This window comes from Lactuca saligna, chromosome 3 (genome assembly GCF_052625555.1).
Source record: "Lactuca saligna cultivar CGN05327 chromosome 3, ASM5262555v1, whole genome shotgun sequence".
NCBI lineage: Eukaryota > Viridiplantae > Streptophyta > Magnoliopsida > Asterales > Asteraceae > Lactuca > Lactuca saligna.
The window spans coordinates 191711655-191783743 of NC_136419.1; the positions used below are offsets into that span (position 1 = coordinate 191711655).

General features: G+C 36.8%; 2 protein-coding genes and 1 pseudogene across 2 annotated transcripts; 2 read left to right on the forward strand and 1 right to left on the reverse strand.

Moving 5' to 3' along the window:
• Window positions 1-5332: 5332 nt before the first annotated feature.
• RH1 (RNA helicase 1) lies at window positions 5333-8764 on the reverse strand. The gene is made up of 9 exons (XM_078986373.1): window positions 8541-8764; window positions 8182-8416; window positions 7842-8099; window positions 7161-7300; window positions 6716-6893; window positions 6445-6632; window positions 5861-6065; window positions 5639-5744; window positions 5333-5551 (listed from the first exon to the last, which is right to left on the reverse strand). The coding sequence occupies exons 1-9, from the start codon at window positions 8669-8671 to the stop codon at window positions 5460-5462; spliced, it is 1533 nt and encodes a 510-aa protein (XP_078842499.1). The 5' UTR covers window positions 8672-8764; the 3' UTR covers window positions 5333-5459.
• Window positions 8765-30028: 21264 nt separating this feature from the next.
• Window positions 30029-32602, forward strand: LOC145034092 (uncharacterized). The gene is made up of 5 exons (XM_078982491.1): window positions 30029-30245; window positions 30787-30901; window positions 31347-31436; window positions 31688-31786; window positions 32215-32602. The coding sequence occupies exons 1-5, from the start codon at window positions 30178-30180 to the stop codon at window positions 32314-32316; spliced, it is 474 nt and encodes a 157-aa protein (XP_078838617.1). The 5' UTR covers window positions 30029-30177; the 3' UTR covers window positions 32317-32602.
• Window positions 32603-45542: 12940 nt separating this feature from the next.
• On the forward strand, window positions 45543-46501 carry LOC145037675 (enoyl-CoA delta isomerase 2, peroxisomal pseudogene; annotated as a pseudogene).
• Window positions 46502-72089: the final 25588 nt, after the last annotated feature.

Sequence of the window (72089 nt, forward strand, 5' to 3'; positions counted from 1 at the left end):
ACTCGACTTCTGGTGAGAAAGAATCAACCTACGAATCCATTGTAGCATACCTGTAGAATGGCATGAACACCAACACTGTGGTTTACTGCTTTTGGTCTGGTCGTTGGGCCACCCGGGTACCACCGCAATATGCCTCAAATGTCGTTGCTTCACCATCTCCAATTGTCACAGTCATCTTCGTCATTACTAATTGTCACAGTCATCTTCGCCATTGCCAATTATCACAGTCATCTTCGGTCGTCACTCTTGATTGGAGCTATGTGCGACGATGATGGTTGCGGTGTAAGATGATGATGGGGAACAGATCTTCGTGGTGGGTTGTAGGTGATGCCCAAATCGATGATGACGTGAGTTTTATGAAACCCTAAAAAGAGAGAGGTGGAAATATATACACGAGAAGATTAAAGGAAATATGTGAGTGGGTGAGAAATTTTAGGAGATAGGTAAAGTTGAAATTCTTGTTATGTCCTTCTGACCATTTAAAAGTTACATTTTAATGCCAACAATTTAAGAATTTTTCATAAATCCCCCTTTCAATAATGACCTTAGATTTAAGTATTTAAATGGTCCAAATCTGTTCTCGCGTTCTCAACCTTTTAGGTGTTTTCATTTGATCGTACTCTTTTATATATATATATATATATATATATATATATATATATATATATATATATATATATATATATATATCATTTTAGGTCATGTTAGAAATTCTCATTTGTTGATAATAGTCTATATATATATATATATATATATATATATATATATATATATATATATATATATATATATATATATATATATATATATATATATCATTTTAGGTCATGTTAGAAATTCTCGTTTGTTGATAATAGTCTTGGTAAACTATTTGTATTATATACTAATTTGACTGTCAACCAAAAGTATATACTAATAACTAATTTTTCTTGATATATTAATAATATTATAATATTTTTTTTATCTTTAAGTAATGTATCATTTTTGGTGAAAATAGTTCGGGCTTATAAATATTATTTATTAACGATTAACAATTTGAACATATTTATAATATCGATAATAGTTTATTATATTAGTAAATTTGGAAATATATTTAAATATATAATTATTGGTGAAACTATTTTTTAAGATTAAAGGAGTTAAAAACTATTAAACTAGCACCTTCGGGACACTTACGTATAAAATAAATTCAGAAAGCATTTTTAATATCATATATATTATTTCCTATTATATTACTTAGAAATAAGACTTGGCTGAGAATTGAACTGCACGCCAATATTGAACTTCGGAGTGAGGCGATTTTTAAAAGGACAAAGCGTATGTCATAATAAACAAACACAAGATAACGATGGATATCTGGATCATCGAGAAAGTCAGAGGCTGGAAAATACCTTCGATCTTGGTATTGATTATACCGTAATTTTAAATCGAAATCTAAGAATATACTTCGATGATAAATGTATGAGCAGGAATGAATAATCAAGAATAAGATAAAAAAAAAACTAACGTATTCTATGTGTAACTTGTTTAAAGCCTACCCCTTTGTATATACCCACAGAATTTTCATAATGACTTTTACAACTCTTATAAAGATTCTTTATCATAAATAACTTTTTATCAAAAACAAAATTTTATCGTGCGGTGATAAAAGATTTATATAGTCTATAACGCGTACGGCTAACAATTAATAAAATGAATATTTATTTAGGAGAAAATGTATTTATATACGAAAATGTTTACTTAAACATCATATTCACAATTTGTTAGATGTTAAAATATAAAAATCAGTCAAAATCAACAAAAATTGATTTTAATAATAAACAAACACAAGATAACGATGGTCTTTATATATGGGTTTTTTAATCTTATTTATAAGGTTAAAATATAAAAATATGTTTTTAATAATATGAATATATATTTTAGAAGTATAAATACGTATATTTTTATTTTTTTACATTTTTAGAAATATTAATATGGGTTTTAAAAGTATAAATATGTATTTTTATGTATATAGAGGTATATCAATAAAAAAACATGTTTATATGAACAAAAAAATTTACATTTACAAAACATAAAAGTATGTATTTATATGTTAAATAATAAAAAAATACATATTTATACTTCTAAAAAAATATTAATATTTCTAAAAAAATATAGTTATACTCTACAACTATATTTATACTTTTTGAAAACATAAAAGTACGTATTTTTATCAGTGTTACAAAATTCGGCCTAGGCAGCCGATTAATCGGAATCGGGTTGGGGCCGATGCACTTAATTAAGAATCAATAAAAAAAACAAAAAAAAAAACTCGGAACCAATCAAGCTCTATCAAAATCAGTCAAAATCAACAAAAATTGATCCATATCAGTCAAAAGCAGTCAAAATCAGCTCCAATTCGGTTAAAATCGAAAAAAATTCAAAATCGGTCAAAATCGGAAAAACTTGAAAATTTTGACTTTTTTTTAGAAAAAAAATATATAATTGTTATTGATATTCATCTATTTTATTATAACTTTTAATAAACTTGTCGATGGCTTTGGAAATCGGTTCCAATGTACACTCCACCTAGACTCAATACTCGTTAGGCACTAGTCAGCGGCTTTAGAAATGTTTAACGAGTTTTGGAACATTGATTTTTATATTTTAAACTGTATAAATAGGAAAAACTCTTATATAAAAGAAATGGCATTTAAAAAAATATAAATACAATTTGTAGTTAAATATTTTTTCATGTACAATTATATTTTTTCTGCACGAATATTTATAATATGAGAAAAACAAATATATATATATATATATATATATATATATATATATATATATATATATATATATATAGGATAAAAATGTAAAAGATTTATAATATTAAGGGTTTTTGTTGCGAAATTTATGTCATAGTAACCTACAAATATAGCAGTTAGCAAGGGCAAAGGTAGTTAAAAAAAATCTTGTAAAGCTCTAACTTTAAGGTATCAAAAAATGACGGTGGGGTAAGATAGTTTTATGACAAAACTTCAAAAATGGTTCCTGTGGTTTTTGAAAATATCAAGTTTAATCCCTAAGTTCAAAAAATCTCACAAATGGTCCCTGTGGTTTTAAAACTTTTAACATTTGGTCCTTCCGGCTAACTCCGTTACCATTTAGCCGTTAAGTCAGGAGCATTTTTGGTATTTCACTACATAGGGACCATTTATGAGGTTTTCAGTTACTTTTTTTTAAATAAATAAATAAATAAAATTTAATATGCAAGGGTCCCACCTCTCTCTCTCTCTCTCTCCACACACACTCATTATCGATTTTTACAACCGAATCCTAGCCAGATTTTTTGCAATCGATCTCTGCAATCCATTTATCATTGTTACTACAATCGATTCCAAGCTGACTTTTTCTACCATTACACCTATGCGAACAAAATTTTCAAGCCAGAAAGGGAGTTCTGCCCATTGCAAGAGAATCAAAAAACAATATATACCACCCTCTCACCGGAAAATATGGTGCATCTTTTCTGTGAAAACCTCAATCTGGTAAGAACATAACATATGACTCACACATCAAAAACCAGGTGCGATTTCGGATATGAAACCTAAACCTGAATCAAATTTCATTTGATCGTCCCTTCATCCTCCTTCACAACAATTACTTGAATATTGATTTTTGAAACCTAATCCTAATCTGAATCGAGTTCTAATTTAAAACCTAAACCTAAACTTAATCTGAAACAATTTTTGATCTGAAAATTCTTTTCGGAAGTTTATCAAGTACCAATCATAAACAAGCAGACATTTGAAACCTAAACCTAAATTTGCTTAGATTCGTCCATAAACCCACCCACAACATTGTTACTTCTATTTCCACTGTGCTTGATATGGTCTTCGTTGGAACCTCAAAGTTTCATAGGGAGAAAGAGACGTGAAAGTGACAAAGAAGGGTGAAGGGGATGAGAGGCAAAGATTTGGGTGTTGTGGGATGGTGGGCTAAAAATGTGATTTGATGAAGAATCTCATGAAGAAGATAAAATGCAGAACTGTTGATCATTTCACTTCAAAACTAGAAATCAAAAGCCCATCAAGAGTCTGAAAATCATGAAGATCATTACGAAGTTGGGTTTGTTCTTTATCGATAACCCAACTAGAAGAAAGAAGAGACAATATATAAATTCACAGAAGAAATTGTTGGTCGTATGCTTCTTCGAATTCACTTCCCTATCATTAATGCTTGTTACCATAGATGCTAGCTTCGATTGATGAAAAGGAAAGAATAAAATAGATGAGGAAATGGGGAAGTAGAAGTGTAGGTATGGTGGAAGCCATGGTTTTGATTTTTAAGTGTGAGGGTGTGCAGGAGAGAGAGAGAGAGAGAGAGAGAGAGAGAGAAAGAGGTGCTGCATATTAAATTGTATTTATTTATTTATTTAAAAAAAAATAACTGAAAACCTCATAAATGATCCCTGTGTAGTGAAATACTAAAAATGCTCCTAACTTAACGGCTAAATGGTAACAGAGTTAGCTGGAATGACCAAATGTTAAAAGTTTTGAAACCACAGGGACCATCTGTGAGGTTTTTTTAAACTTAGGGACTAAACTTAATATTTTCGAAAACCACAGGGACCATTTTTGAATTTTTGTCTAGTTTTTACTTTTTTTCTTTGAAAAACTTAAAGGTTTTTATATCGATATTCATTTCAAATAAAATATTATCCCTAGACGACTCACTCACTTATTGGTCATCATAGGTGTTTGAGCATTGGCGGATCTATATGGTGACCGGTCTGTCTCATAACATTCAGCCCCGTAGTGTAAAAAAAATATTCTTTTATATGCAATATCTTTAAAATATAAGTGTCACTATTATTTTTTTTAGTTTCACCACTATTCAAATGTTTTGCGTCCTCCATTTGAGAATGCTTATTTTAAAATTTTATTAGTATATTATTAACACGAATAAGCTAACCTTTTGTTGCAAAAAATAGTTTGGGCTTCTTGTGGTTCGATATTTTAATTCTTTGTATTGAATTAGTTGTTTCATCTTAATATGTTACTTTATTGGAGTTTATTACAGTTGATAAATACTTTGAGTATCCAGATTGCACCATATAACTTCTTTGAAAACAAATTACAAGTTTATTTAATTTGTTTTGGTACCGCATATGGTTAATCCATACAACTTTTTCTTAAATAAATTGTTTTATAATAATAATAAATTATTTAAATAAATGAATTAACATATTCGTCTAAAAGAACAAGGAGAACCCAATGAGGGGTGAAAGTAATATGCAAATGTCGTTGAGAAGTTGGGTAAATATAATATTTTGATGTTTAAGAAGGGCATATATGAAATTCTTCCAAAAATCAATTAAAGATAATGAAAAAACTGTTGCTACAAAAATCAAAATTTCCTTTAAAAAAAAAAACATAAAACATAATAACAATACAACAATATATATTTTAAAGCATAAATCAGCGTTTTTTCATCTTGCTTGAAGACTTGAATCCAAGCTTACGTTTCTTAGAAGCTTCCATTTCAACGTTCTCTTTTAGTTTCTCCAAAGCTTCACACACAAAAACACAACACCAAAGTTAAAGCTAAAGAAACATAGTATAGGATCAAACAACCGAGGGCAAATTTGTAAAATTACCATCATCATAGGTGGATCTGAGGGATTCTATCGAATCAGATGGAAGTGTATAAACAGGACAAGAATCAATGTCGGCTTTCTTCAAAAGCTTCTTGAATTGCTTCACCTGAAACAATAAGTACAATAACGGAATTAATCTCTCAAATGAATTGAACCGAGGGTATTTTGGTCTTTTTGATTAAATAATTAAAATAAAATAAAAAAAAATAAAAAAAAAAGTACTTCGTCTTGGTGTAACAAGGTGAAGCAACGCCCTGAATTCCCAGCCCTTGCAGTTCTCCCAGCACGATGAATATATGTCTTGATGTATGGCGGCTTATCATAATTAATTACATTTCTAACCCCTTCCACATCCATGCCACGTGTCATCGCATCAGAAGACACCACCACTTGTACTCCCCCTTCCCTAAATGCCCTCAATGTCTTGCTATATAAAAAAACAATATTTTAATAAGATGAATTAATAATTGAGAAATGAATAAAACTTAGAGTAAATTACACGAATGATCCCTACTTTTTGTTTTTGTTACACACTTGGTCCCTGTCTTACCCAAAACGACTATTATTTAAATAGGAAAAAATGATGGGGAAGGTAAGGTAAGGTGAGAGGGGTGGGGTTGGGGTGTGTTTATTTAAATAGATTAAAAAATCAAGGGTAAAATAGTCTTTTTATGTATGACAGGGACCAAACGCGTAACAAAAACAAACAATAGGGACATTCCGAATTAAAAATATAAATTAGGGATCAAATGCGCAAATTACCCTAAACCATAGGGACCATTCGTGTAATTTACTCTAAAACTTACCTTCTCAAGGTTTGATGTTGATGACCCGAATATTCCTTGATTTTAATTCCCAAATCTCCAAAAAACTTAAGCAAAGTACAGAGTCGGTGAGTCGACTCAACTGACGATGTGAAAACAATACACTTTTCCCCTTGTAAATTTTTCAAAAGGGAAACAAGGTAAAGAGGCTTCATCTGTTGTTCGCATATCTTCACAATAGAACAAAAAAACCAAATTTAAATTTGTAAAATTATTATTTAATTTTAACCCATAAAATATTATTATTATATACCAATTTGAAAGAGTGGAGATGTTCTGGAAGCTTATAGCGTATGTGTCCGGTTGTCAAGAACAAAGGATGATGCAGTTGAAGTTGAGAAAGTTTGGTTGGATCTTGAGTTAATGTTGCGGATAAAACCATCTTCATAAGCCTTGGGTAAGCTTTGTTTTTGAATCCCCTTTCTACACCACTGAAATTACAAGTTTCGTCCTTATATTATTAAATATTTGTAGAAATGGTCCCTGCTTCTTGTGTTATCAAATTATTACTGAAATGGAGTTATGGACCCTTCTGAATTAGAAAATAATACAGAAATGGTCCGTGTGATCCTTGCCTAATACAAAATTTACGGAAATTGTCATTACGTTTCACAAAGTTACTAGAAATACTCCATGTAGTTTAGAAAACTACGGAAATGGTCCCTGGTTAATTGAAAAGTATAAGAATTGCCACTTACATTCTCCTTATAGTCTTCAAGGAACCAAATGTAGAAGGATTGGAAAAATAGCTATCAATGGTAGAATTGGTGCATTGAAGAACCATTGGAAGCCATGACTGATATGATTCTCTAAGCAATCTATCCGTTTCATCAACTACCTGAAATATAATGAGGGCATTTACGTCTTTTACACACACGAGAGATACAGAGCCAGTCCATGTCAAAAATTGCAATTTTTATCTCATTGACATCAATGTCAATCCAATACTCCAATGCATATTAAACGCACTACAACTTGTTCTATTTTGTCATGTAACAAACAGGGCCTAAATTACATATTTACCCCTCAAGGATAGTATAATTACCAACACAACATGAATTGTTAAGTTTTTAAACAAAACTCAAGCGGAAAAATAAGTATATGCAAAAAAATGTTCATTGAAGTCTGGACAAGTTTTCTAGGGGCTATTTTCAATGATGAGAATAAGGAGGGCATTAACGTCTTTTGCACATACAAGAGCTCAAGAGCAAGTCCATGTCCCACCTTGTTCCACTTTTTAGGTAGGAAAAGGATAATTTGTCCCACTAACATCAGTATCAATCCAGTGCACACCAAACACAGTACAATCTGTTCTGTCAAGTCATGTGATAGTATTAAGATATGGGGCCTAAATGACAAATTTACCCCTCAAAACTTACCAAAAAACGAAGATGCTCGAGTGTAAAACCTTTGGTGTTGTTAATATGATCCATTAGTCTTCCAGGTGTTGCCACTAATATATCAACAGCACTCTGTAACTCAATGGGATGATGATGATGTGGATCATAACATATACCTGCTTCAAGTTTTGGTCTCTCAATAAGCATTGAAATTTCTTCTGATATCGAAGATTGCCCTACAGCCAAACCAACAGATAACCCCACTGCAGGGGCAATTGTGGCAAAAACATCCCTCACCTAACAAATAAATTTGATCTTCTTTACATTGATTCACTCATGAAAGCATTTTACGTAAATCTGAAGGAAGGATATCTCTAACCTGCAACGCTAAATCACGAGTGGGTAAAACCACTAAAGCTCGAAGACATTTAACAGAACGAGATGAAAGCATTTGTACAATTGGCAATGCGTAGGCTAATGTCTTCCCGCTTCCTGTAGGTGAATTCACACAGAGGTCTCTCTCAAAGGAACCAGGGCCCATGGTTTCTTGCCAAACCGCTACTTGAACAGGAAAAAGCGAATCGATTCCGCTATTACACAAAGCCGCCTCCAGACTAATTCAATATTCAGAGAAACAGGAATGAAGAAACAATTTTGGACATGTTTCGTCGATTGAAAAGTCTTTAATACGGAATAAATAAAAGCGTAAAGTAATCGAATGAGAGAGATGATTGTTACCTTGGATTGAGAAATGGAAGCTGGGTGAGGGGGCAGTTTTCAAACGAACTAACATCAACTGGACTTCGCATCCATGGCAACGCTGCTACTTTCGTTTTCACAAGCTTCTGCTCTTTTGATTCTTCTTCCATGGTTGCAAAAGAGAAGCTGATGAAGCTCTTCGAACCTTGATGGTTTTGAGGTTGCAGTTTACAGAGTTACAGTGGCCGGATGCCCTGAGATCGCTAACATAACCGAGTAGAGCGGCCCTGCCTGCCTGCCCTGGTCGTATCCCAGTTTTTGGGCCGGTACCCTGGAGCCCAAAGTGTTTGGGCCTGTAATTTTACACTAAGGAATATATTTTTGTAAATTTTATAAAAGAATATTTTTAAAGATATTCATCAAAATACTGATATATGTATGACAAAAAAAATGTTTGGAAAACATGAATGGTCATGAGTTTGAAAATATAGATTTAGAATAATTTTATAAAAAGTTTTAAGTTTAGTCGAAAATATCGGTTTTACCCTTTAACAATTTTTTTGTTTGTTTATGCCCCAAATTTGTAATTTTTTTGTTGGTTTTGTCATTTTTATTTGTAATATCATATTTCCAAATTACCGTGAATTATTTGTGAAAAAACCTTTAAATTTACAATTCTTTTTACAAAAAAAAACCTTAAAATTATAAACATATGAAATATATATATATATATATATATATATATATATATATATTTATATATAACTAAATGGTTTTTTTTATTTATATATCAAAAGTTTATTAAATCAATATAAATTTTAGAGAAAATAACAAAAAATAGTCATTTACACTAATTACATTACAAAAATAGCCAAAAAAATCGAATTTGCAAAAATAATCATGGGTTTCGCAGATTGAATAGCCCCATCTGCGATTTGCACATTCCATCTGCGAATGTACAAGTGGCTAAAGCACAAGTGTGCTTTAGCAACTTGTATATTCGCAGGTGGATTTGTTTTTTTTAATTTTTTTTCTCTATATATAGGGCATTGGACGATTAAAATCGCAGATGGACTGTGTCCATCCGCGATTTACTCTGTATTCCATCTGCGAAATTGCATATTTTTTTTTTTATTTTTTTTTTTTAGTTTGACTATGAAATCAATTGGTTTGACTACGAAATAATGTTACTATATAAAAAGTTTTGTAGAAAATTATCAGTTTAGCTGTTATTTGTTTAGGAAATCTCTTTAAAATTCTCTCTAAAAAATGATTGAATATTTGGTTTGTCTTGTAACCGATGGGAGACGACAAGTTATTGGAACAAATCTGGAATATGTATGTCCACAGGGAGGTATTTCTGAATTTGCTTTGATATTTTCTGAGTATATTAGTTATAGTGATTTTCTATCTTTGGTGAGAAGCAAAATTGGTTTGTTAGACAAATATAGAATTAGTCTTCATTTCCATCATCCTGAATTAAATTATTATATAGCTATAGTTGAAGGCATGGATGTTAGAATGTTGATAAATGTAATCAAATGTAGTGGAGGAAAGGCTGTGAAAGTGTTTGTGGTGGTTGATGAAGTAAATGAGGTTAATGAGGGTGGTCACAGTGGAAATCAGTCGGTTGGTAATGTATGCAGTTATAAAGGGAGCAACGATTCGATAGGTACTTTCAATACTCCTAGTGTACCTCAGTTCCACAATGTTGCTGAAAATGTTAATGTTAGTTATTCACCTATGTGGATCCTGAGAATTACAAGTATGTTGGTGATGATGATGTTGGTACATATATTAATGATGTGGGTGGTCGTTGTGATGATGTTGCCGAACAAGAAGTTAAAGTTATGAATAGGCGTGTGGTAGATAAAAGTAAAAAGAAAAAAATAAGAATCAAAAAAATGAAAAAAAGCATGTTTACGGGGATTATGTTAATGTTGCTAATGTATGTTTAGATATAACCGACCTACAAACCAATTCAGATAGAGATGACTTGGGTGATAAAGTTAAAGCTAAGTTTCCCGATAACCTTTTTTACGGTATGCCCCCTGTACCAGAATGCCCTGTTGATATTAATGAAGATATCCCAACACAGATGGTAGACAAGAATCTTCAAAAGATTGAATGTGGGAGTATATTTAAGAACAAAAAACTTTTAAAGCGGTGTATTGGTAATAATGTCTTTGAGAAGGTTTTCAGACGATGACAAGTAGATCCAACAAATCAAAGTATGAGGTTGTGTGTGTTTCGAAAAATTGTTCGTGGTTACTAAGAGCAACAGCAATTAAAAATTCTGATGGACTTTTCCAAGTGAATAAATTTGTTGATGTACATACTTGTTCTTCAACAATTTTGCAACCTAATCATCGACAAGCAAGCAAATATGTTTTGGGTGAATATCTTGGTGATGTTTTTCCTGAAGATTATAGTAGAGTTTATCGGGGGAAATATAGTGTTAATGATATGAATGCTCAATTGAATATCAATATCTCATACCATCAAGTATTGCGTGCGAAGCAATATGCATTGTTGTCGTTAAGGGGTACAAAAGAGGATTCTTTTACCAAACTTCCAGCTTATTTCCACAACTTGACCAAACATAATTCGGGTACTGTCACACATATTAAAACAGATGGTGATGATCACTTTGAGTTTTTGTATGGTATTTATGTTATGGGCCGGAAGGCACTATGTTATGGGTCGGAAGGCATTACGATTTGGACCGGAAGGTAGTAGCCTGGAAGGGCGTATATGTGGTTGGTATTTTGGAGGTATCTCACTAAGCTTTCGGGCTTACAGTTGTGGTTTAATGTTTTTCAGGTTCTTCACGAGACTGTGGCAAGGCGAAGGCGTGATCGTACCGCTCCTCGTGTTTATGTTTATGATATGGTTCTGGGAATACTCTGATAATAAATGTATTGAAAACCTTTTTGTAATAACATTATTAAAATGGGTTGTTTTTGAAAAGTTGAAATTTTTGGTCGTTACTGTTGGATTAATGTCTAAATCCATAACTATAATTGGTAAGACTGGACCCGACCCGGCATGGTCCATTTGGGTTGCATGGCATCATGCACTTGGATAGACTAAATGAGAGAAATAAGACACTTATGGTTATTAATATATTATAAGTTCTAGTATATTAATAATAAGAATAATGAGATTATTTAATTAGTATTGATCAAGAATTAATCTAGCATTAATTGAGTGATCAAAAGAAGACTAATTAAATATGTGGGTTGATTGTGTAAATCATCCATACTTGTATAGTGGGCTAATGCTCCATGAAATATCTAGTTGGGCCAAAACCCATATGATGCTCCATGGTGTATTTGAACCCATGGATCCAAGGAAATGGAAAGTCATGACAATTAGGGTTTACCCTAATTGTATAACTATATAAGCATCTTATTCTTGAGGAAAAGCAGCCACTAGTATTATTCTAGAGAGGGCTAGCTGATTTTATGAAGTGTAGAATTCTCTCAAGTTATTCCAAGTGTATTTGGTGTTGTGTGAACCATTTGAGGTGTCACACTTGGGGCACTAGGCACTCAAGCTTCATGAAGACAAGCACCATCAAAGAGGTATGTATTCTATCTTCTTATATTGATAGTTTTGTATGCTAGATTAGGATAATACCTTGGATGTTCATATTTGCATGTATAATAGAGAAAACATAGATCCAAGGTATTTAGGGTTGTATGTACACTTAGGAGTGTTAGAATGCTCATAACCCAACAGTAGTATCAGAGCCTAGGCTTGTTTTCTTGTTATACTTGCAATAGAAGCTGAAAAATCGAAATTGGTGCTGTCAGCCCAGCAGACTCGCCGAGTCCATGAAGGGACTCGACGAGTCCAAGGCAAAATGCATCCAACTCGCCGAGTTATGTTCATGCACTCGACGAGTTGGACCCCAGACAGCATATTTTCGAGGTTTTTGGCTAGAAATGGACTAGGAACATTACCCTAAGTTGTTTTTGAACTTATAAACTTGTTTTTTAATGTGGTAATGTTCATGCTAATCCATTTTCAAAGATAATTGTCAATAGATTCATGTTTTGTATTAGTTTAAAGGTTAGACTAATTACATGAAAAAGTTTGATTTGAATTATCTTGTTCTTATGAGTTGCTTAGATTAATAGAAAAGTTGAATGAAATAGTTGTTTTCAATCCAAATTAATCTAAGAGTTGATTCTAAAATGTGTTTTTGTAACTTGTCCTCAAGTTATATGAAAAGTCACATTTAAGTTTCATAAAACTCATAAAAGTTGGCAATGGTTACAAAAGATGAAGAGTCTTGTCCTTAAGTTATGGAGGTTCAAAAGTCACTTCATTAATAAATAAATAAATAAAATATGTAACCATAATTAAATCCATAAGTTATAAAATAAAGAAAAGTTAATTCTTTATTAGTTTAAAGTCTTCCATATTTTGTCCACAAGTTATGGAACTTGAAGAGTTTTTGGATTAAAACTACTTTAAATACATAAGTTATGGAATTAATTAGTTTTGAATAGTTTCAAAACTTGCCCTCAAGTTTAGGAATTCGTAAAGTTTTCTCATATGAATACTTTAATTCCAAGTTAGCCCTTAGAATTTTAAAAGTTAAAATTCAACCCTTATACTTTATAATATTATAAGTTAATAATATATATATGTATAAGAGTAAAGTCGGTCTTACCGCTAGTACGCCTCATTCACGAAGCCGGTCTATAAGGTGGGTATAAGGTTGTTGCCTATAAAATGGCAACTTAATGGGTGTCCACTCTCACCCACCGCTTGCTTGACTGGTGTAGGGTCGTTAGCCGAACGGGTTTGACAGGACTATAATTCTCCCTTCATTAAAAGTATTAATGATAAATACTAAGTAACTAAACTCTTATAAATACCCAATCTTAGTTACTTAGGAAAATGTGAAGAAGGTGCTAATCCATGAAATTACACTTTGCACTTTGTTTAAGTCGGTTAGTGGAGCGTGTGTGGTTAACCGGCACACTAACTCGTATTTAACAAGGTAGGCAAAGGGTAACTTAATGTTTATCATAGTATCGATGGAGCGTGTGTGGTTAACCGGCACATCGATTGAGGGATAAACACTTAAGGGTACCAAGTAATTTGCATGGTTACTTCACACCTTGTTTTGTGATCCTCGGCATCCCAGTCACAAAACCTGAAGGGCACACTTGAGATTGAAACATGCCATTGAACAGTTCAATGAATCTCAAAAGATCTAGGAATTTCAAATCCAATTAAAACCTAATAATACATTTCGTTTATCTTGGTGGAAATTGGTGAATCGTCATTCACCTACCTTCAAATTGTTTTATAGCTTAGATTACGGCATACCTCTTCTAAGTTATAAAATAGTTTGTTGGGTCCTAGCCTTAATATTTCATATTGGGTGTCATATTAAGGACTTTAAGATCAACTATCTTGAATATCTCCCAAAACATGTCTGTTTTAGACATTTATGATCTTCCCAAATCTCTTGAAACAAGCATTCCTAATGAAGATGATGTCCCATGGATATCATACTTCTTTCTCCTCCTCCAATTATTCTCCCTAACCCACAAGTTCTTGAAAAGTTTAAGATCACTCAAGCCCCATTGGCAAGGCAAGGTCTAGGTGTGATCACATCTTGGAGATGTAGTCACATATTGACAAGCCGGGAGAGAAGGGTGTCAAAGTCTTGAGAAAGTTGGTGGTTCAATCACTTTCTAAGTCACATAGTGAGTTCTTTTGGAACACCTATGAAACAGACTATGACAAGACCCTTAATGATCTTATCTATTTGCTAAGATCAACTTCCTGAAACTTTATGGACATTGACAATGGTGACACTGGAAATACAGAAAAAAAAACATTCTCTTCCCAAGGAAAGGGATTGACCATAGTCAACTAGGTTGACCAAATGGTAAAGACTAAGTTTGTGATAGTCCCGTGTACCATTTTCAAAGGGTCCATATGTTTATATTGCCAAAGGAAGGGTCATTAGTTGTGAAGCTGCCAAATTTACCTAAGGATGTTAAAGTCAATAAGGTTGACTCTACTTCAGGTAAAGTCCACTATCTAACTTTGTTAAGTTTCTATTCTGAGATTCTTATTACATGATGTGACTGGGTCACATGTTGATGTTTTAAGAATTAAAGAAAAAAGTGAAGGAACTTAAAGAAAGAATATGTTGAATCTGATCGCATAGATGGATTTCTATCGCGTAGTTTGAAGATCGGATTCTTGAGCTACTTCTTAGGAGTTATGAGGTATTGCTTAGGAATAGATAACAACAAGTTTTCATTTGGATTGTAAGGATAAGTTTTTCTGCAAAGTTTTAAAATAAAAGAAAATTTTTGATTTTATTTATTTTAAAATATCCTTACAATGGCATTTGAGGAAAAATTGTTGCTTATATGATTCCATTAAGAGCAAGAGTGGAAATATGAAATTGATTCTTTCATTTGTGGTAATGTCTAAATTTATCAAATAAAGGAAAAATTCTCATCACCCAAGTCTCAATTGGACCGGGACTTGGAATCATGCAAGTTGTATAGCATGATGAATGCGAACTTTCAAGTATTGGAAAAATTAAGACTAATTACTTGTTCACATGGATGTGTGAGTCAAGTAATGGACTAAGGGATCGAGTACATAGTCATGTGCACTGATTAAGTCCACCACAAAAGATGTAAGGCTATTCGTCATAGTTTACTAAAGCTCAGTAAATATGATTATACTTACAAGCTTAAGTGTAACTCTGAGACATTGGAAAAGGTTTCAATGCATAGCAGAGCGGATAAGAAGAATTAAATTAGGCAAAAGGATAAAAGTTTCTCAAATCTGAAAAGATGGGAGAGTACTTTAGTATCAGCTTTGTGATCATCTTAATGATTAAGAAACCATATCAAAATTTGTTCTCTAAGGAAGTCTTAGTGCATTCTTATGACTAAGAAGAAGGGATCTTGAAATTGTTGAAATGGTTAAATCAAGAAGATGAGTCATACTTCGTTCCAATACAAGTCTTAGAGTCATACTCCAAGATTGTAACTTGAGTGACATGTCTTTAAGAAGGTTTAAAACACATGTCAAATGTAAGAGTAAAAGTGTCCTACTCTTGTTCATTTTAAGTTGGTAAGTTGTGATGTTTTGGATAAAACAAAGACCAACTTAGGCCAACTGTGTGAAGTGTTTGTCTTGGTTAGAATCCACACTATCTCTTGGATGTTTGACAAGGGAGTCTTATAGGTCAAGAGGACAGTGGGAGTCTTAAAGGTCTTGAAAGTCTCAAGAACTAATCAAGAATAGAACCTAAAGTTCTTCACTAGCACACGACTTGAGGTTTATAACCTATCGTGTTGACATAGTCTGTGCCCATTCCAGTTAAAGTTGAGTTCTTAGAGTTCTCAATTGGTTGCACAACAACTTGGAAGCAATGGCAGGCCCTTGAGCTGCCAGGTGGCAAGAAATTAAGATTGAGTTCAGTCCATATGAGTTTGGATTTGTCATTATCCTTGTCTTGTGACTATGGTTTTGACAATTCACATGGATAAGAACACATACACCAATAAATCTAAGTGTCATAAGGTTTCTCTCCGATTCATGAAAATGATGGTGAGGAAACACTTTCACTAAGTAGATTTTAGCTAGATAGCAATTGTGATATTTGCATTCTCAAAGTCATTAGTGGAGCGTGTGTGGTTTACCGGCACACTAACCTGGACTTGTGAGAAGTGGCAAAAAGGTCTAACCATTATGATTACGGCATCCCTCTTCATAATTGTTTAGACACACAAGTGTGCTATCTAAGGAAAGGTGTATGATTTTGATAAAGTTCTATCAAAACAATCCAGTATCATAAATCTGAACTTTGGTAAGAAAGTTAATAAAGTATTGATTTCTAGAAGTCCAGCTGATTTCTGAGTACATGTCAAAGCTAGTGGGAGCATAAGTGTTATGCTAATAATCATCATGTTAGTGGGAGCATGATAATTATGATAAGTATTGCAAGCTAGCAATGTTAATTATAGAAAACAAAAGGTTTCAATTGGGAAAAAGTTGTTTTGCTATAATTAAGGGAGAGGAAATTATACTTCATCTCAAATCTATAAGCTTAGATCGTGAGGTTTTAATCATTTAGTCAAGGATATATATGAATTCATGTTGGAATGGCTCAACATAAGGAAATTCTATATATGGGTCCATTATTTGCGTTCTAAAATTTGATTATGATTACGGCATCCCTTTTTATAATCTGAATTATGAGAACTTGGCAAATAGAAATGGAAATGTTATAGCAAAAGACTGGTTTAGTCTTTATGTGAGACATCATGAATCGTGTCCCATATGCTTCGGATATAGGATCGATTACATGTGCTATATTCATCCTTTCTAAAATTTTCCAAATGCCTAGGGCATTAAGAAGGGAAAAGGTATAGAACTGGATATGACTAAAAGGATTAAACAATTGTCGAGGACAATCTAAGGGTTACCAAAGATTGGTTGCTCAAGGACAGTTGGAAGTATAGTGATAATTCTGGAAGGACCATATTGACATAATCTGTAAGGAGGCAACTCTTGTTCAGAAGTGATAGTCAAAATGGAATCTGGAAATGTTTCAAAGTTAGAATTTTCAATCTGTTTAAGATTAGGAAACTTAATGCAAGAAGGATGTTTCTAAGGAGCTGATCTCCTTTGGAATGCTCTGTAATGATTGTTGTCAAGTCTTTATGAATTTGTGCATAATCATTACAAGAGGATCAATGCATATAAGTTTAGAATCTAACAGATTTTAGTAAATGACATGAATTTGGAATTCTTGTATTTACAGTAAGGATTTGGGAGTGTGAAGTTATGTTCAATGGATCTAGTTCACAAAGTAAAGATCATAGACAAACATAGTGTGCATACTTGGTGTATGGCATGACTAGTGTTTAGAAAAACATAGTGTACATGCTTGGAGCATGGGACAACTATTGTTTTAAATTCAACAATAAAGTTGATAGCTGAAACAGTATACAATGAATAATGTGTAATCATATGGTGATAAATAAAAGGTGTTTTATTTATGTTCATAGGTTTTGATACCATATTGGATTCAATTATTCTTGTGTTTCATTTTGCATGTTTTGACTTCCAGAATAAACTAGGTTATTCTTCCGGAATGACTAAGTTATTCAAACCATCCACAGTCAGTCATATGTTGGAAGTAGATATGAATTAAGACTGTCATGGGTTGGCTTGTAAAGGTCTAAGGTGTTGGACAAATAGCTACAACACTCATGAGTACTCATAAGTTCTGAGTATTGGATTCAACCCGCGCTCATTGGAATCACTTCATGGATTTTATCACGAGTGATCATGAGACGATAATATCTTATATTCTTCAAACCTAGAGATATGAGTTGTTACTATGAGTTGGTTGTACATTGATTGCACGAAACCGCATTTGGTAACTCGGTGCTATAAAACGTGTCTTTGTGTATGATTCAACAAGTAGTAGAACAAGCCATATGAGTCGAAGTTTATCCATTCCTTTTACCTTCGGGATAAAAGCGATATCTGTGGGCCCCTCGATAATTTGATGATGACAAATGGAAGTGCTCGGTCGGGCCAGGACTGATTTGATTTGTTCAATTAGTCAGTCGTCATAAATCGGAAATCGGGAAACAACAAATGGACAAAGAGAATGATTATAATCCATGTCTCAGTCCATATGATATCTAGAATGGAGGAATATATGATCCCTTATCTAATGGACAAGTCATTGACAAAGGTCAGAATTCATCTACAAGGTCAGAGTTCGACAGAAGCTTTTGAGAGCTACTATTGCCAGTTGGTTCCTGAAGTCATATGCAATAATAGTTTTAGACTTATCCAAGTGGGAGACTGTTGGATTAATGTCTAAGTCCATAACTATAATTGGTAAGACTTGACCCGACCCGGCATGGTCCATTTGGGTTGCATGGCATCATGCACTTGGATAGACTAAATGAGAGAAATAAGACACTTATGGTTATTAATATATTATAAGTTCTAGTATATTAATAATAAGAATAATGAGATTATTTAATTAGTATTGATCAAGAATTAATCTAGCATTAATTGAGTGATCAAAAGAAGACTAATTAAATATGTGGGTTGATTGTGTAAATCATCCATACTTGTATAGTGGGCTAATGCTCCATGGATTATCTAGTTGGGCCAAAACCCATATGATGCTCCATGGATGCTCCATGGTGTATTTGAACCCATGGATCCAAGGAAATGGAAAGTTATGACAATTAGGGTTTACCCTAATTGTATAACTATATAAGCATCTTATTCTTGAGGAAAAGCGGCCACTAGTATTATTCTAGAGAGGGCTAGCCGATTTTATGAAGTGTAGAATTCTCTCAAGTTATTCCAAGTGTATTTGGTGTTGTGTGAACCATTTGAGGTGTCACACTTGGGGCACTAGGCACTCAAGCTTCATGAAGACAAGCACCATCAAAGAGGTATGTATTCTATCTTCTTATATTGATAGTTTTGTATGCTAGATTAGGATAATACCTTGGATGTTCATATTTGCATGTATAATAGAGAAAACATAGATCCAAGGTATTTAGGGTTGCATGTACACTTAGGAGTGTTAGAATGCTCATAACCCAACAGTTACAACCCATGCCCCTAAAGCCTATGTGTTCCCCATGCTTCAAGTCATGCCTTTCTTTTGAACAAATTAATCAAAAAACCATCACTACTTATTTTAATCATATTGTCCATGCTTGTCTTTTTTAGAGGAAAGTTTATTTTTCATTAAACAAATGAAGAACCAATACTCTCTTTTGTCTAGCCAAAATTTGATTATTATAAAGGGTAAAAAAAGACAAAATCCTTCTATATTTTATAAACCAAGTTTATAAAATATAAACTTTACTTTTTGGTAAAAGACAAAATAATTTATCTAGTCCAAAATGTTGTGAATGAATTATTAATTCACGTCATATTAAGTATATATAATGTTACTTGCTAATGAAAATTATTATTTCATAAAAAAAATAATTTCCAATTTAATTATAAGAGTTTGTTAAATATTTATTAAAATTGATTTCTAGTAAATAATCAATTATATCAAGTTGTTGTTAGTGTGACCCTTTAGTATCATATGGTAATTAGCAATATCACTTTTATGATTCTTGAACATACTCGATCTTTCAGATATATGTATGAGCATATCCATTGATTCTCAACTTTTCGATTTGATCAGAGGGACACAAGAAGAAAGAGTTAAGAGGGAGAACTAGAAACAGAAGATGATCAGTGGCGATATCGACAAATTTGTCACCGATAGTCATGGATTGTTGACCCGACGTGGTCGGGTTTGGGTTCTGGTTTCTGGAGGGTTCAGGCAGATATAATTCTCGCTTTTTGATACACCCGAGAGCCACCAAGATGTATCAGGATTTGAGACTAAGTTACTGGTGGCCGTGTATGAAGAGGAAAATAGCTTGGTACGTTGAGAGGTGCTTGACCTGTAAGATGGTCACAGTCGAGCATCAGAGGCCGCATGGAAAGCTACTCTTTTGGAAGTTCCATGTGAAAGTGAGAATAGATCACCATGGGTTTCATCACCAAGCTACCGAAGACTTCCAAGGTTTTTGATGCTATATGGGCTATTGGGGATCGATTGACCAAAAATGCCCACTTTTTGGCCATATGAGAAAGTTCCTCGACCGAGAAGTTGGTTGATGTGTATGTTCATTAGATTGTTGCTCGTCATGGGGTTCCGGTATCTATTATATCAGATCGGGATGTTTGGTTCACTTCCTAATTCTGTTAGAAGTTCCACGAGGAACTTGGCATGATGCTACTTTTTAACACTATTTATCATTCGCAGACCGATGACTAGGTTGAGCGGAGCATCCAGATACTTGAGGATATGTTGCAGGCTTATGTCTTAAATTTTGGTGGGAGTTGGTATTCCTACCTACCTCTTGTGGAGTTTTCCTACAACAATAACTATCACTCCAGCTTTGGTGCACCGCCCTTCGAGCTTTTATATAGTCGGAGATGTCATACCCCAATTTGTTGGGGGGGGGGAGGTTTGTCAGAGAGTCATGTGAAGGATTGAGGTAGTCCTCTAGACTACAAAGCTTATCCAGTAGATCAGACAGAGATTGTAGACAACTCAGAGTCGGTAGAAGAGCTATGTCGACCGACGTCGATCAGAGTTGGAGTTCCAAGTCGACGATATGGTGCTATTGAAGGTCTCACCCTAGAAGGGTGTGATACGCTTCAGGAAGTGGGGGAAGTTGGGTCCCTGATATATTTGACCATTCCATGTGAGTGTCAAGGTAGGCGGGGTGGCCTACCGGTTAGACTTGTCGGATGAGCTCAGTCATCATCCACAACACTTTCCATGTTTCGCAATTATGGAAGTGCGTGTTGGACTACGAGGCAGTGGTCCTTTTGGATGATATTCAGGTTGATGAGCCCCTAAATTATATTAAGAGGCCGGTAGCGGTGGTGGAGAGAAAGATGAAGCTCATTCGTAATAAGGGGATACCTTTGGTAAATGTTCAGTGGCAACATCGAAGAGGTTCCGAGTAGACGTGGGAGCCAAAGGTGGAGATGCAGAAGCATTATCCTAATTTATTAGCGACATCTGACCTCAAGGATGAAGTCTAGTTCAAGTGGGGGAGAATTGGAACATCTCGACAAAAAGGTATTTCTAAAATCTACTCTTAAGTATGAAGGTTTATGATTTTTAGCCCTTGTCAATGAGAAAGATTGCAAATAGGGCCTATAGTGGCATTTTTGTAAATTCAGGGAAAGGCTTAGTACACTAGGCGTACGTTGTGTACGTTGGGTGTACATATACGAGCATTAGTACGTTGGGCGTACGTGAAGGATCCTTAAACCCTAATTTTTAGGGTTTGGTCCATATATAAACATCATGAACTCTTTATTTCTCATTTCCTCTTCAACCTCCACTTGCCATTTCGTCCATCTAGAACCTTAATCCAGCTTGAGAGTGAAACATCCCAAAAATACAGTCTGAAAATTTCGTTTTAAATCAGTAATAAAACCATATTCATCAACATCATATAAGAATCATAAACAATGTATATCAAAATATCATAACAACTGTCAAACATATCAGAGTATAAACATCCCAGGCTGAACAAATAGTTTGTGCACTGCAATCTTCCCAAGCTCCTCTTTTGAAAACTGAGTACCTAAAACCAAAACTGAAACTGTAAGCACGAAGCTTAGTGAGCTCCCCCAAACTACCACATACCATACAATAACATATAAAAACATATTGGGCCTTGCCCACTGCATCGGACCGAAGTCCAGAACTGACTGGGACCCCGTCCCCTGCATCGGACCAAAGTCCGGAACTAACTGCATCGGACCGAAGTCCGGAACTGAATGAGACCCCGTCCCCTGCATCGGACCGAAGTCCGGAACTAACTGCATCGGACCGAAGTCCGGAACTGATTGGGACCCCGTCCCCTGCATCGGACCGAAGTCCGAAACTGACCGAACATAGCATATCATAAACATATCAACTAGCATGAATACATATAGTGCATACTGCATCAGAACACAGTCCGGAACACATAACACAAAACATGCCTGAATCACAAAGACATCAAGCACCCTAACTACTGCATCGGACCGAAGTCTAGAACTAACTGAACATAGCATAACATAATCATAGCAGATAATATAAACACATATACTGCATACTGCATCGGACCATAGTCCGGAACACATAACTCATCTGTATCACAAAGACACCAAGCATAATGAACTACTGCATCGGACTAGAGTTCGGAACTACTGCTAATTAAACGGGCTGACATTGTGGCCTTAGACTCGTTCCTACTGGAAGGAAACTCACCTCACACTTTTGAAGTCCTGTAGACACAATCCCACACTGTTGAAGTCCTGCAGACTCAACCCCAACTGTTGGATGACAGATTCCCGAACTGATGGCACTTTGCGATGGCAGCCACCACCTCACGGTGGTGGCAGTGTCTAGTCTACACTATTCGCGAGATCTTCCGGCGACAGTGAGCTTGTGATGATGGGAAAGGATGGCGGAGCACAACCGGAGCAACTTAGAAGAACCGCAAAGGCGACGGCGGACATAGGGATGCGGGCAGCAGCTCCCGGTGGTTCTTGATGCTCACAACATCGCTGGCATTACACCACCACGACCATGGTAGTGTCCCATCCCATCGATACCGACGACATGGCTGACTGAGTAATAGAAGAATAAGAAGAAAGAAACACGGAGAGGCGGCTCAGCGGCTGTTGGAACGATCCCAGCAGTGGCGGCAGATGGAGTTGGGGGGGTTTCATTCGCCACCGGAAACAACTGCGAGTGGAAACTGTCTCGATTTCTCACCACCCATCGGACGAACGTCGGCCTAGCAATCCTTGATTTCGTCGGTAGCAACCAGCATCACTTGAATGGTTGTTCCTGTTCCATCAACGGTGATGACACAACGATAACTAGTCCGCCTCCCTTCACTTGTTGCGACGTCCCTGCAATCCGGTAGTCTTCAGCTTGCCGTCAACGTGAGTCACTGGTGGTCATTCGGAGTCTTGGAGCTTCGACTGACCGGGAAGGCAAGAAGGGAGTCGGAATGATGGCGGCTAGAGAACACAAGTGACGGCTGATGCACCTTAGGTTTAGGGTTAGGAGGAAGTGACGGGTTTATACCCGGTCACATGGGAACTTTGGCCATAATTCACTTCCAGTCCCTCATATCAAATTCCTTTATCAATTTAGGTCCCAATGATGACTATGGAGCCCCCGTCTTCATTAATATTTACAAAGTGAATCCGAAACTTACATTTTTAACCCTTAACTACTAAAAATGTGACAATTACTCCTTGAATCCAACACCATGCTATATGATTATTGATTTTAGGGCTATTATACAATCATTAATTTATTTATTTAATAAACGGGGTGTTACAACTCTCCCCCTCTTAAATTAGATTTCGTCCTCGAAATCATTCCTTACACACCCAAATACTCTAGTAACATGGTCACAATCCTTGGCACACCCTAGCCTTCCCAACGCAACCGTGACCAACCTTCGCAAAGCCCTAAAATCCACGGGTGAACGAATTCCTTTCGACAAGATCACCTCTACCCTATCGGAAATCTGCTGTCTCAAGATGGTCTGAATCCCTGACAAACCACTCATACTGAATCATTATCGTTGAAACTAGTCTGCTTATCCCTCAACTGACTACTCAACTTCAGGTAACCTGAGGCTCCCACCAGAAAACTGAATTCACAGACCCAATCATCCTTGGAGGTCATTTAGCATAACCCAAGCAATCTATTATTCCATCCGAACCTGCAACCTAAATCATAAATACTAATACTGCCAATCGCTGAAACTGTCCGAACATTAAACTGCCTGAAGCTGTATGCTGCCACATGGCTTCTTGCCAAGCCTACCAAGAACTCCCTGGTCTTAATTCGTTCACCAATCATCTGAAATACCAGGTTCCAGTCCGGCTGCGGAGCCAAAGGACTCCCTATTTAGTCTCCACACCCGACCACTGAATGAAATCCTTCTCTGCCACTAGTTATCATGCCACTGAGGCTCTAATAACTTCCTGATCTAACTGATCGAGTCCATACGTCAAATCTTGATGTCACCAAACCTAAGGCTAAAAGTGATGGCTACATGACCATCGGTAGCCTCATGTCATAAATGACCTTAAACAATTGACTGCTTCCTTGCTCTCATCTCTGTAGTGGCATTTCTACAATCTTATCACTGGCTTAACTAGGTCTAATCCGTCTGGGAAATTCCGAAATCCAATCCGTGGATTTCCATTTCCTCACCGCTACACCCGAACTGGTGGGTACTACTGTTCTTTCTGCGTCCTAACAACGCACTCACGCAATCTACCAACCTATTGAATGCTACGGCTACACCCGCAGACTTATAACACTCTATCACTGTCTTCTGCTAGTGAATGCTACGGCTACACCCGCAGACTTACAACACTCTAACACTATCTGGCTACTAGTGAATGCTACAACTACACCCGCAGACTTACAACACTCTATCACTATCTATGCTGGATCTAATACGCGCTTGACCCACACTTAGCTCAACTCATGTCCTGTATGGAATCCCTAACCTGATTCCCTAAGGCTTACTAGTAAACATTATGGGAACGCAATCTCCTTATTGGCAAGTTTTTCCAAACTTCCATATCACACTCTCCTCGAACCATACAACCACATGGGTTGTCTTCCTTTCAGACAAGGATGCAAGACTTATCCTAGTCTAAAAATTGCTCCCGTTTCTAAATCCTTGGGCGATTCTCCCCCACTTTGATTCAGCTAATGCCTTACAACATACCAAACTGGAAGAATTCCCAATCCTTCTCACCACCCATGACCATCTGCTAGAACTCACGCTTATTCGTGCTAGGGTTTCAACACCAGCTAATCCAAAAGATCACACAACTTATAAAAATCCGAATACATCTCCGGTAATAATCCGCTAAGCCCATGAAGCTCCGAATCTCAGTTGGAGACCTCGGAATCTCCTACTGCATCACGGTCTCTATCTTGACTAAATCGACTAAAACATCCTTCTGATTGACAAGGTGCCCAAGAAATTAGGCCCCGGACAACTAGAAATCACAATTGGAAAACCTTGCGAAAATTATCTCCCTCCTCAAAGTCTCTACCACCTCCCTCAGGTGCTCCTCGTACTGCTGAAGGCCTCCTTGTAATGCCAATTAGCCATTACCTGAATACCATCACATGTGACGAGGCTCAGATAATCCTTCGAGTAAAAGACTCGTCCCTACAACGGTTAGACTCAGACAAGAGCTACGCAATAGAGCCAAATCCAGAACTCTGAGATTATTCAACCCTAATCACATGTGACGTGAAGTATTCACCCAATGGCTAATTCCCATCACTCAGAGTCCCACAAAGCACAAAGCAAGCAACATTCAGGCACAGGAACCACTAAAGCAATTCTATTCTCATGACAAGAAACTATACTAGCATACAATGCTAAGTTCATACTATCAGGCATAACCTAAACAGGCTATCCTACTACTCTCTACTCAATACTAGCATGCAATTCTCATAAAGCTGGAACATATAAAGCAAGCACATAAGGCATCCTCCTAGATCCTTAGTCCTATTATAGCATGCTGTTCTACTGAAACTGAAACGGATAATCATAACATAAACTTGTATGGGTAATTTGGGAGTACTTACTTTAGCTCGGCCGATTGCATACACCACACCCTTTTTCTCTTTTCAAAGTTCTTCTCTTTCTAAAAATTCTTTTCGCTTTTTTCTAAAACTCTTTTCTTTTCTCAAAACTCCCTTTTTATAAAAACTAATTTACTATTGAAAATTTCTATACCAATTCCTTAGTTTGAGTTCAGACACACCTGAAAATGTGTCCGAATCCCTCAAACCAAGACTTTGATACCAACTTGAAACATCCCAAAAATACAGTCTGAAAATTTCGTTTTAAATCAGTAATAAAACCATATTCATCAATGTCATATAAGAATCATAAACAATGTATATCAAAATATCATAACAGTTGTCAAACATATCAGAGTATAAACATCCCAGGCTGAACAAAAAGTCTGTGCACTGCAATCTTCCCGAGCTCCTCTTTTGAAAACTGAGTACCTGAAACCAAAACTGAAACGGTAAGCACGAAGCTTAGTGAGCTCCCCCAAACTACCACATACCATACAATAACATATAAACACATATTGGGCCTTGCCCACTGCATCGGACCGAAGTACGGAAACTGCATCGGACCGAAGTCCAGAACTGACTGGGACCTCGTCCCCTGCATCGGACCGAAGTCCGGAACTAACTGCATCGGACCGAAGTTCGGAACTAACTGGGACCCCATCCCCTGCATCGGACCGAAGTCCGGAACTAACTGCATCGGACCGAAGTCCGGAACTGACTGGGACCCCGTCCCCTGCATCGGACCGAAGTCCGAAACTGACTGAACATAGCATATCATAAACATATCAACTAGCATGAATACATATAGTGCATACTGCATCAGAACAGAGTCCAGAACACATAACACAAAACATGCTTGAATCACAAAGACATCAAACACCCGAACTACTGCATTGGACCGAAGTCCGGAACTAACTGAGCATAGCATAACATAATCATAGCAGATAATATAAACACATATACTGCATACTGCATCGGACCATAGTCCGGAACACATAACTCATCTGTATCACAAAGACACCAAGTATAATGAACTACTACATCGGACTGGAGTCCGGAACTACTGCTAATTAAACGGGCCGGCATTGTGGCCGTAGACCCGTTCCTACTGGAAGGAAACTCACTTCACACTGCTGAAGTCCTATAGACACAATCCCACACTGTTGAAGTCCTGCAGACTCAACCCCAGCTGCTGGATGACAAATTCCCGAACTGATGGCACTCTGCGATGGCAGCCACCACCTCACGTTGGTGGCAGTGGCTAGTCTACACTATTCGCGAGATCTTCCGACGACAGTGAGCTTGTGACGATGGGAAAGGATGGCGGAGCACAACCGGAGCAACTTAGAAGAACCGCAAAGGCGGCGGCGGACATAGGGAGGCGGGCAGCAGCTCCCGGTGGTTCTTGACGCTTACAACATCGCCGACAGTACACCACCACGACCATGGTAGTGTCCCATCCCATCGATACCGCTGACATGGCTGACTGAGTAATAGAAGAATAAGAAGAAAGAAACACGGAGAAGCGGCTCAGCGGCTGTTGGAACGATCCCAGCAGCGGCGGCAGATGGAGCTAGGGGGTTTCATTCGCCACCGGAAACAACTGCGAGTGGAAACTGTCTCGATTTCTTACCACCCATCGGACGAACGTCGGCCTAGCAATCCTTGATTTCGTCGGCAGCAACCAACGTCACTTGAATGGTCGTTCCTGTTCCATCAACGATGACGTGCACACAACGATAACTAGTCCGCATCCCTTCACTTGTTGCGACGTCCCTGCAATCCGGTAGTCTTCAGCTTGCCGTCAACGTGAGTCACTGGTGGTCATTCGGAGTCTTGGAGCTTCGACTGATCGGGAAGGCAAGAAGGGAGTCGGGATGATGGCGACTAGAGAACACAAGTGACGACCGATGCACCTTAGGTTTAGGGTTAGGAGGAAGTGACGGGTTTATACCCGGTCACATGGGAACTTTGGCCATAATTCACTTTCAGTCCCTCATATCAAATTCCTTTATCAATTTAGGTCCCAATAATGACTATGGAGCCCCTATCTTCATAAATATTTACAAAGTGAATCTGAAACTTACATTTTTAACCCTTGACTACTAAAACTGTGACAATTACTCCTTGAATCCAACACCATGCTATATGATTATTGATTTTAGGGCTACTATACAATCATTAATTTATTTACTTAATAAACGGGGTGTTACAGAGAGTGTTCTTGAACTTTTGTGGGTACTTTTGGTGAGTAAGAAGGAAGGAGAAGAAGAAAAGGCCACCTTGGAAGAGTGAAGCACCTTAGATCCAGAATCTCATCACCATTTGGCACCATTTTAAGGTAAAAAAGTTTTGACCTTGATGAATATTTCTCTTAGTTCTTGTTATGGTTAAATTCCATGCATTTTGGTCCCTTTTGCTCGGTATTCTTGAGTATGATCTACTTTAGATTTCATGAGTTGTCCTTTCAAATAGCTTAAATCATAAAAATAGGTTCTTTGTTGTTATTATCCTTTCATGCATGATCTAGGAAGTCTTAATGGGTCAAGGAGTTAGGGTTTTTGGTATTGAACACTTTATAGCCATGCAAAGTCATAAAGTTGGAAACTTTATGATTTATGACATCATTTGGGGCTTAGATATGAGTTTTGGACGGAAGGGATTAATGTAATAAGCTCTTAATGAGGTTTTGGAACTGGGTAGCGTACGCTGGGCATACCTGGAAGTACGCGGTCAACGCCTCGCTTTTAGTCAACATCAAAGTATGTTGGGCGTACTCTATTGGTACATAGGGCGTACTCCGTTGAGAATGGATATTGACTTTTTGACATTGATCGTTGACTTTGATTTTAACAAGGGTTAACCAAGTTTGACTTAAGGGTATTTTGGGTATTTTGAGCTATAGTTAAGCCTTGGTCTTTATGTGTTGAATAGGTGTCTTGTAGAGCCAATATTCAGAGTAGTGTATTATTCATCTATTCGTTAGACTGCAAGGTGAGTTTATTCTCACTATACTGTGGGTCGAAGGCACTAATTCCAACCCACTCTATTATCTATCCTGGTTAGGATAACGTTATGCTAGTTTGCGGCCGATTAGTAGATCTGCATGATTATCTGTGTGTTGCTGGTTTTGTGTTTCTGTTTATCTATTACATATGTCGACATATTGTGTTGGGTTGAGGTTGTACTGCTTTGTGCTGTAGCCAACAAACCCGAGAGCATTCCATATATGAGCTAAGGGCCCGATTGGCATGCCAAACTCATATTGAAGGCTCAATAGCATTCTAGATATGAGTTAAGGGCCCGATTGGCATGCTAGACTCATATTGTGGGCTCGGAGGTAATCCTGTCTTTCTACCTGTAGACCTAGTATATCATGTTGTGTGTGTGTGTGTGCTGGTACTTTGGGAAAACACACTAAACCATGGCTTACAATTTTTAGTTTATCGTTTTAGGTACTTCAGAGGATCGTGGAGAGGCAAAGGTGTGATCGTACACTACTTCATTTTTTATGTCATTGGGTTTTGAAAAAACTCGTATTTAAACTAATGCTTTTGAAACAATTACTATTTTTGTAAACAATGACTATTTTTGTAAACAATGTTGATTAATGGATGATTTTGAAAATTTTAAACTTATTGTGATTTTTGAATGTTACAACATTATTGAAAAACATGCTCATAAATTATAGTCATCATTTATTTTCGAAAATAATATCTACTATTTTTTCATAACTGATGTGAAGATCACATTTAGTCGAAAATTATAGTTGTTATTGACAAATAATATGTAATACATTTTCATGATGGATATAAAGAACAAGTTTAAAACCCTATAAACAACAAAACCATATTTTATTTCATATTTAGGTCTATTATTGATCAAGATAACGTTGTTCGTTCAACGATGACTTGATTTCTACAGTTATTTGTTGCTTGTGAAGTATAAAAGAAGATAAAATTTGAGTGACTATCGATGAATACTTTGAATAAATAATGTTAGTTTTCTTTACATCAAACTCTACCATCATTTCTAACACAATTTTAATTTATAATGGTTCATTATTTAACGAATTATGCAGCATTCATCTATTGAATGTCGAACAATTTTAAGTCGACTACAATATTTATTTATTTTATTTTATTATTATTATTATTATTTTTGCTAAAGAAATCATATGAAAAATGGTGGAGGGAGGGGTATTTTTGTAAAAAAAAAATGATTTTTAGAGTTCCAAATTCCAATTAGATCAAACCAGTGTCATAAATAGGCTCCTCGCAACTCTGAAAGAACCCAACCACTTTGATTTCTTCTCTTTCATCGGGTTCCGAGCAAGCAGCAGCAGCCTCCCAGATTTTCCCTGAGGCACCCATACACAAACACAACTACAGATTCAAAAACTCAAACACGATAATGGGTTTCTTTTCCTTCCTCGGAAGGCTCCTCTTTGCCTCTCTATTCATCCTCTCCGCTTGGCAAATGTACGAAATCTCTCTTTAGATCTACATCAACATTTTTCATTCTCAATCTGATCCAATCGCTTACTACTATCATAATGTACCAAACTATGCGTTGTTCGATCCCCCATCACCATGATTACCGAAGAATTTTTGCGAATTTCATGTTAATTTCTCAAATACAAACACAAATCTAATTGGTTTTTGTGAATGGTATCATTTCCTGTTATTTAGGATTCGTTACCCCTTTTCGTAAAAGACATTGCTTGTCTCCTCTAGCTCTTGTTTTAATATATGAATGTATGATTTCCGACGTTTGATTGCGTGTTTAAGCGCCATGAAAGGGGGCGATCCAGGTGCATAAACTGTTCAATAGCTCTTCGATTACCTCGTTACGAACACTAATGCCTTCAAATTCTTCAATACCCTTTCTAACTTTTCATATAAAACGCTTCTGAAGGGATATAGATGATTTGCGAAACTGAAATTGTTTAAGATAGTTCCGTTCCTTAACTGCTTTTGAAGGATTCAAATCTCTTTAATTTGTGTACCTGTTTTTGAACAGGTTTAATGATTTTGGCGACAATGGTGGACCTGCTGCAGATGAACTAGCTCCAAAAGTTGCTTCTATTCAGAGATTTCTAACCTCCAAAATTGGAGATGGAGTACCAAAAATTGATGTGAGACTCTTATTGCTTTTCATCGATTTAACTTCAACCAAATTAAAAAGAAATGATAAATGAACACCCCACTTTTAAGTGATGTTTGATTTTTTTACTAAATGTGGATATGTGACTTAATCTAGTATATGTTATATATAAGTGTTTCTTTCTTACTTGTTGTAGAAATAAGTCAATAACATAACCTTAATACAAATAATCAGGGACTTTCCCCATTAAGTCTCAATCTTTAAAAAAATTTCTAATTTCTATTAACTATCTTTTGGTTCAATACAAGAAATAGCAACCTACTTTCATCAATATGAATATTGCTTTATATTGCAAAAATTTGTCCTTTTTTTAATGGGTTTTCAAGAAAGATCATTTGTTTGCAACAAAAAACCAAAAATTGTAAGTGTGAAAAATTAAATAAGTTGATTAAAAATTTCAAGATATATTGATATAGGTTAAGCATGTGGTTTTGGCTTCAATGGCTCTTAAAGGAGTTGGTGGGATTCTATTTGTATTTGGGAGCAGGACTGGTGCCTATTTATTGGTAATAACTTTATCCTTGTAGTTATTGTTTTTTATTTAGTTATTTTATATTTTTATTTAATAATTTAGTATTAATTAAAAAATCTAGAGATGTTCTCCGGTCATTTGTTAGTTTGACAAACGTATTACTAGACTGTGTACTTGATTTACATCTCACATGATGTTACTAAGCAGACGCTGTGTTTGCCAAAAATAAATAATTATTTTTAATTTGTTATTGTTTAATATTTTTCTTTCATTTGCATTTTGTAGATGTATTACATCCTATTTATGACTCCATTGCTACATGACTTCTACGACTATGAAACCGATGATCCAAAATTCCATGTTCTTCTTCCAGAATTCGTTCAGGTTTCTTTAATATTTTTTCTATGATGAGAAGGGTATTTTCGTCTTTTGTAATAAAAAAGGAATCAAGAGCAAATCACTCTCTTACCTTTTTTGGGTGGGGATGTGAATTGTGATATTTCCGGTTATGTTTTTGAATTTCGATTCATTGACTTTATAAAAAGGGTTTTTGACTTTTATACCTTCTAGTTTAATCGAAGAGAGAGATAAACATGATAAGGGGTATAAAAGTAAAAACATTTTTTTTAGTAGATGAATCAAAAACATAAGTGGAAATATCATCTCCCTTTTGGGTGAGACAAAAAATAGTACTTTGGTCTCAGTCCAATACACATCAAACACTGTTAGTGTTATTGTGTCTTGTGTAATAAATAACAATAAAACTATATTGTTTTTGCTTATTTTTTATGGCTTTTTATTTTTTTTGGCAGAGTCTTGCGTTACTCGGGGCACTTTTGTTTTTTGTTGGAATGAAAACAGTGCTTCCAAGGAAGTTAATAAAGAAGAAGCCTATTAAAACAAAGACAATTTAGATTCATGAACAAAAAAGATTTGGTACTTATTATTATTATTTTTTTCTAGAATGTGCTTCCAAGGTTCGGATTTTTTGAAGCTCATGTTGTGTAAGCCTTTCTAGAACGTTTTTGGTTCGATTATTTTCGTTGTAATTCTCTTTTGTTCGATGTAATTTTGATTTTATTTATTGCCAAACGCTTAGTTGGATATTTTTCTTAATGTGGGAAGGTATTCTTTAGATGGAATTTTTTTTTTTAAAGTTTCTTTGGAGATTACAGCGAACACAAACAACAAGTTCAATGATATATTGCATACAAAAGAAGAAACTGATCAAATATAAACAAAATAACTGATCAAATATAAACAAAATCAATGGTTGGTTATCTTCTGTGATAGCCTAAGGGTTATGATGAACATAAATAATAAATTTGATGATATATTGTGTACAAAAAAAAGTTATCAAATATGAAAACAATTGGTTACTGAGTTATTTTCCTTGATCTTGTAACATTTTGCAAGATATTGTTTTATAAAATAGTTGTGCTTTTCTGTGTAATTTTATTGGGCTATCTATAATTACTTGTGGAACTTGATTGCAAAAATTCTATATAACAATAATAGTTTTATTAAAACAAATGTGAAACTCCAAGTAGATCGAATCCGTTCCTTTGATCAAATCAAATGACTTTTTGGTATGAATATAAATTTAATAAAATCTAATTGACAAAACCAATTCATATGGGTTTAACTAAAATGAAGAAATTGAATTTAACTACGTTTAATTAGTTCTGATTTTTGAGGACAGCCTTTAGAGACATATATACTTGTATATCTTCTTACCTTTTCTGTATACTTGATGCAGATCATACGTAGACATTAGTCTTCGCAAATTGTTTCTGTGTAATTTTATTGGGCTATCTATAATTACTTGTGGAACTTGATTGCAAAAATTCTATATAACAATAATAGTTTTATTAAAACAAATGTGAAACTCCAAGTAGATCAAATCGGTCCGTTTGATCAAATCAAATGACTTTTTGGTATGAATATAAATTTAATAAAATCTAATTGACAAAACTGGGTTTAACTAAAATGAAGAAATTGAATTTAACTACGTTTAATTAGTTCTGATTTTTGAGGACAGCCTTTAGAGACATGTATACTTGTATATCTTCTTACCTCTTCTGTATACTCGATGCAGATCATACGTAGACATTAGTCTTCGCAAACTGTTTGTTTTTTTGAAGATTGCAGACCTAAAAATGTCTGTGCGCCATCTTCTTGGCGTAGATGTGGACCAGAGTTTTCTAACATCTTCTAGTTCAAAAAACACATATATCTTTATTTTTTTAGTTTTTCTTGAATTTATATTTATTCCATCTTTAATTAGTGATAAACAATTTGAAAAAAAAAATTCAATACGTAAAAAAAAAAGATTGACGACATAATGAAAGACTCTAACTTTCGTATTTATGAAAGACCCAAACTTTCATACTCGACAGTATAGTTACTCCAAAACATGCTACTTGCATATTCATAAAACCAATATTTTAGATTGATAAAGAGATTACAAACTACTTGATACAAACCGACTATTTTAAAGTGTTATATATTACATAACTTCCCAGGATTCTATAGTTTTATACATATGAGAGTGCAAAATACAATAGTTTCAAACTATTCATAAGCTTCTATCGATACAATAGTTTTAAACTATTCAAAAATCTTGTACCAGTATATAACTATACTGGATGTTTATCTCCTGTAATTTGTTAAACATCGAGAGGGTAAGCGGTGACGCTTAGTGAGTTCAATAATAGATACAATATAACGTTATGCCATATATATACTTTAATAAGGCAGAAGCAAAGAGGAACAAGGAACAACAAGGGCATATGTGAATCATGTGACAAACATTCCATATCAATCATTGATTTGATTTAAAGATATACAATAAATGAGACATAACAATTTCCATGATTGATATACATCAATAAAGCTTTGGCCCAAACGGCACAGAAGATATACTACTTCGGATTAACATTTCGGTAGATTTCAGGCTTATAGCCCCGTCTAACCTTCTGCCACTACCATAGAATAGAATTCATTCTCTTACGGAGACATGTTCCACATGGCCAGATGCTACATACCAATACCAACGTGAATCTAAGTCCTTTCACTGATCACATGGTCAAAGGTATTTCTTTGCTATTAAAAATAGCAAATAAAAATAACCCGGGAAAATAACACTGAAAAGCACGTAGCACATATAACACATAAAATACAATTATTTCTATATATTAAACTCACCGTGAAATAACCGGGGGCTAAATATTAATTTGGGCAGTACTTCGGCTCTAAATATGACTTTCGTCGTTGAAAACCGGGCTCTGCGAAGGTAGAGCTTCGAAACCGAAAAGATAAATTTTCTGGGCTTCTCGGGCACTTCGTGGAGTATTCCGGGCTTTACAATCGATACCGGGGCTTTGCAGGATGTTAAGATGAAAGAAATATGGGTTTAGGGGGTTAAAATTGACAATTCTTCAAAGTTACCCGGGAGGTCTCGCACCCTTCTATATATAGGGGCGAGGCTTCTGATCGGACGACTGAGAAGCCTCCAGGTGGCGAAGATCCGAGGCTCGCAGGGGAGGGCTCACACGTGGGCTGCGCTTGCGAAGGTTTGCTGGCAGCTTCTTATTGGACCGAGGCGTGTGTCCGACGTCGGCTCCGGTGCGCAGGTGGTCAGCACATGCGAGAGTCTCGATGGCACTCGTTGATTGGACCGCGGAGTAATAACCATGTGCGAGGCTCGAAGCTAGGGTGAGAGGTTTGGTCCACATGCGAGCCTCGGACTGGACCTCCCTTCGGTCAAATCAGAATCCAACACGTGGATCGCATGACTCACCAATTTCGGACACGTGGCATCTTTTAAGCGAGGGTGATGTGGCTGAAGCCACCTATGCGAAATTTCTCGGTTTTCGCACCAAAACTTCAAAACTCCATAACTTTCGCATACGAGCTCCGTTTTTGACGTTCTTTATATGCACGCGTAGCTAAAATTACGCTCTACAACTTTCGTTTAGACTTCGTCGGCTAATTTTGACTTTAATTTTAATATTATTATTTTTAACAGACCCGGATAAGAAAATCCGTTAAAAATTCATAACTTCTTTATCCGACGTTCGTTTTTGTCAGACTTTTTACCGTTGCACTACTAATGACGAGACCTTCAATTCTTGTTTATGTGTCGGCTAATAATCACTCGATCTAAAATTCGAGTTTTTAGCTGTCTACTGCTAAGCTGAAACTTCTAAAAATCATAACTTTCTCATACGAAATCAGATTCAAACGAGCTCCGTTTTTGACGTTCTTTATATGCACGCATAGCTAAAATTACGTTCTACAACTTTCATTTACATTTATAAGGCTAAAAATTAGTTTATCGAAAACTAAATTTTTACGCGACGAAGTATTTTCCAGATTTATCACGGATCTTTGTTTGGTCATAACTTCCGAGTTATTCACTATTTGACATTAGATTGGAATCTCACAAGACTTCCAATACTTTCTGAATGATTCTAAGCATAGTTTTACTTCGTTTCTAGTAAAAACTATCTGTTAGAACTCAACATTCAAATTCACTTAATATTTCATAATATTATTTACTTAAAACACGATTTCAAAACGTGTATGTTACAAATACCTCCTCCTTTTAAGGATTTCATCCCCGAAATTACATTGATTAAAATAAATGGGGATATTTTGCTCTTATCTCATTCTTATTTTCCCAAGTATAATTTGGGCCTCGATGGTGTTTCCACTTGACAAGCACCAACTCCACTTCTTTATTACGTAGATTAGTTGTTCTTTCATTCACGATCTCTTCTGGCTCTTCTACATATCTTAACTTATTATCCAATTTCACTTCGGATAATGGAACTGTCTCATCAATGATGCTCAAGCATTTGCGCAGATAGCTCACATGAAATACGTCATGAATACCTGCCAAATCTTCAGGCAATTCTAAGCGGTATGCTTGCTTTCCAACTCTTTGGATGATTTTGAAAGGACCAACAAATCTGGGACTCAACTTTCCTTTCTTCCCAAATCTCATAAGGCCTTTCCATGGAGATACCTTCAGCATCACGAAATCACCCACTTGGAATTCTATGGGTCGTCTTCTCTTTTATGTATAGGACTTCTATCGATCCTGGGCCGCTTTCATTCTTTCTCGTACGATTTGAATTTTTTCGGTGGTGTCTTGAATCATTTCAGGGCCTCCAAGGATCTTCTGTCCTATGTCTCGCCAACATAATGGAGTACGACACTTGCGACCATATAATGCTTCATATGGCAGCATTTTGATTGAAGCTTGGTAACTATTATTATACAAGAATTCGACAAGAGGTAAGTATTTATCCCAGTTACCACCGAACTCCAAGACACATGCACGAAGCATATCTTCTACTGTTTGGATTGTTCTATCTGTTTGACCATCTGTCTGGGGATGATAAGTTGTGCTGAGAGCCACTCGAGATCCTAATTCACGTTGCATACTCGCCCAAAAGTGAGAAGTGAAGCGAGTATCACGATCGGAGATGATATTTAGTGGCACACCATGTCTTGCCACAATTTCATCCAAGTATACTTATGCGTATTTCTCCATTGCAGCCGTTTCACGCATGGCAAGAAAATGAGCGATTTTAGTAAGGCGGTCGGTAATTACCCAAATGCTATCATGCTGTCTAGCAGTCTTTGGTAATTTGGTAATAAAATCCATGGACAGTTCTTCCCATTTCCATACAGGAACACTAAGACTTTATGGGGTTCCATAAGGCTTTTGGTGCTCTGCTTTGACTTGTAAGCATACTAAGCATTCATGTACATATCTTCCAATATCTTTCTTTAATCCAGGCCACCAATAATCACTCTTACATCATAGTACATTTTACTTGTACCAGGATGGATTGACAGTTTAGATTTATGGGCTTCATCTAAAATCTTTTGTCTCAATCCACCAATCTTTGGAATCCACAACCGATTCTTGAATACTTTTAATCCTCGCGGATCATCAAGTAGAGCATTGTTATAATGTATCATCCCTTCTTTCTTCACATTTTCTGGCTTTAGGGCCTCTTCTTTCCATTTCTCTAATTCATCTAAAATAGTGAATTTTACTGTAGTATGAGTAATGGCATAACACATACTATTGCGATAAACTTTTCTGCTAAGTGCATCAGCCACCACGTTAGCTTTTCCAGGATGATATACGATTTCACAATCATAATCTTTGATCAGCTCCATGGATCGTTGTTGTCTCATATTCAAAGTTTGCTAACTGAATATGTACTTGAGACTTTTGTGGTCGGTAAATAATTGGCACTTTGTACCAAAAAGATAATGCCTCCAAAGTTTTAGGGCAAATACCACTGCAGCGAGTTCGAGATAATGAGTGGGATAATTCTTTTCATAATCTTTTAGTTGTCTTGAGGCATAGGCTATCACTTTGCCACGTTGCATCAACACACAACCGAGTCCCAATCTTGAAGCATCGCTATATACGGAGAAGTCATCATCACCTTCTGGGAGTGATAAGATTGGAGCATGAGTCAAAAGATCTTTTAGAGTTGAGAAAGCTCTTTCTTGGGTTTCACCCCATTCGAACTTCACTTCTTTCCGTGTAAGACTCGTGAGAGGTACGACTATACGAGAAAAGTCTTTAATGAATCTCCGGTAATATCCCGCGAGACCTAAGAAACTACGAATTTCGAAAGCATTATGGGGCACTTCCCAATTTTGAATGGCTTCGATTTTGATAGGATCTACGGATACACCATCACTAGAAATAACATGGCAGAGAAATTGAACTTGGCGAAGCCAAAATTCACATTTCGAGAATTTAGCATATAGTTTCTCCTTTCGAAGAAGCTCCAATACTGCACGAATATGAATGGCATGATCAGCTTTAGACTTGGAATAGATTAGAATATCATCAATGAATACGATGACTGATTTATCGAGCATTGGGCGTCATACCGATTCATCATATCCATGAATACAGCCAGAGCGTTTGTTAAACCAAACGGCATAACAAGGAATTCATAATGCCCATATCGAGTACGAAAGCAGCCTTCGGTACATCCTGCTCATGAACTTTCAACTGATGATAGCCAGATCTTAAATCAATTTTTGAGAAATAGCTAACACCCTGAAGTTGATCGAATAAATCGTCGATGCGAGGTAGTGGGTACTTGTTCTTGATAGTCACCTTATTCAGCTCATGATAATCAATGCACATCCGCATCGATCCATCTTTCTTCTTGACGAACAGTACCGGAGCACCCCAGGGAGAGGTACTCGGTCGAATGAAACCCTTGTCAAGTAGTTCTTGTAGTTGGATCATCATTTCTTTCATCTCAGCTGGCGCAAGACGATAAGGAGTCTTTGCAATTGGAGCAGCACCAGGCACAAGGTCAATTCGGAATTCTACTTGCCTATCCGGAGGAAGGCCAGGCAAGTCGTCGGGGAAAACGTCATGATATTCGTTAACAACGAGAACATCATTTACAGTTTTATTCTCCTATTTTGAGACATCAACTGTGTAGGCCAGATAGATAGAACACCCTTTCGATATGAATTTACAAGCTTTAAGGAAAGAGATTATTTTTAAGAGTCTTTGTTCACCGTAGACATAGATAGGATTCTCCCCTTCAATAGGAATATATACTATCTTTTCATAGCACAAGAGTTTTGCGTGGTTCTTTGATAACCAATCCATGCCGAGAATAATATCAAAGTTGGGCAAGGAGATAGGGATCAGGTTAGTGAGAAAAGTATAGCCTTCAATTTCTATAACACAATCCCTATAGACTTTATCAGCAAGTAATGATATACTTCCTGCGGTATCTACGTGAAATGGTTGTGCGAGTACAAAGCAAGCAATTTGAAAGGAATGCGCAAATTCGTAAGACACAAAAGAATCTGAGGCACCAGAATCAAATAAGATGTGAGCAGGTCTAGAGTTGACAAGAAATGTACCCGTCACAACATTCGGGTCCTCGCGTGCCTCCTCTGAGGTAATCTGGAATGCACGACCCCTAGCTTTTGGCACCTCCTCCTTTTTAGTTGGAGTACCCTTTGATTATTGAACAGGCACTTGGCTTCTCGCCGGTTGTTGAACAGAAGCTTAACTTCCCGTTATCTGACTAGTAAGATTAGGGCAAAAACGCTTCTTGTGGCCAGTAATACCACATGCATAGCAAGTAATATCCTTTCTTGGGCAAGCTGGCTTTATATGACCATTTTCTCCGCATCCATAACAAACAATGGATTCCTTGTCTATTTTGCATTGACCCGGATGATTCCTTCCACAAATACGACATGAAGGCGATTGCATAGAAAAAGATTGTGATCTACCGCGTCCACGAGAGACACTTTGAGTTTGAACTTGATTACCAGGTTCAGTCCGGCCGGATTGAGCTGGTAGAAAAGAAGGAACATGAATAGTTCTTTCAGGACGTGGATGCTTCGGAGCAGTAACAGTGGCACCACGTATTTCTAAGTCATGCTCACGTATTCGAGCATATTCAACGACTTTATCAAATGACAGAACTTCTCGATTGGCAACGAAATCGTGGATCTCATGTCGTAGTCCCTCCATGAATAACTGAATTTTCTCATCTTCAGTTGGAATATACTTTGTAGCAAACCTTGCTCTTTGATTAAACTGTGTTTCATACTCATTTACAGTCATTCCTCCTTGTTTAAGCTCGAGGAATTCCTTCTCCAATCTCCTCCTCATGTCTAGAGGACAATACTTCTCTAGCAAACGAGTTTTAAACATTTCCTACGCTAAATTCTCCTGGTCAAACCCGTTGAGAGCTTCATATGTTGCTTCCCACCAGACCAATGCTTCTCCAATGAGCATTGCGGAAGCATAGTTAGCCTTGTCTTCATTATCCACATGAGAAATACGAAACACTTTCTCTGTGTTCTGGATCCAAGTAAGAACAATAATGGGATTGAGAACACCGGAAAACTCTGTAGCACCACTACTCTTGAAATCTTTGAACGAGGGACGCTTCACCTCTCCTTTTGAAGATTCTCCAGTGGCTTTCTCTTTTCCCTTATCACCATTCTTTTTGTGTTCTTCGAGAGTCTGTCGAATAACACCGGTAAGTTTACCCAAGAGTCGCTCCTCACGAGTAGATACTGGAGTATTCACTTCCTCGGGTTGAGGACCTCCACCAACCTCAGGGGTATGGCTACTAACCTGTTCAGCCATTGCTCTGCAATACGGAGTGACATTGTATTTTAGAATATTAGGGTTTATTATTACCTAATACTTTTACTTATATATTTCCTATGGTTTGTATCCCTATACTTACAATGATTAAGTTCATATATTGAACTTCCAATAGTTTAAGTCTAAATACCAATCCGTGGAATTTAGTTCACTCAAACTACTGCTCTGATACCATGATTGAAAGACCCTAACTTTCGTATTTATGAAAGACCCAAACTTTCATACTCGACAGTATAGTTACTCTAAAACATGCTACTTGCATATTCATAAAACCAATATTTTAGATTGATAAAGAGATTACAAACTACTTGATACAAACCGACTATTTTAAAGTGTTATATATTACATAACTTCCTAGGATTCTATAGTTTTATACATATGGGAGTGCAAAATACAATAGTTTCAAACTATTCATAAGCTTCTATCGATACAATAGTTTCAAACTATTCAAAAATCTTGTACCAGTATATAACTATACTGGATGTTTATCTCCTGCAATTTGTTAAACATCGAGAGGGTAAGCGGTGACGCTTAGTGAGTTCAATAATAGATACAATATAACGTTATGCCATATATATACTTTAATAAGGCAGAAGCAAAGAGGAACAAGGAACAACAAGGGCATATGTGAATCATGTGACAAACATTCCATATCAATCATTGATTTGATTTAAAGATATACAATAAATGAGACATAACAATTTCCATGATTGATATACATCAATAAAGCTTTGGCCCAAACGGCACAGAAGATATACTACTTCGGATTAACATTTCGGTAGATTTCAGGCTTATAGCCCCGTCTAACCTTCTGCCACTACCATAGAATAGAATTCATTCTCTTACGGAGACATGTTCCACATGGCCAGAGGCTACATACCAATACCAACGTGAATCTAAGTCCTTTCACTGATCACATGGTCAAAGGTATTTCTTTGCTATTAAAAATAGCAAATAAAAATAACCCGGGAAAATAACACTGAAAAGCACGTAGCACATATAACACATAAAATACAATTATTTCTATATATTAAACTCACCGTGAAATAACCGGGGGCTAAATATTAATTTGGGCAGTACTTCGGCTCTAAATATGACTTTCGTTATAACTCGGATTTCGATGAGGTTTTCGCCTAAATGTTTCTAACGAGATTATCTACAACTTTCAATAATAAAATTTTACTTATTCCAAATTTTATATTTTCGATATATTTCACTATTTGACATTTGATTGGAATCTCACAAGACTTCAAATACTTTCTGAATGATTCTAAGCATAGTTTTACTTCATTTCTAGTAAAAACTATCCGTTAGAACTCGACATTCAAATTCACTTAATATTTCATAATATTATTTACTTAAAACACGATTTTAAAACGTGTATGTTACACATAAACATGTTATTTTTAACAAATTTATAAATAAAAATTTATTACAATAATGGTCATGGAAGTTGTATATATAAATATGAAAAAAAATCATAATATATTCTTATATTTTTTGTACCAAATTTTATAAAGCATTATGTAATACAGTATCGTCAATTTCTTAGAAAAATATTTATGGTACGATTTTAATTGATTTAATTGAAAAAAATGAAGTTTATTTCCATACATTTATGATTCTTTGATTCACAATTACAATGTTTAGATATAACTTTGCGACCAAAATTGTTGAGTTTTATCAAATATATACGTTAATTTGCACCATTTTTATTTTTACTTTTTATACACCAATACATAAAAGTTGATATAGATTTGTTAACTACTAGGTGTGAGACCCGTATATTATACGGGTTAATTTAAAAAATGATTAAATTTAAAATATAAAAATGAAATATTTTTTAATTTACAACTTTAAAATAAGAAAGAAAGAAACATATTTATTATAATTTAATATCATATATATGATATTTAATACTTTACATATATAAATATATGACTTTAATTAAAAATTAAAACAAACCAAAAATTGATAAGTGGATAATATTTATTTCAAAATTACAACAAAATGACAAGTGTCAAAACTCATGAGAGATTGACAAGTGGTAAAAAAAACCTTCATTTATTAAGGAGTACTAGGTGTGAGCCCCATGTATTACATGAGTGTATTTAAATTAATTAAATATGTATAAATATTTGAGAAATTTGAATTTATAAGAAAAATAAGAAAAATATTGCATTACTAGAATTAAAGTGTTTTTTTTTTCTAAATTTAAACAAATCATTTAGATAAAATAATCAAAGCAAATTAATCACATTTTATTTTAAAGTTTTGAAACTATAAAGAAAATCCATTAATAAAATTGATATGTATTTATTATTAAATTTAAATACCATATGCAATTTAATAAAATAGGAAAACCACAAAATTACATATGGAATAAAAATTAATTCAAAATAACCACAAAATGGCATGTGGCAAAATGAATGAGAGTGTGACAAGTGTAAAAAAAACCCTTCATTTATTAGAGAATACTAGGTATGAGACCCGTATATTATATGAGTTAATTTAAAAAAAGTTAAACATTAAAATGTAAACAGTAAATATTTTTTTAATGTAAAACTTTAAAATAAAAAAGGAAAAATGTATTCATTGCAATTTAATTATATATAGATTATATTTAATACTTTACATATATAAATATATGACTTTAATTTTAAAAACTGAAACAAATCAAAAATTGACAAGTGGATAATATTTATTTCAAAAATACCACAAAATGACAAGTATCAAAACTCATAAGAGATTGACATGTGGCAAAAAAACCCTTCATTTATTAAGGAAGATTTTTTGTGCCAAATTTTATAAAGCATTATGTAATACAATATCGTCAATTTCTTAGAAAAATATTTATGGTACGATTTTAATTGATTTAATTGAAAAAATTGAAGTTTATTTCCATACATTTATGATTTTTTGATTCACAATTACAATGTTTAGATATAACTTTGCGACCAAAATTGTTGAGTTTTATCAAATATATACGTTAATTTACACCATTTTTATTTTTACTTTTTATACACCAATACATAAAAGTTGATATAGATTTGTTAACTACTAGGTGTGAGACCCGTATATTATACGAGTTAATTTAAAAAATGATTAAATTTAAAATATAAAAATGAAATATTTTTTAATTTACAACTTTAAAATAAGAAGGAAGGAAACGTATTTATTATAATTTAATACCATATATATGATATTTAATACTTTACATATATAAATATATGACTTTAATTAAAAATTAAAACAAACCAAAAATTGATAAGTGGATAATATTTATTTCAAAATTACAACAAAATGACACGTATCAAAACTCATGAGAGATTGACAAGTGGCAAAAAAAAAACCTTCATTTATTAAGGAGTACTAGGTGTGAGCCCCATGTATTACATGGGTATATTTAAATTAATTAAATATGTATAAATATTTGAGAAATTTGAATTTATAAGAAAAATAAGAAAAATATTAAATTACTAAAATTAAAGTGTTTTTTTTTCTAAATTTAAACAAATCATTTAGATAAAATAATCAAAGCAAATTAATCACATTTTATTTTAAAGTTTTGAAATTATAAAGAAAATCCATTAATAAAATTGATATGCATTTATTATTAAATTTAAATACCATATGCAATTTAATAAAATAGGAAAACCATAAAATTACATATGGAATAAAAATTAATTCAAAATAACCACAAAATGACATGTGTCAAAATGAATGAGAGTGTGACAAGTGTAAAAAAACATTCATTTATTAGAGAAGACTAGATATGAGACCCGTATATTATACGGGTTAATTTAAAAAAAATTAAACATTAAAATGTAAACAGTAAATATTTTTTTAATGTAAAACTTTAAAATAAGAAAGGAAAAATGTATTCATTGCAATTTAATTATATATAGATTATATTTAATACTTTACATATATAAATATATGATTTTAATTTTAAAAACTGAAACAAATTAAAAATTAACAAGTGGATAATATTTATTTCAAAAATACCACAAAATGACAAGTGTTAAAACTCATAAGAGATTGACATGTGGTAAAATAAACCTTCATTTATTAAGGAAGATTTTTAATTTTAAAATTGAAAAAAAAAAAAAATTAACATGTAGATATTACATATTTCAAAAATATCGCAATAAAATCTCGCAAGTCTTCATTTATTATAATAACAAAAACCTTTTCTTTAATGCTTTTAGAAACTCTATTTACGTAAATGTCAAAGTGATTTTTTCATTTTTCTTTATTTTTGCACTTCCATATATAAACAATGCTTGAAGGGATCGTTTTACAGGAGCTAGCTAATTAATTAATATGTACTAGGTGTAAGTCCCATGTATTACATGGATGTATTTAAATTAATTAAATATGTATAAATATTTGAGAAATTTGAATTAATAAGAAAAATATTGAATTACTAAAATTAAAGTGTTTTTTTTTTCTAAATTTAAACAAATCATTTAGATAAAATAATCAAAGCAAATTAATCACATTTTATTTTAAAGTTTTGAAATTATAAAGAAAATCCATTAATGAAATTGATATGCATTTATTATTAAATTTAAATACCATATGCAATTTAATAAAATAGGAAAACCACAAAATTACATATGAAATAAAAATTAATTCAAAATAACCACAAAATGGTATGTGGCAAAATGAATGAGAGTGTGACAAGTGTAAAAAAACCTTGATTTATTAGAGAAGATTTATAATAAAGTAATAAAAATATTAAAAAATCAACAATTAATTTATTTAAATTTTAACTTATTTTAATAACCCGCATATATTAAAAAAACAAACGATTGTTTTTTTTTTAAGACTGCAGCCAATGATGCAGAGTTCTACATATAGCAGACATTTTGCTTTATCAAATATATTGCACTTACATGATTTTCACCTCATTTAAATTTTAATTAATAAATTAGAAAGAAACAATATATTCTCAAATTTGGTTCTCTATATACGCTATCACCATCGAACGGGGTGCCAAAAAAATAATAATAAGAGATCTAAATTCCGGCCGGCGATATGTGCACTCTAGATAAGCGAGGCAACATCTTCTTCCTCACTTTAACCGGCGACGGCGGCGATGAACATCGTCTAAACCCTACTCTCATCGCCTCCATCCGATCCGCTCTTTCCGAAGCCAAGTCTCAATCCACTCGCGGCACCGCCCTTATCACCGTCGCCGAAGGTAAATTCTTCTCCAACGGTTTCGATCTCGCCTGGGCCAAATCCGCCTCAGGAGGATCTCCTTCGGAAGCAGTTAACCTCCTCCGTCACATGGTGGAACTCTTCAAGGGTGTAGTCGCCGACTTCATCTCCCTCCCTATGCCAACAATCGCCGTCGTCACTGGCCACGCCGCCGCCGCAGGACTGATGCTCGCGATGAGCCACGACTACGTCTTGATGCGTCGCGATCGGGGGATTTTGTACATGAGTGAGGTCGATATAGGGATGACGTTACCTGGGTATTTCACGGCGTTGATGAAATCGAAGGTTGCGAGGCCGGATGTCCGGCGGGATGTATTGTTGCGTGGTGTGAGGGTCAAGGCGGAGGAAGCGGTGGCAAAGGGTTTAATTGATTCGGCGTATGATAACGGGGAGAAGACGGTGGAGGCTGGTGTGCGTATGGCGGAGGAGCTGAACAAGAGGAAGTGGGACGGCGAGGTTTACGCCGAGATACGGAAGTCTTTGTACCCGGAGCTGTGTGGCGTGCTCGGCTTGGTTAGCCGGGATCTTGTAAAAGCTCGGCTTTAAGTTTGGGGAAGGAAATAGAAGGGGTGGAATTGTTATTTTTATTTTTGTAAGGTTGTTTCTGTTGTTGGTGGATACTTGAAGGGATGTAACTGTATAATCTTCTAATAAAATTTATTTAAGTATACCACGTTTTAATCCTTTTTTTTGTTTGCAAATGCCAAATGGTCAGAGATGAAGATGATAATATTTCATATTTTCATTATCCTTTTTGTAGAAACTCATTGTGAGAGCACTTGCATATGACCTATGAATGATCATATCTTCTCACTTGTTAGGTAGATAATGCGATATATGGGTAATATTAGTAGTCGTGTTGAGGTGACAAATGTGTTGTCTCCATGTGGGTTGGTTGAAACTTAACGGGTTGAAATAATTTGACTTTAATTCGATCCGTTTAATTATCATGTGTCGTACAAATTTTTTTTTTTTTTGGGGGTTTAAATCTTGTAAATATATAGTAATGACTAGAGAACTAGATGATGGAAGTCACTTTGAAGGTGAGTTGTGGACGTAACTTTCCCTCTGCATATATTTGTTCTCTCCTGTTCAATTTTTTCTCCTTTTGTTCAACATTTTTTCCATAAGAACCAAGGTTTCTTTGTTTTACACCAAGAACCGGTTTTCAACTAAAAAGTTTATCCATAATCCATAACCGTTCCAAAAGACCTTTATTAATAAGCAAAGGAAATTACTGCATACAATAAAGAAAAAAAAACGCATCTCCCATATTTATAATAAAATAATTAGATACCTAATCAAACTCAAAAACATCCACTCAAATAAACTTAAAACTAATAAAAAGAAGTTTCCTAAAAAGATGAAACTTTCCTAATAAATAGTATAGATCAAAACCAATTAATCAACAATCACCCCCTTAATTGGTTTGATAATACCACTCATTCAAAACATTATCGGTTCCTTTTCGATTAGATCCGCTTCTTCATTTTCTCATTTAGGACACTCGTTTTTATAGTGATTAATCTCACCACATTTGTAACATCTAACGTGGCTTTTATCCCGGACATGTTCATTATCATCTTGACTTCTCCCGGACCCCCGACCTCTTCCCCGGCCATGTCCAAAGACATCCCGAGTTGAACGCCCATTGCCACAATGCTTACAAACATGTGACTTTTCCTCACTAGCCAACGACAACCCACATTGAGTGTCCTCCACTTTCTCGGTTCCTCTTATACGCTCCTCTTATGCATTCAGTCTACCAATCGCTTCATTGAATAACATCTAATCCAACTCGAAACATTGCTCTATTGAAGCCACAATTTGAAGAAACAACTTAGGCATTGACTCAAGTAACCTTTTCACCAAATCAACTTCTTCAAGCTCGTAACCAAGACTCCTTACTTTTGACGCTAAACCGGATAATTTCATCACAAAACCATCAACCGTTTCACCCTCCTTCATGCGTAAACTTTCAAGCTCCATTTTTAAGGTTGCAAGTCGAGCCGTTCTCACCCAATCCACTCCCAAATACTGTGTTTTTAGCCCATCCCACACTTGCTTTGGGTTGGTGTAACTCGCCATTTGCAACACCATGTCCTCGTGTATCGCTTGAAACAAAAAGGCAAGAGCTTGTTTTGACTTCTTTTGATTTGATGATTTACCTAACGCCTTTGGTTTGACCGTCTCCCATATGTCGTGTGCATCCATAATCGACTTGACTTTGACTGGCCACACCGGATAATTCGTTGGAGTCAAAACCAGAACTTGATATGTCATCAAACCTCCTTCTTTAACAACGACATCCTTTTCTCCTTAACCTCGACTTCTTTAATCAAGCTTGTCCGAGAGCAGTCTTCCACCTGACAACAAGACAAGGTTACAACCACCTTTACCGTCTTTCGTGACCCACAAAACGAACCAAATCAAAGCCACCCATTTTGACGTCTTCTCATCCGTTTATTCTGCACCTCCGGTTAGTCTCTCACAAGCCCAATTAAAAGAAATCGGGGTTGCTTGTAATCAACCTCGAATCATACCCCCTTCAACGAAACCGCTCTGATACCAAGTGTAAAACAAAGAAACCTTGGTGTTGATGGAAAAAGGATGAACATGTGACAACTGGAAAATTTTGTGTCAAGCAAGGTCTAAATTGTAAGTGTGTATAAATGAATTCACAATGTAACCTTGTTGCAATAAACTCTTGAAAGTCAAAAGGGCATTAGTTTTATAAGTATATATATATATATATATATATATATATATATATATACACACACACACCTTGGAAATCATATTTGTAACAAGCTCTTGAAAGTAAACAAACTATAACAAGTCAAGACAAATCAAATAGTTGGAACATAAATCATGAATTAATACCTTGCCTTATAGTTTACCACCTTAGTGATTCAGTTTGCTTAAGGCCGGAATCACCTCTTAGTGGGTACTACAAATCGAAATCGCAAGCTAGGAAGGATTTAAAACCAAAAACACAAGCTAGAATGGGTCTAGGACCGAAATCACAAGCTAAAATGGGTCTAGGACCGAAATCACAAGCTAGGAAAGATTCCAAATCGAAAACATAAGCTATAATGGGTCTAGGACCGAAATCACAAGCCTAGGACACACCTAGGATGAAATCAAACCAAGTCTAGGCCGAAATCACTTAGGATTCCGGCCATATTAAGGAGTTCCCAAAGGGATTTCGGCTAGATAAGTAGAAAAGGATAGTTGACATTGTGATTTAGATGCTTATCCTCGTTTCCTATGCAACTTTTACCCAATAGTAACCCACAAAATGCCTAACATATAACCATGTTATTATCCTCCATATAACCAAGTAAACATCATATCACTCCCCCTTCCCTTTTATTCATGGCAATAAGCAATCCAAGAACCCTATTTTCATTTCTCTTTGTTATCACTCCAAACTCTATAAAAAAGAAAGCCAAGATCTTCCAAGTTTTTAAAAAAAAAAATCTCCTAGTTGATCCTTAGAATTTTGGTGAGTTTATCCCACTAATCTAGTGTTTTATTATACTTTCATGTTAGTTTCATATTATTTACACATATTATTATGTGTTAAACCTCTTAGGGTAACATCATTTTCCAAGAAGTTCATCAACCTCATTCAAGTGTTTAGGCTTGGAATCTTCACATCAAACAACCCACAAATCCACTCAACGTGAGTTCATACCCCCCCTCCATATTTTCAAGTTTTTCCATGTTTGAGAGGGTGGGTAAGGGGGGGGGGGGAATACAAGTCAAAATTTGTTTATCATACAAGTATTTGCAAGTTTCATCTTTATATTAAAGTATAAGTCATTATTTGCATAAGATGTGGCTATCACTAGCTTTTGTGCAAATATTTGTGATGTATTAGTCCTCATGTGCAAAACTAATAAGAACAAAACATGATCTATGTTATAAAAAATCATGAGAAAAATTTATGATTTGAAAAACTATAAAGTTTTTGGAAACTTTTTACCAAAATATAGTATTTCTAAAAAAAAAAGGGGGTACATTCTAGTTATTCCACTATTTCGTGGGTTACAACTGTAACGCCCGTGTTTCTGGGCTAAACACTAAAGATAATGTAATAGTAACTCGTTTTGAAGTAATAAAGAAGAATTATGTTAATATTATGTGAAATTTATGCTTGTTTACTTAATTATTATGATTTAATAAGCTAAGAATAAAAATATGTAACGCCCGCAGATTCGGGCTAGTCAATTTAGAGACAATAAGCATAAAAAATGAGTTATTGTTGGAATATTATTTAGAAGGATTAATCTTAACCAAGTGGTAGTATATGTTACAACGGTTCCATATGTATAAAGAACGCCGAAATTCGAGTTATAACGAAGAAGTTATGGCCCGCCGAAGTTTTACGGCAAAATCGATACGGCACCAGAAGACGTAAATAGTGAATTTATGATAGAGGAATTTTTAGCCTTATTGATATAAACAAAAGTTGTAGTATACGTTAAACTGAGAGCGTGCATAAAAAGAACGCCCAAATCTGACTTCGTATGAGGAAGTGATGAATTTTCTAAGATTTGACATAGCAGTGCACAACCCGAAACTCGAATTTTAGATCGAGCGGTTTTTGGCCTACGCGACCTAAATCAGAGTTGAATATCTCATTAATAGGAAGTCAATGATAAAAATATAGACAAAAACGGAGTCCGTATGAAAGAGTTACTAATTTTTTTCGCGGTCATTTAATAGTATAATCTCCTCATACTGTTAAATTTAAGATCGGTAGAGAATTAGTCAACAAAGTCAAAATTAAAGTTGTAGATCTTATTTTCACCTACGTGTGGATATAAAGAACATCAAAAATGGAGCTCGTATGCGAAAGTTACGGATTTTAGAAGTCGGAAGTGTGCAATGCGAAAATGGGTGACGTGGCACAATCTTGGCCATTGCTTTCTCCCCAAGTTTTGCCACCAGATGGTGACATGTGGCACCAAGTTCAGCCATATTGTAATGCCCTGATTCTCAGGTATTGATTTAAATAAGAATTCTTTTGTTTCCAAGGTCTACTCGATGAGTTGGTTGCCCTACTCGTCGAGTAGCAACGGGTTGGTTCGCGAATTTAGTGGCCTACTCGCCGAGTTCAAGAAGGGACTCGACAAGTAGGAGCTGGTAGATGAAACCCTAAATCCCATGGTTTTGAACCCTATTTAAACAATCATATGTCCCTTTGGCCTCTTTACAGCCCCTTGAGAGTGCAGAGAACCCTAATCCGTGTGGTGATTCATTCTAGTGTGTTTTAAGCTTGGAAAGAGAATCCTTGTAAAGAAGAGCTTGGAGGGCAAGAGGCTAGAAGCAAGGAAAATGTGGTAAATAAGAAATATAGCTCTGTTAGCATCCTTTAAAGGTATCAAGTCGCCACTTTTACCTTCTTTCCTTCTAGACCTCTTTTGGGTGAGATTTAGGGTTATTTTGGCTTGGTTATGATGATAATGTGGTGTATGAGCTAGATCTAAAGTTGTAACTTCATATATGGACCCTTCTTGGGATTTAGATTCAAAAAGTTCGAGCTTTGGTCATGAATGAACCCTCCCTTGAGTGTAAAGCCCCTTTATAATCTTGGATTTGTCATTTAGAGCCTTTTTAGCCATGCATGCACGTAAAGTTTGCAACTTTACGTGATAAGCAAGCCTAGGGAAGTTGGATTTGCAATTTGGGGCCTTGGCATGGATCAAAAGGTGTCTGCATGGTTAAAGGACTGAAGGGACTCAGCGAGTCGCATAGTCGACTCGACGAGTCACATGAAGATAGACATAGAACTCGATGAGTTGGATGAACAACTCGGCGAGTCGGTTAACGTTTCCCCAAATTGATGAGTGTGTGAGAACCTGTCGAGTTGAAAGAAGGAAAACCCGACGAGTGGCCTTAGGGCTTCAATCGCGAACCATAGGAACTCGACGAGTCACTCTGGGGACTCGGCGAGTGGATGAGTATTCCGAGGAACTCGGCGAGTAGCCGAGGGTACTCGACGAGTAAGGGTCAACATGGACTATTGACCTTGACTGTGACTTTAACTTTGAATAGTGGGTTGACTAGTTGACTTATGGGGTACCTTGGAAGATTGAGGACTAACGAGTATAGGTCTATTATGATAATAGGTGGTGGAGTTGTGGTCGTGATCTGAGAGTTAGAGTTTAGTTATCGAGCCGACATTTGCAAGGTGAGTTATCCTCACTATACTAAGGGGTCTAAGGCACTAAGGCCGGCCCACTGGATTTGATATCCTAGCAATTATTGATATGCTGAGTTGAGTTAGTGATGTATGCTCGTTGATATGCTAGTTGGGTAGATCTATAGGACTACCTGTGATATTGTATGATTATCTGTATGTGCATTATTTATGATACATGTTGATATGTTATGTGGGATGGGTTGAGGTGAGACTGCTTCGTGCGGTAATCTAACAAACCCGGGAGCATTCCAGTAACAGGCTAAGGGAGACTCGTATTGTGGGCTCGATGGCAAGCCAAATGTGGGCTGTACGTCTGAAGCAATCCAGACTCACACTGTGGGCCCAGGGGGTAATTCAATCTATAAAGCTGTGGACCCATTTTATGTTGTTTTAGTTTGTTATGTTATGAAGTTGCTGACATGATTATGTGAATTGTATGTGTATCGGTATTTTGGGGGAACTCACTAAGCTTTCAGGCTTATAGTTTCAGTTTATTGTTTCAGGTACTTCAGGAGATCGGGGCAAGGCTAAGGCGTGATCATACAACTCCTCACTTTTTATGAATTTGTTTATGGGATACTCTGATACGATACTTTTGAAAACAAGTTTGTAATGTTTAATGGATTCGAAATGTTTTAAAAAGTTTAAATTGGCTCGAATTTTTATGGGTGTTACAAGTTGGTATCAGAGCCTTGGTTTGAGTGAATTGGAGGAACATTCGTGAGGATCCAGTCTCAAATCAGGGAAAGGTTTTCAAAAGATTTTTAAAATGGTTTTCAAACTAAGTGAAGGAGGATGCAAGGTGTACGATCAGCCGGAGCCAGTAAGTAGATCCCAAAATACCATACAGCTATTTGATTATGTGATATGTTAGAACAACATGCTAGTACTAGGCTAAGGATCTTCAGGAGTTGCATGATAGAATTGTTTGATTACATGATACATGCTAGCCTAGGGTTTTCCTTATATGAGATTGACATCATTAGTGTAGTTACTTGTATATGCATCACGGATGTATGTAATCAAGATCTTATAGCCCGAGAATGTTTAATTCGACCTTAGGGTAGGACTGGATATTCGAAAGTCTATAGGGTCCAGTGTTAGGTACGGCTAGCCTACGCTAGTACTGCTGGGTTGATGGAAGTTTAATGGATGGGTGGATCGTGAGAAGCCATGAGGACAATCATGAGATGGTTTAACATTCCTCTAAGAATGAGGGTTGGGCACTAGCTATGTTATGTATATTGTTAGGGTGTTGTGGTGATACTTGAGACAAATATGGGTAGGTGTGGAAGGCAGTATGGGCCTGTACTACTGAAAGCATAAAACCCATATGCGTAGCAAGGAAGTCACAACCCTTATGGTTTAGTCGGGAGTTGGTCCCCTATTGTTATGTGATTATCTTATATATGTTGGTGTGTTTTCAGTATGGTGATGACGCGACGATTTGTGACTGCATCCGGGTCGGGATCAGGATCGGGGGACGGAGGCCAGGAGGTTCTGATAGTGTCACACCCCAAAATTGGAACGACGGAAACGTTCTGGGGTGGAGGACGTCATGTACAGTATCACAACAAAGCATAGTAGTAAACAAGCAACAACATCATCCATTTCATTAATAATATAATTGTATACAAGGGTGTTCTGTGAAGTTTTATAAGACACCATAATATGAATCAAAATAAAAGACGTGCCTTGAACACGCTCCGTCTTCTTAAAACCCGTTGCCTGCACCGCTCTATTGACGACCTGAGAATACAAGTTATTTTGAAAGAGTTTATCAGCATAAAAGCTGGTGAGTTCATAAGCATTTTAGTGTCATTGTTTGTATGAAAATGTTTGTAAGTGTTTGATGTATAAATTTGTAAATGTTTGTAAATGTACAATGTAAATGTTTGTATAAGGAATTGTATCTCCTAGAAAATTATATATTTTCTACTAAAAGTAGCCTTCTACCAGGGCATCAAAGTTCTGCATGTTTGTTTGTTGTAAAAGTGTGTGATTTTCCCAAGTATGACTATCATTAACAAAATATAGTTTATATATTACCGTTTATGTGAAATGATCACAAAGTGAATGAAATGGGAAAATAATTTAGTACTACGGTTTGTATGTAAAAAATACCTTAAACATCTTATCTTAAAGTCGTTGAATCATAAGATAATGTGAGATTTGTAACCATACTGATTGACGGTTGTAATACACGACGATGCAAGACGTCGAAGAAAATGACATTTGTCACCCTTTGGCTTGGTCGGCCGGTGACTGTAGCTAACAGTCGAGGTGCGGGATAGTCTGTCCCATATAGATCTATACACACAATGCCCGTTCTCCCTCCAGGAGACTCTGGTTACTAACATGACAATGGTGAAATCTGCATCATGTGGGGGTGAATCTCATATTCTAAAGGTTATACTGGTATATGTTCCTTCTGTTTATTTGCAAATGTATATGTAATGTTTCTCGTAATAGTGAGTTCTCTTAGTTTCTCATCATAGTATAGTTGTATAGTTTCTCATAATAGTATGTTTTCTTAGTTTCTCATCATTGTATAGTTGTATAGTTTCTCATAATAGTATGTATTGACTCATGAATGAACTGACTCTTTGTATGCTTCGTTGAACTAGAAGTAATGAATAGTATCATCCTAAACTATGCCTATTATAGTTTACTAGAAGAATTGTTTGTATGATCGAATGTATTGAACTGAGATAAAAGCTCTTATGTCTTATACATATATACATAATATATAACTAAGGATCAAATGACACCCGGAAAAACAACCGGGTACTCCAAGTCCAGAACCAAACAAGGAACAGGAAATAAAGTGAGTTATCAGTCCTAAGTCCTTCAAACCTTACTATATAACTATATATGTATTAGACATGATTTTGACAATATATAAATAAGTTTAAAAAGAAGAAGCTTTTGTAAAACCTTTTGATGAGTTTAAAAACAAATATTTATGACTTGATGTCACTTTATAAAACGATTTAAAAGTAGTTTGACATATAGAAACAAGTTTGGTAAACAATTTGAAGTAGTTTGTTTGATAAAACAACTGAAAGTATAGTAAATCTATTAGTTTGATAGTTATTAATCACATGTGATTGATATAATAACTATGATGTTTCAACTTGTATTCCCCCACGCCATAAAAGTATTTAAAATCATATAAAAGGTACATTAAGGGGTATGAACTCACCTGTAGTGAGTGGATTGGATGAAAGTGTTGGACAAGGTGCTAGGTGTCAAGTGGAGACTTGAACACACAGAATGATCCCATTAACATATAAAGACATATGTATGCATCTAATTAGTGATTATAACACTAATTAAGTAAGTATAAACACCCTAAAGCATGGAAAACACTTTGGTTTAAGCGTTAGAAGGCCATTGGGTTGCATCAAAGGGGTGTAAGGTCTTGCATTTGAGTTTACGGGCCAAGGACCAAACCCCATGGAGTTTACGACCTAGGGTTTGCGGCCCTTATGGATTTATGGCCGTAAACCCATGGTAACTTCTACCAATTTGATGTTTAAGGTCCTTAGCTCAAGCGGAATGTGTTCTAGGTCAAGATCCAAGCATTAGGAAGGAATGGTGGCACATATGCACCACTTTATGGTGTTTACGCCCCAAGGAGATTGCCTTGGCCGTAAACCCATGTGTTCTTGAGTTTTCTTGGTGTTTTCAAGGTTTAAACTAAGTGCTTTAGACACATAACAAGCTAGGGTAAGAGTACTTACAATATAGGACCTTGTAAGAGTGTTTAAAGTCCAAGAACACTAGTGTGTGTTCTTAGTGTTCTTGGTGAGATGAAGAACACTTGAAGATCTATAGAAATGAAAGGATTTCATGGATGAAATCATGAGTGAATCAAGAAGAAGTGAGGTATAACACTTATATGAAGTGATTTACTTAAATCCGATTTCTTGGGCTTGGAATGGTAGGAATGAGGAAAATGACTAAGGGCTATATATATATATATATATATATATATATATATATATATATATATATATATATATATATATATATATCAAGGGGTTTTCGGCCACCTTGAGTGTACAACCGTAAACTCCAAGGTCTTAGCCGTTAACTCCTCCCTTGAGGGCTTAAGGCTTGTTTGATTGGTTATATGTTCAACTAACACTCTCATTCACTTATTCTCTTGATGGACTTAAGCTCAGAATGCTCAAACGGACTTTAAACTGTGCTAAAAGTTAGCAGGATCAAGTTTGACTCTTAATGAAGTGCTTGACTGTACAAGATAGAAAATTTTGTGTTGTCACAGATAGCACTTGAGCTTATGGTATAGATGGGGACGGGTGAGCTAGATGCTGAGATTCGAGAGGTCTTGCATGATGAGGTTGTCGCTTTGTTCCAGGCGCAGATACCATATATGTTTGGGTCTATTAAGACCGCTATGATTGAGTACTTTGGCGAGCATTATGAAACCCTTGTAGAGACGGCTATCGCCGCAGCTGCATCAGTTGTAATAGCGGTAGGAGGAGGTGGAGTTGGACGGGGTTTCTAGTGTCGGGACTTCGACAACATGAAGCCCCCGTCGTTTGATGCTATACAGGATGCGATTAGAGTTATGAGGTGGTTGTCTGACGTGTAAGGCTGTTTCTTCACGTGTTCATGCCCTACTAACCAGACGGTCAGATGTGCCCTGAACCTGCTGAGGCTAGGGGCCAAGGATTGGTGGAGACTGACGACTGGATTCTACATTGATGATTAGAGAGCTGTTGTTATTTGGGAGCAATTCATGGAGATGTTTCGTGCCCGCTATGTTCCACGGGTGGAGAGGGAGCGGTTGGCACATTAGTTTTTGAGTTTGAGATAGGATGGGGAGTCTTTGATGGAGATCACCCGTATGTTCACAGACAGCGCGATGTTCTGCCCAGAGTCTCTGGTTCAGATAACTCGTTATCTTAGCATGCTCAAGACTGACATCCGTCAGTTGTGTCCACCCAGTGATGTGATACTCTGTTGGAGTTGTAGGAGGCTGCTAGGCGGTGTGAGTTGGAGATTGAGCTGCAGTTGTAGGAGCAGAACACGACCCCGACACAATCTCAGCCGGCACCGAAGCGGTCTAAGACCATTGATTCTAGGGTTGGGGGTCAGCAGAGTCGCACATGTGGGAAGTGCGGTAGGAGTCACTCTGGAGTGTGTCGAGCGGGTAGCGGGTGCCACAGGTGTGGCAAGGAGGGGCATTATGCAAAGGATTTCTACCAAGGCGCCCCCATTTCGAGTATGAGATTATGCTACCACTGCGATCAGGTTGGCCATGTGAAGGCCAACTGCCCATTGATAGCCGCCAAGCCGGCGCAGCTTTCAGCGCCAACTACTTTAAGGATCGCTGATGGGAGGCCTATTAAGGCCGAGCCTCTAAAGGCTCAGGGGCATGCTTTCCATCTTACGACAGAGGAGGCCAGAGCAGCACTAGAGGTGGTTGCTGGTATGTCTTTTTCCTTTACCTCGTTTATTATATCTATGTTATGCTTATATGTGGTACCTGCGCTTAGGTACATTTTTAGTAAACTCCTTGCATGCTTTGGTTTTATTTGACCCAGGGGCGAGTCGGTCTTTCATTTCTCATATGTTTGGTAGGGGGTCGGTGTACCAGTTGACGAGCTAGAGTGTCCGTTGCGAGTTTCCATCGCCAACGAACATGGAGTTTCTGCTTCTTCGGTCTACCGAGGATGTCAGTTGGACCTTATTCATTGTATAATGTTTCGAACAATCAACTTGATACTTGAATTAAAACAATAGTCATCACATGCTCCAAGCATGTACACTATGTTTATCTATGGTCTTTTCCTTGTGAAATAGATCAAATGAACACATTTCCAATGATGCTCATTTCACAATTCCAAATCCTTATCACAAGTGTAAGAATGCAAAATTCTTGCCACTACTAAAATCTGTTAGAGTCTAAACTTACATGCAATGATCCTTTTGTAATGTCTAGGCAAAAAAGTCACAAAGACTTGGCCAATGATATTACAAAATATTCCAATGGAGATTGTTAAAAAACAATTCCCCAGAAATGAAGTCTCATATTTAAGGTAGATTCCTTGAACATCATTCTTGCATAAAAGTTTCTAACTTACATAGAGATTCTTAATATCTAACTCCCTTATATAGAAACATTTCCATATTTTCCATATGACAATCCATTCTTAATAGAATCCCATTTATTCAGAATTATATAAATATTATCCATTAATTACTATACTTCCAACTGTACATAAGCAACCAATCTTCGGTAAACCTTAGATTGTCCTTGACAGCTGCTTAACAACTTTAGTCATATCTGGTACTAGTCCTTTTTCCCTTTTAATGCGCTAGGCATTTGGGTAAATTAGAACAAGTAAATGTTATATCATATGCAATCGATCCTATACTCGAAGCATATGGGATACGATTCATAATGTCTTACATAAAGACATGATACTTGACAATCTCTTGTTATAATATTTCAATATATAGAATTTCCTATATTGAAACATTTCAACAAGACATTCATATATATCCATGACTAAGTTCCATTAAAATTTCAATCTAAATTTTTAGATTCGAAATGAAGTATATGTATCCTCTCCCTTAAAACCTTCTATAGCGAAAAAAATTCCAAATTTTGCAACTTTGCAAACTGAAAACTTGTTTCCTATAAATTGCATTGCTACCTTGCAACACTCATTATAATGATTATGCTCCCACTAGCATAATAATTATTCTTACTAGCATAACAATTATGCTCACACTAGCTTTGACATGTACCTAGAAATCAGCTGGATGTCTAAAAATCAAAATCTATTGACTTTCTTACCAAAGTTCATCTTTCTGATACATGGTTCTTCGATAATTATTTATCTAAGCTTCTCAAGCTCATACACCATTCATTAGATAACTTATGTGTGTGTCTAAACCATTTCATAACTTATGGCAATAAGTCCTGAATGTTCAAACTATTTGCCATTTCTCATAATTCGAACTATGAAAAGGGATGTCATAATCATACTCGAATTTGAGAACGCAATTATCACAACTGCTAAGTCCTTTAAAATCTACTAGTGAAAGTGTTTCCTCACAATCATTTTCATGAAATAGAGATAAACCACTTACACTTATATTTTATGGTGTATGTGCTTCTATCCATGTGAATTTGTCATTTCCAACCACTATCATAAGACAAGGTTTATGACAAATTCAAACTTATATGGACTAAATCTCCTTATTCTTAATTTCTTGCCATCCAACAGCATAAGGCTTACCATTGCTTCCAGGTTATTGAGAAACTCACCTACACTAATCAATGTACTTTCACTGATCAAGGTGCTTTGCCTTATATAATCAAATGAGAACTCATAGAATTCACATACATAGTCAACTTAACTGGAATAGGCACATAAATGAGAATATGTCAACACGATCGATTGTTAACCTCATGTCATGTGCTAGTGATTACCAAAAGGTTTATTCTTGATTAGTTCTTGAAATTATTCAAGCCTATTAAGACTCTCACAGACCTCTTGACATATAAGATTCTCTGTCAAGAAACATTCATTGACAAACAAATATTCAAGTGTTAGTGTAGATTCTTATCAAGATAACACTTAATGTAACTGATCTTAGTTGGTCTTTGTTTTAGCCAAAACATCACAACTACTAATTTCAAATGTGCAATAGTAAGAAAAATTTCTACTCCACATATCATGAGGTGTTGTAAACATGTTACTGAAGGTAGTTTCTAGAGTATGACTCTAAAACTTGGTTTTGAAATGAAGTATGATTCATCATTTTGATTTAACCATTGCAACAATTCTCGATTCCTCTTCTTATTCATGTAAATGCACTAAGGTGTCCTTAGAGGATCAATTATGACATGGTTTCAAAATCTTTAAGATGATCATAAAACACGATACTAAAGTACTCTCCTTTCTTTTCATATTGGAGAAACTTTTATCTTTCTGCCTTATTGATTCTTCTTATTCGTTCTGATATACTTTGAAACTTTTCAATGTATTCGAATCACACTTAAACTTGTAAGCATAACCATATTTACTGAACTATCAGTAAATCATGACGAATAAACTTATTATCCTTTGTGGTGGATCTGAATAGTCCACAACAATGTGTACTATATCCTTAAGCATTTCACTTGACTCGTATACATATGTTAACAAGGAATCAGTCCCAATTTCCCAAGGATCAAGATTCTCATACATCACACAATTCAAATTGAATGATTCCAAGTTCCTGTCCAATTGAAACTTGGGTGATGAGAATCCTTCCTCACTTGTCAAATTAAGACACTACCACAAACGATATAATCAAGAATCAAATACATTTTCAACATCGCCATCAATATAAATATAAACACCAATTTTCACAAATGTCATTGCAAGGATGCGTAAAATAAGATAAAATCAAAAATTATTTTATTGATAAAATGCGGAAAACTTGGCCTTACAATGCAAATACATATGAAAACTATGTTTCAAAATACTCCTAAGAAATCTATCATAACTCCGAAGTAGCAGCTCAAAAATCTGATCATTAAACCACGTGACTGAAATCCATCTCTCACGATCAAATTCAGCTTGCTTCTTCTTTAAGCTTCATTCCTTTTCTTCGATCCTAAAAAACATCAAAATGCAATCCTATCACATCATGTATTAACATTTTATAAATAGGAAATTAATTGAGTTTGATAGTGGATATACCTAAAGTAGAGTTATAAAGTTTGACTTTACTAACGATGCAATCTTTCAGGTAGATATGAAAGCTTCGCATCCAATGTCCTTTGTCTTGGAAATAGAAAGATATGGACTCTTTAGGAATGACACGTGGGGCTATATCGGAATTTTCCTTCCTCTTATGATCAAACTTTTCGACCATGGATGATTTCTCTTCTTTAAGAGGAGAAACCATTTCCAGACTATCGCCTTTGCCATCACCAATGTTCATGGAAATTTGGAAGGTAGATCTTCCAAAAAATCTGCTTGATAGGTGTGCCAAAGCATTGATGCTTCAGCAAAATTTGCAAATACGTCAGATCAATAAGGGTCATGTTGTGATCTGTCATATAGTAGTCTTTAACAAACTGACCATATGACTCAGGAAGTGATTGAAGAACCAAGTCAACTTCCAGCTCCTTTGGGAAAACAACACCCAACATTCCTAGCCTGTCAAGGTATGACTTCATGTTTAGAACATGTGCACATACAAAGTTTCCATCTTCGTGCTTGCATTCCAATAGGGCTTGAGTAACCTTGAACTTTTCAATTTGACGAAACCGTGGGTCAGGGAGAATCATTGGAGGAGGTGTAGGAAGAGAAGTATGATTTCCAGTTCCACCAATGCTTGAAGAAGGGAATGATCTTTCACGATGATCAACACTTGGAACATCATCTCCAGAAGGAAATCCTTTTCCAAAAGGATCGGGAAGACCATAGTTTTCAGAACTAGATATCTACAAGGGGAGAAAATTCAAGTTAGTTGATTTAAGGTCCTTAATATAAAACCTAAATGAAACACTAAGGCTAGGACCCAACACAATAATTTATAATTTGGAAGAGGGATGCCGTAATCTAATTGTAAATTATTTGAAGGTATGTAAATGATGATTTACCAATTCCACCATTAAACTGAAATTTTAAATGAATTAAGTTTTAACTGAAATTCCTAAATCATTTGAGACTCGTTAAACTCTTCAATGACATGTTTAATCTCGATTATGCTCTTTAAGTTTGTGACTAGGATACCAAGGATCACAAACAAGGTATGGATAACCATGCAAATTAGTTTGGTACTCTTGATGTTATTTATCACTTAATCAATGTGCCGGTAAACCACAAACGCTCCATTGATCAAAGATAATTTATGAGTTACCCATTGTCATCCTTCATTAGTCCCATAGTAGTGTGCCAGTTAACCACACATGCTCCACTAACTGACCAATGTTGTGCAATGTGCAATTTCATGTGTTAGCATCAAATCCACATTTTCCTAAAGTAACTAGGATTGGAAATTTATAAAAGCGTTTCGTTACTTTATAATTCATTATACTTTTAATGAGAGTTTAGAGTCATATCCTACCCATTCGGCTTACGACCTTCCACCAGTCAAGGGTGCGGTGGGTAAGAGTGGATACCCAATGGCGGTCATTTTACAGGTCGCTTCCTTACACATCCCTTATAGACCAACTTCATGAATGAGGCCTACTAACTGTAAGACTGATTGTTCTTATACATACACACACACACACACATATATATATACATATATATATATATATATATATATGTGTGTGTGTGTGTGTGAGTGTGTGTTTGTGTGTATAAGTTAAACTTTTAATTATATAATAGTATAAGGGTGCATTTTAAACTTTTTAAAATACTAGGTGGTTTAATCCTTTAATATATTAAACCTTTTAATTTAATTAAATTTAAACCTATCTATGGATTTGTTAATTATCTTTTAATTAAAAACTTAATTAATTGATTAATATAATCCATGAGGGTGTATTTTAAACTATTCAAAATGCGAGGGTTTAACTATTTAACTTTCTAAAATCAGAACTTTTAATTTCAAATTTAAACTATAAAACCAAAAGGATGCAATTTGAAACTATTCAAAAATACCATGTTAAATCTATGAATCAAAATAATCATATATTATCCAAATTTTAACCATATCTTTAATTTTGATAAGGATATCAAGTTACCAATCAGAAAAACTGATTTTAGGCAATAAAATGAGTTATGGTAATTATCCAAATCAAAATCTAATCAGAAATTCAAAAAAACAGGGATCTGACAGGCCTACTTGTCGAGTTCGGGCAGTGCACTCGTCGAGTAGGGCCAGCTCATCGAGTTTTTGGCACTGCACTCGTTGAGTTGGGCTAACTCGTCAAGTTCCAAATCTGAACTCGTCGAGTTCATCTGTCAGATAGCAAAAAACAATTTTTTCAGCTTTGAAAAATTCACTATGCATCATATTTAATTAAAAAACATCCTATGCTCTGATACCACTGATGGATTATGAGCATTACAACAATCCTATGGTGTACATGCAACACTAATTGCTTTGGATCTAAGTTTTTCTCTATTGAGCATGAAAATACAAACTCCAAAGCAATATCCCAAGATCTAGCACATGCAATTCGAAATTCATATATATATATATATATATATATATATATATATATATATATATATATATATATATATATATATATATTAGGGTTAGAACATTACCTCACTTGTTATATTGTAATAACAATAACAATCCTTACTTGATCTTGACTTCTGGAATCCTAGTGCCCCAAGAGTTACACCTCTAATGGAGTCACAAACACTCAATGTAGAGAATGACTTGGAGAGGTAAGGAAAATCGGCCAGGGCTCTTCTTAGAATGCTTAGAGCTGAAAATCCTAACTAAATGATCTTAAAATAGTTGTAACTGCAAGGGTTTTAGGAAAATCGGCCAGGGTTCTTCTTAGAATACTGAAATCAGAGGACCCATACTCAAAACAAGGAGAATTCCAGAGGTTATAAATAGCAGATTGATGGGAGATAACATGGTTCGGTGTAACATCCGGATTTCCAGATACATTATTATTCATTTATTTTGGAGAGACTCGGCGAGTTGACGCTTAGACTCGCCGAGTAGGATCGTGAATTTCTATCTAGGTTAATGACCGAAATCGGCGAGTCGACTAGTGGACTCGGCGAGTCCGTGCTATTTAATGAAGCACTAATTCCCAGGGTTTGGGACTTATTTAAAGGGGCTTATAGCCACCATTTGCGGCTACCAGACCCCTGAGTGAAACCCTAAGAGATCTACAACATTTGTGAGGAAGAAGAGGCCATTTTTGATATTTGTGTGGTTGTTTTTGCAAGAAGAAGGCGACCAAGACAAGAGGGAACTGAAGAGGGTGATATTCTATGGATTTCAGAGCATAGGGACTTCATATTAAGGTACATATTCGATCCTTCTTCAGCTTTGGTGTTAATCTTTGAGAGTTAGAGTTTCTAGCCCCTTTAGAGTATGAATTGAGGAGCAATTGGTCCCTTCTTGTGTTTAGACTATGGATCTGGATCCAAAGAGGTCCAGAGACCTTAACTCCTTAATCTTTTTGGGTTTCATTGGGAGTTACGAGCTTAGGGTGGCATATTGAGGCCATTTCTTCAAATAGAGCCATTAGGTCCTTGCATGGGCATCAAGATCCAAACTTTACGTGTTTATATTGCTTAAGGAGGCCGGATCTATGGGTTAGAGGAACAGATCTGACCCCAGGGGGTCATTTGAGTTTGAGCATGGCTTGAACTCGCCGAGTCCAAGAACAGACTCGACGAGTAGGGTAGTTTTTCCCCATGAATCGCACAGTTGGTGACTCGCTGAGTTGGGGAAGTGACTCGGTGAGTCATTTGGGATTTTGAGGACTTGAGTTCAAGAATGAACTCGTCGAGTCACAATTATGCACTCGGCGAGTCTGGTCAAAGGGTTGACCGTTGACTTTTGTTGGCTATTAGGGTTTGGTTGACAATTGGACTTGTGCACTGTTTGAAGGTTAAAATGGACTTTTAGCCTTCTTATAGGACGTGTGAGGATTTAGTCTAGCCTGGAGAGCCGTTATTAATTGAGATGATTGTTTATGTGTTTAGGCAGAGGCTAGATCAGTGTTGCGCGAGCGAGATATTACCGAGACATCTGAGGTGAGTCTTCTAACTGTATTTTACCTTGAGTGGTAATTAGAGTTATGTAACAGAGTTATTGCATGCTTTATATGTGATGTGTTGCACTGCATTATTTCTATGTGATTTATGCCGGGTGTATGTTAGAGTATATCAAAGTTAGAACCGGAAGGTTCACAGAGTTAGGACTAGAAGGTCCACAGAGTTAGGGCCCAAGGGCCCACAGAGTTATAGCCTCGAGTGGCTAGTATGCGCTATGTGTGGTATTTTGGGGAACTCACTAAGCTTCGTGCTTACAGTATTTTGTGTTATGTGTTTCAGGTACTAGTGAGGATCACGGGAAGGCGTCAGCATGATCAGTACACACACGCGGAGTTTTATTTATATGATATGATCTTGGTATTTTTGACTTATGTTTGAATATATGAAACAATGTGTCTTATAATATTGTGAATTAAATGGTTTTAAAAATGTGAAAATTTGTTTGAAATTTTACGGTGTTACAAGTTGGTATCAGAGCCTTGGTTTGAGGGATTCGGGTACACCTTCGGGCGTATCTGAACTCAAACTGAGGATTTGAAAGATATTTTTCAAAAAAAAAGTGAAACAAAGTTTTCTAAAAGAGTAAAAGAAATGGAAAAGAGCAGAGCAGAGCCGTGTGTACGATCAGCCAGTGCCCAAACAGTGATTTCCCAAAATACCCTTATGTTATATGTTTATGAGACGATATGATATGTTTTCCATGCTAGAGCAGGATAGGCATTCTATTAGGACTAGGGTAACCTGATTTGTGATGCCTTAGCCTAATGCTTGAGAGGAGGTAGATAGCAGAGAGAGGCTTATAAGAGATCTACTGGAGAGTAGTCTATGCTTAGTGAGAGTAGAGTACTTGGTAATTGCGATCCTAGGAGGAGGAATTGGGGTGTATATTGATGCGGTGTGGATAGTAGTATTAGGTCCGTACTACTGAAGACACCGGAGCGGTGGACAGTCCAAGTAAGAATCCTTGGAGTATCATAGATAAAGTAGGGTAGAGTTATCGAGTGCGAGTATACTCGATCGAGTGCCTGATATTTTCTTATGTTGTATTTCAGAGACATCATGGTCAGGACACACCTTACACCAGAGAGCAGCGGTTCTAGTGATGAGGAGATTCGTAGGATCATTCATGAGGAGGTGAATGCGGCCACCAGGGCAGAGATACCAAAGATGTTTGGGTCTATCAAGACCACACTGATAGAGACTTTTTATGAGAGATATGTTGCTCTTTCTGATGTTGTTGTTGCTGTGGCCACTACAGCTGTAGTTGCGACTAGACCGCAGGGAGGTGATGCGTTGCTATTCCGGGAGTTCAGCAACACAAAACCACCAGAGTTTGATGGGATGCGGGATCCGAATGCGGCGATGAGGTGGATTTCAGACATTGAGGGGTGTTTCTTCACATGCTCATGTCCAAAGCATTTGAAGGTTCAGTTCGCGCTGAACCAGCTTCGCTTGGGTGCGAAGGACTGGTGGAAGTTTGTGACAGCGCACTATTCATCTGGTGAGCTTGCTGCAGTGACCTAGGAGAGGTTCACCGCTATGTTCTAAGAGGAGTAAGTTCCCCAGGTGGAGAGGGAACATTTGGCCCAGGAGTTTTTGACCCTCAAGCAGGGTACTGAGTCTGTTACAATGATTACCAGGATGTTCTAGGAGAGGGTGATATTCTGGCCAGGGCACATGTCTTCTGAGCAGGCATGCATGAGCCGATATCTGAGCATTTTGAGGAGGGATATACGAGAGTTCACAGCGAACTCATCATACCAGACATTTTCCAAGCTTTAGGAAAATGTTCGGAAGAAGGAGATAGAGTTGGAGACTTAAGCTAAGGAGGAGGCGGAGTCTCAGGGGAGGGACAGGCGACCGGTATAGTCTCAGTCGGCAGCCAAGCGGGCCAAGCCTGCCGATTTGAGGACATGGAACCATAAGGGTCGCACTTATGGAAAGTGCGACAAGAGTCATGACGGGGTATGCAGAGTAGGGTCTTGCTACAAATGTGGCAAGGAGGGGCATATAGCCAAGGGTTACCCCAAGGGGTTTGCAGTATGTTTCCACTGCAACCAGACCGGACACCAGAAGGCAGAGTGTCCATAGTTACGAGGGTTAGGGCAGGGAGCATCTCAGGGATCTACCCCTGCTACTATCAGAACTACAGAGAGCCGGCCGGTGAAGGCCGAGCCACCAAAGGCACGAGGGAGAGCCTTCCAGTTGATCGCGGAGGAAGTTCGCGCAGCACCCGATGTTGCGGATGGTAAGTATACTTTCATGTATCTCATTTTATGTTGAGATATTGTGCCTATATTATTATATGTGTAGGTACTTTTCTTGTGAATTCTGTACCTACCTTGGTGTTATTTGACTCGGGTGCGAGTCGGTCTTTTGTATCTTTAGCCTTTAGTCAGCACATCAGTACTAGTCGAGAGTGGTTGAGTTGACCTCTGAGAGTTTCCACAGTGGACGAGAGAGTAGTGTATGCCACTGAGGTGATTCAAGGATGTGTACTCGAGATCTTCGGTATTGCGTTCCTTATCGATTTGGTCCCGATTGCGATGAGGGACGTCTGTGTTATCGTAGGCATGGATTGGTTGAGCAGATTCAGAGCGGTTATTGACTACGAGCGACAGTTGGTGACTATACGAGACCCTAGTGGGGGAGTTCTTACAGTGTATGGCGAGGAAAAGTATACAACAGGGTTGTAGTGGGTTTGTGGCTTATGTGATGGATATGAGAGTTGATTCAGAGAGACCGAGGTCAACCGGTGAGGTACCGATATTACGCGAGTTCCCAGATGTTTTCCGCGAGGAGTTGCTAGGTGTGCCTCCCGAGAGGCAAGTAGAGTTCCGTATCGATTTGACTCCGGGGGTTGCGCCTATCGCCTTGTGCCTCCAGAGATGCAGGAGTTATCCTCGCAGCTTCAGTAGCTGCTAGGGAAAGGGTTTATTCAGCCGAGCAGCTCGTCGTGGGTAGCGCCTATCCTTTTTGTCAAGAAAAAGGATGGTTCACACCGAATATGCATTTATTACTGGGAGTTGAACAAGTTGACGGTCAAGAACTGTTACCCGTTGCCGAGGATCGACGATTTGTTCGATCAGTTACAGGGAGCATCTTGGTTCTCCAAGATTGATTTGAGGTTTGGAAATCATCAGCTGAGGGTGCGAGATGAGGATATCCAGAAAACAGTGTTCAGGACTCATTACGGGCATTACGAGTTCATGGTGATGCCTTTCGGGCTCACCAATGCTCCGGCAGTGTTCATGGATCTCATGAACAAGGTGTGCAGGCCGATGTTGGATCGCTCGGTGATCGTGTTCATCGACGACATATTGGTATATTCGAAATCTAGAGAGCAGCATGAGGAGCATTTGAGATAGATTCTCGTAGTTTTGAGATCAGAGAGGCTTTATGACAAATTCTCCAAGTGTGCTTTCTGGTTACGAGAGGTCCAGTTCCTAGGGCACCTCGTTAACCAGAAAAGGATCTTGGTCGATCCGGCCAATATTGAGGCAGTGATGAGTTGGGAGGTCCCGAGGTCACCTACCGAGATCAGGAGTTTCCTAGGGTTGGCTGGTTATTATCGAAGATTTATCAGGGATTTCTCCAAGATCGCCATGCCACTCACCAAGTTGACCCGGAAGGGTGTTGCTTTTTCTTGGGGCCCAGAGCAACAGGCCTCCTTCGAGACACTTCGCCAAAGTCTATGCGAAGCCCCGGTGTTAGCCCTTCCGGAGGGGATGGAGGACTTCGTAGTGTATTGTGACATATCGATATCAGGGTTGGGAGCAGTGATTATGCAGAGGGGGCATGTGATAGCATATGCATCGAGGCAGCTGAAACCTCATGAGTCGAGGTATCCCACCCACGATCTGGAGTTGGGGGCGGTGGTGTTCGCCCTCAAGATTTGGCGTCACTATATGTACGGGGTTCAGTGTACCATATACACGAACCACAAGAGCTTGAGGTACCTAATGTATCAGCCCAACCTGAATATGCGTCAGAGGAAATGGTTGGATGTGGTAAAGGATTACGACTGCGAGATCCTGTACCACCCGAGCAAAGTTAATGTTGTAGCCGATACCGTGAGCCGTAGGGCGGAGGGCGCCCCGATGCGAGACGTTTACCTGATACTGACAGTGATGACAACGGTGTTGGACACCATTCATGGGGCCCAAGCTGAGGCCATGAGACCAGAAAACTATAAGAGAGAGCGGGTTATCGGGCAAGTATTGGAGTTTGTTGCCGACATCCGAGGTCTTATGACATTTCAGGGTCGGATTTAGGTACCGTTTGTGGGATGCACACGTACCATTTTGATGGAGGAGGCGCATCGATTGAGGTTCTCGATCCATCCCCGGGCCACTAAGATGTATTTGGACTTGAAAAAGGAGTATTGGTGGCCCTGTATGAAGAGATATATCACATGGTTCGTAGAGAGGTGCTTGACATGTCGCAAGTTTAAGGTCGAGCTCCAATGTCCGCATGGTAAGTTGTAGCCGTTAGAGATTCCCGAGTGGAAGTGGGAACAGATTACCATGGATTTTATCACCAAATTACCGAGGACTGCTAGGGGTGTCGATGCAATTTGGGTGATTATGGACAGGTTGAAGAAGAGCGCTCATTTCCTTTCCATTAGTGAGAGCTCTTCTGCGGAGAGGCTGGCAGAGTTGTACGTGAGGGAGGTGGTATCGCGGCACGGAGTACCAATCTTGATTGTCTCAGATCGAGATGTACATTTCACTTCCAGATTCTGGAAGAAATTCCATGAGGAGTTGGGCATGAGGTTTCATTTTAGTATCACCTACCACCCACAAAATGACAGACAGAGCGAGCGGACGATTCAGATGCTCGAGGACATGCTTCGGGCATGTGTGTTGGACTTCGGAGGGAGTTGGGACACGTACTTACCCTTGGCTGAGTTTTCCTATAACAACAACCATCATTCAAGCATTGGTATGCCACCCTTTGAGCTGTTGTATGGGAGGAGGTGTCGAACTCCCATTTGTTGGGGAGAGGTAGGGCAATGCGTGATATGTAGTACAAATATTGTGCTTCAGACGACCAAGAAGATTCAACAGGTTAGACAGAGGTTACTGACAGCCAAGAGCCGCTAGAAGAGTTATGCGGATAGACGACGGTCAGAGCTCGAGTTCCAGGTCGGTGACTTCGTACTCCTGAAGGTATCTCTTTGGAAAGGATTGATCCGGTTCAGGAAGAGAGGCAAGCTGGGACCCCGATATATTGGTCCATTCCAAGTGAATGCAAGGTTAGGCAGGGTAGCCTACCGGTTGGAGCTACCTGCAGAGTTGGGCCAGATTCATAATACCTTTCACATATCGCAGCTGAGGAAGTGTATAGCCAACGAGTCGGCAGTGGTACCATTAGAGAATATTCAGGTAGATGCGAGCCTGAACTATGTTGAGAGACCGGTTGCAATTATGGATCGGAAGATCAAAGTTCTGAGAAACAAGGAAGTACCCCTGGTGCAGGTCCAGTGGAACATCGGAAGGGGTCCGAGCTGACTTGGGAGTCGGAGCGAGAGATGCGTGAGTAGTATCCAGAGTTGTTTGCGGAGTAAGACTTCGAGGATGAAGTCTGATTCTAGTGGGGGAGAATTGTAACATCCGGATTTCCAGGTACATTATTATTCATTTATTTTGGAGATTTTGGAGGGACTCGGCGAGTTGACACTTAGACTCGCCGAGTAGGATCGCGAATTTCTATCCGGGTTAATGACCGGAATCGGAAAGTCGACTAGTGGACACTACGAGTCCACGCTGTTTAATGAAGCCCTAATTCCCAAGGTTTGGGACCTATTTAAATGGGCTTATAGCCACCATTTGCGGCTACCAGACCCCTGAGTGAAACCCTAAGAGATCTACAGCATTTGTGAGGAAGAAGAGGCCATTTTTGATATTTGTGTGGGTGTTTTTGCAAAAAGAAGGTGACCAAGACAAGAGGGAACTGAAGAGGGTGTTATTCTATGGATTTCAGAGCCTAGGGACTTCGTATTGAGGTACATATTCGATCCTTCTTCATCTTTGGTGTTAATCTTTGAGAGTTAGAGTTTCTAGCCCCTTTAGAGTATGAACTGAGGAGCAATTGGTCCCTTCTTGTGTTTAGACTTTGGATCTGGATCCAAAGAGGTCCAGAGACCTTAATACCTTGATCTTTTTGGGTGTTATTGGGAGTTATGAGCTTAGGGTGGCATATTGAGGCCATTTCTTCAAATAGAGCCATTAGGTCCTTGCATGGGCATCAAGATCCAAACTTTACCTGTTTATATTGCTTAAGGAGGCCATATCTACGGGTTAAAGGAACAGATCTGGCCTCAGGGGGTCATTTGAGTTTGAGCATGGCATGAAATCAACGAGTCCAAGAACAGACTCGGTGAGTAGGGTAGTTTTTCCCCATGAATCGCACAGTTGGTGACTCGCTGAGTTGGGGAAGTGACTTGGTGAGTCATTGGGGATTTTGAGGACTTGAGTTCATGTATGAACTCTCCGATTCACAATTGTGCACTCGGCGAGTCTGGTCAAAGGGTTGACTGTTGACTTTTGTTGGCTATTAGGGTTTGGTTGAAAATTGGACTTGTGCACTGTTTGAAGGTTAAAATGGCCTTTTAGCCTTCTTATAGGACGTGTGAGGATTTAGTCTAGCCTGGAGAGCCGTTATTAATTGAGATGATTGTTTATGTGTTTAGGCAGAGGCTAGATCAGTGTTGCCAGAGCGAGATATTACCGAGACATCTGAGGTGAGTCTTCTAACTGTATTTTACCTTGAGTGGTAATTAGAGCTATGTAACAGAGTTATTGCATGCTTTATATGTAATGTGTTGCACTGCATTATTTCTATATGATTTATGTCGGGTGTATGTCAGAGTATATCAAAGTTAGAACCGGAAGGTTCACAGAGTTAGGACCAGAAGGTCCACAGAGTTAGGGCCCAAGGGCCCACAGAGCTATAGCCTCGAGTGGCTAGTATACGCTATGTGTGGTATTTTGGGGAACTCACTAAGCTTCGTGCTTACAGTATTTTGTGTTATGTGTTTCAGGTACTAGCGAGGATCGCGGGAAGGCGTCGGCATGATAAGTACACACACACACGAAGTTTTATTTATATGATATGATCTTGGGATTTTTTTACATATGTTTTAATATACGAGACAATGTGTCTTATAATATTGTGAATTAAATGGTTTTAAAAATGTGAAAATTTGTTTGAAATTTTCCGGTGTTACATTCGGGTACCATGATTTGTAGCAGAGTGTGCTTCCGTCTTTACAAGCTATCCCGCTGT

Coding starts and splice junctions, on each gene's coding strand:
- RH1 (XM_078986373.1), bottom strand. CDS start 8,671: ATGGAAGAAGAATCAAAAGAGCAGAAGCTTGTGAAAACGAAAGTAGCA. Junction 6,894..7,160: donor TTGAAGACTATAAGGAGAAT/GTAAGTGGCAAT, acceptor TTGTAATTTCAG/TGGTGTAGAAAGGGGATTCA. Junction 5,745..5,860: donor CCTTGTTACACCAAGACGAA/GTACTTTTTTTT, acceptor TTATTGTTTCAG/GTGAAGCAATTCAAGAAGCT.
- LOC145034092 (XM_078982491.1), top strand. CDS start 30,178: ATGGGTTTCTTTTCCTTCCTCGGAAGGCTCCTCTTTGCCTCTCTATTC. Junction 30,246..30,786: donor ATCCTCTCCGCTTGGCAAAT/GTACGAAATCTC, acceptor GTTTTTGAACAG/GTTTAATGATTTTGGCGACA. Junction 30,902..31,346: donor ATGGAGTACCAAAAATTGAT/GTGAGACTCTTA, acceptor ATATTGATATAG/GTTAAGCATGTGGTTTTGGC.